This window comes from Sparus aurata, chromosome 12 (genome assembly GCF_900880675.1).
Source record: "Sparus aurata chromosome 12, fSpaAur1.1, whole genome shotgun sequence".
In the NCBI taxonomy this organism is placed as follows: domain Eukaryota; kingdom Metazoa; phylum Chordata; class Actinopteri; order Spariformes; family Sparidae; genus Sparus; species Sparus aurata.
This window is the reverse complement of record NC_044198.1, coordinates 28943728-29014916: the sequence shown is the minus strand read 5'-3', so window position 1 is coordinate 29014916 and position 71189 is coordinate 28943728. Positions and strand designations below refer to the sequence as shown.

General features: G+C 44.0%; 6 protein-coding genes across 6 annotated transcripts in view; all 6 read right to left on the bottom strand.

Moving 5' to 3' along the window:
- The window catches only part of LOC115592705 (zinc finger protein 879-like), a 2296-nt gene extending 68 nt beyond the window's left edge, over window positions 1-2228 (bottom strand). Inside the window, exon 1 of the mRNA XM_030435760.1 lies at window positions 1-2228. This exon is cut by the window's left edge and continues 68 nt beyond it. Within this exon, the coding sequence (XP_030291620.1) occupies window positions 1150-1923 (774 nt within the window). The 5' untranslated portion in view covers window positions 1924-2228 and the 3' untranslated portion in view covers window positions 1-1149.
- Window positions 1-15399, bottom strand: part of LOC115592693 (zinc finger protein 502-like) — a 15467-nt gene extending 68 nt beyond the window's left edge. The window contains exons 1-2 of the mRNA XM_030435742.1: window positions 14042-15399; window positions 1-68 (exon numbers count right to left, since the gene is read on the bottom strand). The exon at window positions 1-68 is cut by the window's left edge and continues 68 nt beyond it. Coding sequence (XP_030291602.1) covers window positions 14139-15260 — 1122 coding nt within the window. The 5' untranslated portion in view covers window positions 15261-15399 and the 3' untranslated portion in view covers window positions 1-68; window positions 14042-14138. The remainder of the gene's footprint in view (window positions 69-14041) is intronic.
- Window positions 11113-13734, bottom strand: LOC115593021 (zinc finger protein 2 homolog). The gene is made up of 2 exons (XM_030436335.1): window positions 13729-13734; window positions 11113-12169 (listed from the first exon to the last, which is right to left on the bottom strand). The coding sequence occupies exons 1-2, from the start codon at window positions 13732-13734 to the stop codon at window positions 11324-11326; spliced, it is 852 nt and encodes a 283-aa protein (XP_030292195.1). The 3' UTR covers window positions 11113-11323.
- Window positions 15400-23167: 7768 nt separating the features above from the next.
- On the bottom strand, window positions 23168-25787 carry LOC115592700 (zinc finger protein 658B-like). Its single transcript, XM_030435753.1, has one exon. The coding sequence runs from the start codon at window positions 25426-25428 to the stop codon at window positions 24307-24309; it is 1122 nt and encodes a 373-aa protein (XP_030291613.1). The 5' UTR covers window positions 25429-25787; the 3' UTR covers window positions 23168-24306.
- An 8255-nt stretch (window positions 25788-34042) lies between these two features.
- Window positions 34043-44986, bottom strand: LOC115592719 (zinc finger protein 26-like). The gene is made up of 2 exons (XM_030435776.1): window positions 43882-44986; window positions 34043-34989 (listed from the first exon to the last, which is right to left on the bottom strand). Exons 1-2 carry the CDS (start codon window positions 44832-44834, stop codon window positions 34203-34205), a joined length of 1740 nt encoding a protein of 579 aa, XP_030291636.1. The 5' UTR covers window positions 44835-44986; the 3' UTR covers window positions 34043-34202.
- An 11-nt stretch (window positions 44987-44997) lies between these two features.
- Window positions 44998-47359, bottom strand: LOC115592934 (uncharacterized). Its single transcript, XM_030436199.1, has 4 exons — window positions 47188-47359; window positions 46289-46669; window positions 45361-45409; window positions 44998-45010 (listed from the first exon to the last, which is right to left on the bottom strand). Exons 1-4 carry the CDS (start codon window positions 47357-47359, stop codon window positions 44998-45000), a joined length of 615 nt encoding a protein of 204 aa, XP_030292059.1.
- Window positions 47360-71189: the final 23830 nt, after the last annotated feature.

Sequence of the window (71189 nt, the reverse complement as noted above, 5' to 3'; positions counted from 1 at the left end):
ATTCACAAACAACACTCATTTAAAGTTAAAGTTCTGCAATTATGCATGAACCACTAGAACTGAACCACCTACAAAATATCACTCACTGGTGACGGTGGCAGAAAGGAGGACACTGGACAAACTGCTGGACATTGTTGACAATGCCAGCCACCCCCTGCACACCGTCATCAGCAACCAGAAGAGCCTGTTCAGTGGAAGGCTGCTCCTTCCCAAGTGTAGGACCAACAGACTCAAGAACTCCTTTGTCCCGACATGACCACAAACATTATCACAGAGAAGTAATTCAATGAATCGCTCTGGATAACCAGCTCATCTCCGTGGTAGAGGATCAGGGTTTTTGAATCCCCGGTATGCCCTTATCACCTCGGCATTACATCCCATTGACTCAACTTTCGCGGTACAACATGCCGTATGCGTACTAGTTTCATGGGTCTCATACAGCAGAGCATGTAAAACAGCAGATACAGGAGATACTGAACGCTGTGAAATAGACAAGCAACACGTCCACGTCATTTAACATGACAACGTAAAGAATATGAAAAAAGCAGTGATGATATGGACGCACCAAGCGTGTGCTGCCTCTCACACACTTCATCTGCTGTACACGAGGGTCTGCTGTCACAGTGCAGCGTCACACACTCACCTGCTAACACAAGGAAGGTGGAGGACAATACTGTAATAGCATATGCAGAATAAGACAGAGCCGTATGAAAGTATGTACTTTGTTTCAACAAAATAAAAACAATATAAAGGAACAGCTTGGATGCAGGTACTTTTTTTCTTGATGCAGCTGTATTATCCAGGAAAATATTAGTTCAGGGAGTTTATTTGTTTACTGTTTATTGTTTAACTTCCTATATTTAGTTTTGTAACTCCGTTTTTCTACTTGTCGGCTGCTGGAAATCCAATTTCGTTGTGGGAATCATTCCAAAAGGATCAATAAAGAGAAGTCTAAGTCTAAGTCTATACTTTGGAAATACAAGGCTACTCGCCAGTGGGTGTCATCAAATGTCTCGTCAAAGCAGACTGATCAGACAAACTTTCCCCAGGCAAAACTATTGTTTCTCACCTGTGTGAGTTCTCATGTGAGTTGTTAGGTTACTGGTTTGAGTAAAAGTCTTCCCACATGTTTTGCAAGTAAACGGTTTCTCACCTGTGAGTTCTCATGTGAGTTGTTAAGTGACTGGTTTTAGTAAAAGCCTTCCCACATGTTTTGCAAGTAAACGGTTTCTCATCTGTGTGAGTTCTCATGTGTTTTTTCAAAGCAGATGAATCAGAGAATGTTTTCCCACAGGTGTTGCAAGAATACGGCTTCTCACCTGTGTGGATTCTCGTATGTTTTTTTAAGTCCCCACAATACCTGAAAGTCTTCAAACATGTTTTGCAAGAATACGCCTTTTCACCTGTGTGGATTCTCATGTGAATTTTCAAAACAGATGAATTGGCGAATGTTTTCCCACAGGTGTTGCAAGAATGCGGCTTCTCATCTGTGTGGATTCTTGCATGCATTTTTAACCCACTACAAAACGTGAAAGTCTTGCCACAGGTGTTGCAAGAATATGGCTTCTCACCTGTGTGGGTTCTCGCATGTTTTTTTAAGTATCCACAATACCTGAAAGTCTTCGAACATATTTTGCAAGAAAACGCCTTTTCACCTGTGTGGATTCTCATGTGAATTTTCAAACCAGATGAATCGGCGAATGTTTTCCCACAGGTGTTGCAAGAATACGGCTTCTTACCTGTGTGGACTCTCGTATGTTTTTCTAAGTCACTCCAAGACCTGAAAGTCTTCCCACATGTTTGGCAAGAATATGGCTTCTCACCTGTGTGGATTCTTGTATGTATTTTTAACCCACCACTAAACCTGAAAGTCTTCCCACAGGTGTTGCAAGAATACGGCTTCTCACCTGTGTGGACTCTCATGTGGATTGTTGCCTGACTAAGAGTCTTGAAATCTTTGCCACATGTTTTGCAAGAATACGGTTTCTCGCCTGTGTGGATTCTCAGGTGTGCATTCAATTGGGACTTAAACTTAAAAGTCTTTCCAAATTTGTCAAAGCTGAAAGACTTTTCCCCTGGGTGAGTGTTATGTTGAATGTCTGATGAGCTTTTTGCATAATCATTGTGACTTTTGCTTCTGTGATATATATTCTGTTGTTTCGGCTCTCCACCTCCAGCTGATCCTGAGTCTCCATGTTTTCCACCTTTCTGGTCTGGGCTCTCAGCTACATGAGAGTTGTTAGAGAGGAGCTGGTGGTCACTTGTTGGTTCTGCTTCACTGTGGTCACTTTCCTCATAAGCTGGAGTCAACATGACGGTATCCGTCTCCACCTTCAGTACAAGCTGCTCTCCCTCCCGACTGATGCAGAGTTCCTCCTGTTCCTCTTTAATCTCTGGAGGCTCTGGGTCCTCTTGGTCCAGACTGGAGTTCCTCTCCTGGTTACAGAGCTGCTGGTCAGCCAGAACCTCCTCCTCCTTACAGACATGTTGCTGTGGGAGCTCTGGAGGGACACGCAACAAAAGACAGACAATATTTAATCAACCAATCAACCTTTATTTATCCTCCAGAGATCATTGAGAGGCAACCCTCATTTACAAGGGCACCGAGGCCCACAGAACAAAGACCGAATAACAACAAGTAGAAATACTCAGAAAGTTTCAGTAGCCTCTTTCACACTGCCGTTTGCATGCGGGGATCCTGCGCCAATTCTCCGCACCCTCCTCTGTGTGAAAGTTTCAGATGTGGAGAGGGGGGAAATTTCGCTCCGGCGCTGATCCGCCTCTGGAGGTAGTATCAGGGCCGCATTTTTGGTGAGCCGTCCCAGTGTGAACAGATAATCCGGAGCCGCGGAGCGAGGGCGTGTCGGCCTGACAGTCTGATAACTGCACAGGTCCTTCACTCAACTAAATACAGAGAAATGTCCCTCAAAGCAACGTTACAGGACCGAACGAAAGTAACGTAGTAACTGTTCTGTCTTTAGCAACTTATATGAGGAAAAGAAATACAACAGCTGTACGTGGAGAAGCGTCTGTCCTCCTGCCTGTCCTCCTGTCTGTCCTCCACCTGTCCTCCCGACTCTTCCTCACATTTTTGCTCAGAAAACAGCGTTTGTCACCGGCAAAAAACTTTAACTCACCGAGTGTTTGTGATGAAAATAAATCACTGCGACCGTGAGCCCTTCTGCCCTCCATCCCCACGAGTGACAGAGTCAGATAGCGTCCTGTTTACTGATGTAAATTAGCGTAAAAAATGTAACTCTGTCACTTTCCAGAATGTTTGGTGGGTCAGGATCTCAATCACTACACATCATAACAGCATCCATATGATTATAAACTGTCCGCGGATTTTGGATTAACAGGGGGACACCTGGGAAACACCGACGTCATCAACATGACGTGTACCATCACGCCTCTTTAGGAGCCGCAGCGCCGGCTTTCTGTGTGAATTAGACCTGAAGGCGGAGATGCTTCTCTGTGTGATTACATCGACAGAGAATTGCCGAACCACCGCTCCGGAGATAATGCGGAGAGGCTGTTTAAAAACGGCTAGTAGCTTCCAGGTCATGTGACCCACTGACTCCAAACCGATGCTGAACTGTATTAATACACTGAGTGATTAGGACACACCTTGTTATATGGACTTTACTGCTCCTAATATCTGTTATTCATGTTTTTAATGTGAAAATATATTTTTTCCCAATTGCTTCCATCTCATCTGACCCACTGACTCCAAACCAATGCCGAAATGTCTTCCTAACAGGTTGAATGAGACACACCTCTTTCTGTTGAGTTTTAGTGCTCCTCACATGTTTCGGAACGTTTTGTGTGTAAAATCATCATTTTCTGAGCGGAGTTTCGCCGCGGTCTTCTATAGAACGGAGCCCAGCCGTGCAGCGGACACTCAGAACCTCCGGAGTCCCGGAGTGGAATGAACCAAAACGAGGGAAACACTCGTATGTTCGCTCCATGTAGTGAAACGTGGCTGCGATGCATATGTCCCCCTCTGTGGCCACTCCAGGGCTCTGAACATTAGTGTTATTAAAATAAGAAACTTTTACTCACCTATCCTGTGTAACTTTACTTGGGGTTTCCAGCAGATATCCAGCATGACGCGCTGCCGATCGATCTCTTCCTCGTACTGGACGATAGTTGTTTTAAAAACTCTGAATATTTCTTCAGCAGCAGCAGTTAGTCGCTCGTTGACAAACTCTCTCAAACTCTCAACTGAACTCATTGTTCTTTAATAACTCATTCAATAATGAGCTGCGCTGTGACTCAGTACCGTCTTCACTTCATTCATTACACACAGCCAGCTAATGCTGCTAGCTGCTACTGTTTACTTCCGCTGGGTGCCACGCTCTAAAGCTCCGACAGTGGAAGTGCGGAGGCTTTTAGTTCCGCTTCAGACTGAAAACATTTAATTCAGAACTTGTTTAAAATACATCTGACTACAGTTTTAAACCTGAAGAAAATTATTGGGTCAACAAATGTTCTCCCGTTGCTAAGCAGACTCAAAAAGACTTTTAATAATTTCCACATTTCTTTCATGTTATTTAAATTGATTTTATTAACTATATTTAACATCATCTTTATAATCTTTTCACACAGTGTGTTCACACTATGTTTGTGTGCTCCTTATATTAAGGTGTAGATCTACTCTGCTTAATTTTGGTTACATACATGGGCGCTACTGTAAAAACTACAAGTATTTGACATATAACTGTGGCATATGTTTATGTCAGGTGTCATGTAATGTGTATGTGGGTGTTATGAATGCTAGTGTATACTCTCTTCAAATGAAGTGTTGTTTTGTTGGTTTGTGGTTGTTCTCATGAGGTAGTGATTTGTTGGAAATCTGTGGAGTGAAGAGGTATGGTTAGGGAAGAGTTACCTGGGGTGTTCAGTGCTGCTCAGAAGCTTATATCTGAGCTGGAATTCTGGTCTCCCAAGGAGGTAAGTCCATCATCCACTCAGTAGGACCATGTGCATATGGCTGTATGGTACTGAAGTCTGGGTACTGAGGTCTACAATTATTCTGCAGTTCCTTGTCCAAGTGTCCTATATCTGCTCTTCCCTTTTCAGGATTTTAGCTCGTCTTGCAATGTCACCATTTTAGTTTTAGCACCTTATTTTTGTATTTTTTACTACATTTCGAATGATGATGTTGGGCCTGTTGGGCCTGTTGTCTCATCTTTGGGGTATAGTCGGGCAAGCAGCTATCTTTTTACACCCACAGGAATGTCTTTGTTGTTGAAGAAGTTGATGGCTTGCTGCTCAAGTGTGTGTAGTTACCTCTTGGTGCATCCTCACCCTCCTTGTCCCCTGCTGTGATGCGACGTCGGGTTGTCTCAAGTCCAGATATCACAAGATCTTCCATCCTTGTGTATTGCACCAAATCATCCACTCATCTTTCAAGCTCTTCAATTTTCTTTTTCTTCTTCTTTGATCACAGCCTTCAGTTGTTTCCCTTTTTCAGATAATTCCAGTTGTCCCATCTGTTGCTTTACCACCTTATTTAGCTCCTCTGACATGAAGTTCAAAGATTTTTTAACCTCCTCCATGTCTTCTCCTAGTTTCTTTGTAGCCATGTCTTTAGTTGATTAAGACAGTCAAATACTTCAAACACTAGGAACAAAAGGCAAGGACGCTATGCACAGAGACACAAGACAAACGTGCAATAGACAGGGGAAACACAGGGACTATACATACACACACAGACTATACATACACACACAGAGGGAACAGGTGAAAGTAAAAAAGAGAGGAAAAATACATACAACAAAATAATACGGGAAGAAAACTATAACATGGAGCGAATCCCCCTCTAGGGACGGCACCTGACATCTAAGGCTGGCAGCGGCGGAAATCCTGGATGAGAGTGGGGTCCATATTGTAGCTGGACGAGACCCAGCAACTCTCTTCAAGGTTCGTATCCTTCCCAATCCACCAGGTACTGTGACCACAACCACGCCGACGAACCGCGTCATGGTCACCGCCCCCACCAGGGGGCAGTGGTGGTTTGGGGGCTGGTACCAGAGAGCTTTCCATCGCCGGCTTGATCCGGGCCACGTGAAACGTTGGATGCATTCTCACGGACCTCAGAAGCTTGAGCCACTCGGCTGCCGGATTAACCACTTTGGAGATGGGGAAGGGACCTACGAAGCAAGGACCCAACTTGTGGTATTCCATTTGCAAGGGGAGATCCTTAGCAGAAAGCCACACCATCTGCCCAGGCTTGTAGGAAGGAGCTGGGATTCGCCAGCGGTCAGCTGCCCTTTTGGTCCTGGCTGAGCTCCAAAGAAGCTCCTGACAAGCTCCCGTCCAGATTCTGTGGCAACAACGAATGAGGACCTGTGCTGAAGAAACGCTGACTTCTTCCTCCAGGACTGGAAACAATGGCAGCTGATAACCGTAGGTGCACTGGAAGGGGGAAAGACCAGAGGCAGAACAGGGCAGGGTGTTGTGGGAAGACTTAACCCAGATGAGGTGTCTGCTCCATTTAGACGGATTCTGGGAAACCAGACAATGTAGTCCGGTCTCCAGCTCCTGGTTAAGATGTTCATTCTGGCTGTTTGACTGGGGATGTTATCCAGAGGTAAGGCTGACTGTTGTGCCTAGGAGAGAGCAAAAGGCCTTTCAGACCCGGGAGGCGAACTGCGATCCTTGATCTGACACGTCCTTAGAGAACCCACGTGAGTGGAAAACAAGCCGCAGTATTACCTCTGCCGTTTCCTTGGCGGGGGGCAACTAAGGAAAAGGAACAAAGTGAACCATTTTAGAAAATCTGTCCACTACAGTTAGAATGGTTGTGTTACCTTCAGAGGGGGGCAACCCAGTGACAAAGTTCTGGGAGATGTCAGACCAGGGGCGATGGGGCACCGGAAGAGGACAGAGAAGCCCTGCTGGAGGGGGACGAGAGACCTTGTTCCTTGCACAGACCTGACAGGCGGTCACATACTTGCCCACCCCCTTTTCCATGGCAAGCCACCAGAATTGATGTGTGATGACCAAGCATGTTCTCTTGACACCTGGATGGCAGGACAGGAGGGAGGTGTGAGCCTAGTGGATTACCTGAGATAAGAGAGAGACATTAACAAACAACCAGTTATGGATCGGGTATATTAGAGTTAGAGGTGGCCTGTCTGACCTTCTCCTTGATTCCCCATGTGACTGCCCCAACCGTGCAGGAAGGAGGCAGGATATAGCTTGGGGATTTTGGACTAGAATCAAACAGGCGGGACAGAGCATCAGGCTTAACATTCTTTGAGCCAGGGTGATAAGCAGGGAAAGTCAAAGCGATTAAATAAAAGTGCCCATCTGGCTTGCCTTGAGTTGAGTCGCTTAACGGACCGAATCTACTCCAGGTTTTTGTGACCGATCCATACCAGGAATGGGTATAGCGGAGGTTAGATGCCTCGCCTATGTGCTGAGACCCTATTTGGACTGTTGCTGAAGTTTGGTGTTGTTCTGAGCATTATTTGTAGCTTTTTGGTGGCAGTTTATATTTGGATCCATTTACTGAAGTGTATTGTTGTTGTGCGGTCGTTTCTGAGGTTGATAAAACTCTGTAAATTTGCGGTCTACTAACTTGATCTCTCGAGAGGGAGTCTAACACAGTTTCACAGTGATTTAGACCATGGATTAAATTTACACCGGAATATCCCTTTAAGGCATGCAGAGGGGAAGCAATGGCACTTGAAATTGTGAATAAATCATCTGTAAAAGTTTCCAAACCTCAGGAAGCGTTGGACTAGCTTGCAGCTAGTGGGAATGGGTCAATCCACCACCGCACTGACCTTAGCAGTGTCCATCTGGAAGCTGTTGCCCGAAACAACTAAATCCAAAAATGACACAGTTGGGACATGAAATTCACACTTTTCAGCTTTCACAAAGAGCTGGTGATGGAGGAGACGCTTCAACACCTGTCACAAGCTGGATGTCCGTCTGCTCATCAGAAAAGAAAATAAAAATGTCATCCAAATACACAAAACCAAACTGGTCCAGTCACTAGGAGAACTAAAAGCAGTCTTTCACTCATCCCCTTCTCTTATTCTGACCAGATGATAAGCATTATGGATATCTAGTTGGGTGAAAAATGTAACATCTTATAAAATTTCAAAAGCAGATGAAAAAAGAGGAAGGGCATACCTGTTCCGAATGGTGATGTTGTTCAGGCCTCGGTAGTCAATGCGGGGACGGGGAGTCTTATCCTTTTTATCGACCAAGAAAGGTGTACAGGTAGAAGAGCGGGGGAGAAGGAACGCAGCCCTAGGGGAATCTGGTGCTGATGGTCTGGGATTCAGAGAAACGTTTCCCCAACTTCATGCGCTGACAGGAAGTCTGTGATCCACCTGCAGGTGGAGTCAGGCACATGGAGCTGGGAGAGTTTGTACTGTCCTGAAGTCCACAAACAGGATCCTCCATATGTTCCTGGGGAGTCCAGATGCTGGGTGTAGTGCAGGGCCGTCTTTACTGCATCGTCTACAGACCTGTTGGCTCTGTAGGCGAACTGCAATGACTCCAGGAGTGGGTTGGTTAAGGATGTATTGTCCACAGAGGTCAGGGCAACAGGTCTGTAGTCATTCAGTCCTGTAGTCCTTGGCTTTTTGGGGATGGGGATGATGGTGGAGACTTTGAAGCAGGCTGGCACATGACACGTCTCAAGTGAGGTGTTGAAGATGCCTGTGAACACTGGAGACAGCTGGTCAGCGCAGTGCTTCAGGGTGGATGAGAGATAGAAGCCCAATTCACACTGCCGTTTGCATGCGGGGATCCTGCAATTCTCCGCACCCTCCTCTGTGTGAAAGTTTCAGATGTGGCGAGGGGTGAAATTTCACTCTGGCGCTGTTCTGCCTCTGAAGGTAGTATCAGGGCCGCTTAATTGGTGAACCCAACCAGTGTGAATGAATAAGCCGACGGTGTTGAGTTGGGGCGTGTCGGTCAGATGGACGGTTAACTACACAGGTCCTTCACTCAATTGAATACAGAGAAATGTCCCACAAAGCAACATTACAGGACCAAACAAAAGTAACGTAGTAACTGTCTTTGGCAACTTATGTGATAAGAACAAATACTACAACTGTACGTGGAGAAGCGTTCATCCTCCTGTCTGTCCTCCCGCCCGTCCTAACAACTCTTCTACACATTTCTGTCTGAAAAACAGCATCTGTCACCAGAAAAAAAGAGTGTTTGTGATGAGAATAAATCACTGCTACCGTCAGCCCTCGAGATTAAGATGTCAGTGAACCCCAGAGAACAGCCTCCGTCCCCGTGAGTGACAGAGTCAGACAGCTTCCTGTTTGCTGATGGTGATTATGTATAATTATGTAATTTAGTGCAAAAAATTTAGCTCTGTCACTTTTCAGGATGTTTGGTGGGTCAGGATCTCTATCACTACACATTATAACATCATCCATCTGATTATAAACTGTCCACGATATTAGATTGACAGGAGGACACCTTGGAGACACCTTAAAAACACACCGATGTCATCATCATGACCGTCACACCTCTTCAGGAGCCGCAGTGCTGGCTTTCTGTGCAAGTCACACAGCTGCTGCTTTACGGGGTTCTGTCTCCTGAGCTCCCTCCTGCAGACTGAGAGATGTCAATCAGTATGTTAAGCATGCACATCTTAGTCAGATTACAGCCATGCTACTCAATCAGACAACTGCAGTTGTCGAGTATACATGCTGGTGAGAAAATCGAATTATTGGCCGAAGCATGTCATAACCAAGTACGATGGGTGGCGCTGTGCCCATTTCAACTAGTGGTAACAGAGCCACCTCCGGCTGACCTCTTTACATCACCAGCAACAACAAACTGCTTCGGCATTCGAGAAAGATGGCGTACAAAGAGGGAGACGAAACTACATCTCTGTACACTTCGAATATTGTGTACATGATAATTAAAGACAGTAGATGCACAATGGCGCTCTTTCTTACGGTGATTTTGGAAGAAAGACGATGCGGTCGCCATCCTACTTCGAATTTAGTCAGACTAAGGTGTATACATGCATCTTAAAGATCCGATCATAGTCAGACTAACGCAGTAATTCGGTTTTCTTGAGTGTCATGTAAACGCACTGTTTGTCTCTCAAAGCAACAGTCGACCTCATTCAGTTCATTGCAAGTCACAGGTCGTTGACGGAGTGGGGGGGTTTGGGTTTGGGATTTGTAATCTGTCTGAACCCCTTCCAAACAGAACCAGAGTCGTTACCTGAGAACTGGTGTTGGAGTTTCTCAGAGTACTGTTGTGAGGCTTCTCTCACCACCTTGCAGAAGCTGTATTTTGACTTCTTAAACCTGTCCCTGTCCCCACTTCTGAATGCATCCTTCTTTCGCAACCTTAGCTGTCAGAGTTTGGCTGTGAACCAGGATTTGTCAAGATGCAGACTGTAGAGCTGTCCTTTAATGTCAATCCTGTTTGTGACGCCAATTATGTTGTGGAGAAATCTCTCAGAATAATCACCCAGAGACAAGGCTTGCAGATAGTGGGTTCCTGTTTATTTATTGGACTGACCTAAAATTTCATACCTCAAATTCCCTCCATCTGGTTTAACAGCGTGTGTGTCTGTGTGTGCTTATTCAACATTATCTCATTCGTATTTCCTGATGTTCTGTTCAGGATATTTACGGTACATTCGTATTAAAAGGTCAGTACATGTCACATAGCCAGGCCACATTCCCAATAATTACTCATTCAATAATGAGCTGCACTGTGACTCAGTACCGTCTTCACTTCATTCATTACACACAGCCAGCTAATGCTGCTAGCTGCTACTGTTTACTTTCGCTGGGTGTCACGCTCTAAAGCTCTGACAGGGGAAGTGCGGAGGCTTTTAGTTCCGCTTCAGACTGAAGACATTTAATTCAGAACGTGTTTAAAAAATACCTGACTACAGTTTTAAACTTAAAGAAAGTTATTAGGCTAACAAATGTTCTCCAGTTGCTAAGCAGACTCAAAAAGACTTTTAAGTAGGACAAGAGGAGCGATAATAAGTGGGACACATGAGAGCGATTTACTCAACTTTTTAATCATCATGTTAACAAATATGGACAAATCAGCATGAAGATGAACACAAACATATTTTGACATCTTCTCAAGGGGAAATTGTTCACATTCAGCATCAGCTCATCAGTTCTCCTGTGTATATTGATCCTCTGAGGATTCTTCAAGTAGCTCATTTAAAGTTAAAGCTCTGCAAATGTGCATGAAACACTAGAACTGAACCACCTCCAACATGTTTTGGAAATACAAGGCTACTCGCCTGTACGTGTTATCAAATGTCTTGTCAAAGCAGACAAACTTTCCCCAGCCAAAATTATGGTTTCTCACCAGTGTGAGTTCTCATGTGAGCTGTTAAAGCACTGGTTTGCTTGAAAGTCTTCCCACATAATTTGCAAGAATACGGTTTCTCACCTGTGTGGATTCTCATGTGATTTGTTAAGTTACAGGTTTGAGTAAAAGTCTTCCCACATAATTTGCAAGAATACGGTTTCTCACCTGTGTGGGTTCTCATGTGGACTGTCATGGTTTCATGTCGGCTGAAAGCTTTCCCACATGTTTTGCAAGTAAACGGTTTCTCACCTGTGTGAATTCTCATGTGGACTGTCATGGTTTCGTGTCGGCTGAAAGCTTTCCCACATGTTTTGCAAGTAAAGGGTTTCTCACCTGTGTGAGTTTTCATGTGAGTTCTTAAGTTAACACTTTGGCTGAAAGCTTTCCCACATTTTTGGCAAGAATACGGCTTCTCACCTGTGTGGCTTCTTGTATGTTTTTTTAAGTCACCACGCCACCTGAAAGTCTTCCCACATGTGTTGCAAGCAAATTGCTTCTCACCTGTGTGGGTTCTCATGTGATAAATGAATGCAGCATGACTCCCGACAGCCTGCCCACAAATTCTACAGGTAAAAGGTTTCTCACCTGTGTGGCTTCTTGTATGATTTTTTAACCCACCACTAGAACTGAAAGTCTTTCCGCATGTTTTGCAAGAATACAACTTTTCACCTTTGTGGATTCTCATGTGGACTGTCAAGTTTTCTTGTCGGCTGAATACTTTCCCACATGTTTGGCAAGAATACGGCCTCTCACCTGTGTGAATTTTTAGGTGTGAATTCAAGTGGCAGTTAAACTTAAACTTCTTTCCACATGTGTCACAGTTGAAAGACTTTCACCTGGGTGAGTGTTATGTTGAATGTCTGATGAGGTAGATTTTTTATTTTTTTCCGTGAGGTCTTTTCTTTTCCTTCTGCTCTCCATCTCCAGCTGATCCTGAGTCTCCATGTTCTCCTCCTTTCTGGTCTGGGCTCTCAGCTACATGAGAGTTGTTAAAGAGGAGCTGGTGGTCACTTGTTGGTTCTGCTTCACTGTGGTCACTTTCCTCATAAGCTGGAGTCAACATGACGGTATCCGTCTCCACCTTCAGTACAAGCTGCTCTCCCTCCCGACTGGTGCAGAGTTCCTCCTGTTCCTCTTTAATCTCTGGAGGCTCTGGGTCCTCTTGGTCCAGACTGGAGTTCCTCTCCTGGTTACAGAGCTGCTGGTCAGCCAGAACCTCCTCCTCCTTACAGACATGTTGCTGTGGGAGCTCTGGAGGGACACACAACAAAAGACAGACAATATTTAATCAACCAATCAACCTTTATTTATCCTCCAGAGATCATTGAGAGGCAACCCTCATTTACAAGGGCATCGAGGCCCACAGAACAAAGGCCGAATAACAACAAGTAGAAATACTCAGAAAGTTTCAATAGCTTCCATCTCATCTGACCCACTGACTCCAAATCAGTGCCGAAATGTCTTCCTAACAGGTTGAATGAGACACACCTCTTTCTGTTGAGTTTTAGTGCTCCTCACATGTTTCGGAGCGTTTTGTGTGTAAAATCATCATTTTCTGAGCGGAGTTTCGCCGCGGTCTTCTATAGAACGGAGCCCAGCCGTGCAGCGGACACTCAGAACCTCCGGAGTCCCGGAGTGGAATGAACCAAAACGAGGGAAACACTCGTATGTTCGCTCCATGTAGTGAAACGTGGCTGCGATGCATATGTCCCCCTCTGTGGCCACTCCAGGGCTCTGAACATTAGTGTTATTAAAATAAGAAACTTTTACTCACCTATCCTGTGTAACTTTACTTGGGGTTTCCAGCAGATATCCAGCATGACGCGCTGCCGATCGATCTCTTCCTCGTACTGGACGATAGTTGTTTTAAAAACTCTGAATATTTCTTCAGCAGCAGCAGTTAGTCGCTCGTTGACAAACTCTCTCAAACTCTCAACTGAACTCATTGTTCTTTAATTACTCATTCAATAATGAGCTGCGCTGTGACTCAGTACCGTCTTCACTTCATTCATTACACACAGCCAGCTAATGCTGCTAGCTGCTACTGTTTACTTCCGCTGGGTGTCACGCTCTAAAGCTCCGACAGGGGACGTGCGGAGGCTTTTAGTTCCGCTTCAGACTGGAGACATTTAATCCAGAACTTGTTTAAAACATATCTGACTACAGTTTTAAACTTGAAGAAAATTATTGGGTCGACAAATGTTCTCAAAAAGACATTTAATTATACTTATTAGTTAATAATTATTTATAAACATTCAACCTTTTTTATACTTTTTGTTTGTCTGCTCCTTGTATTAAGGTGTGGATCTACTCTGCTTAATTCCACAAATAAATGTGGGACTCTTTTCTAAACTGCTTCTTTGAACTAACAGCTAACTGTTTGGTTACATACATGGAAGCTACTGTAAAAACTACAAGTATTTAACATAAATGTTTACATAAAAGCAGGACACGAGGAGTGATAAGTGAGACACACGTGACTGATTAACTGGACTTTTTAATCATCATGTTAACAAATATGGCAAATCAGCATGAAGATAGACACATAAACATATTTTGACATCTTCTTAAGGGGAAATTGTTCACATTCAGCATCAGCTCATCATTTCTCCTGTGTATATTGATCCTCTGAGGATTCTACAAGTAGCTCATTTAAAGTTAAAGTTCTGCCAATATGCATGAAACACTAGAACTGAACCACCTCCAACATATTTTGCAAATACAAGGCTACTCGCCTGTACGTGTCATCAAATGTCTCGTCAGAGCAGACTGATCAGACAAACTTTACCCAGGCAAAATTACGGTTTCTCACCTGTGTGAGTTCTCATGTGACGTTTTACGTTACAATGATGCCTGAATGCTCTCCCACATGTTTGGCAAGTAAATGGTTTCTCACCTGTGTGGATTCTCATGTGTATCTTCAATTCAACATGAGACTTGAAATCTTTCCCACATGTTTCACAAGAATATGGCTTCTCTTCTATGTGAGTTCTCATGTGACGTGTTAAGTTACAATGATGCCTGAAAGCTCTCCCACATGTTTGGCAAGTAAATGGTTTCTCACCTGTGTGGATTCTCATGTGTTGATTCAATTCAGCATGAGACTTGAAATCTTTCCCACATGTTTGGCAAGAATATGGCTTCTCACCTGTGTGAGTTCTCATGTGAACTATTAAGTTACTGGTTTTATTAAAAGTCTTCCCACATGTTTGGCAAGAATACGGTTTCTCCCCTGTGTGGATTCTCATGTGAGCTGTTAAGGTACTGTCATGCGTGAAAGCTTTCCCACATGTATTGCAAGTAAACGGCTTCTCACCTGTGTGAGTTCTCATGTGCCTTTTCAAACCACCTGAATCACGGAATGTTTTCCCACATGTTTGGCAAGAATATGGTTTCTCACCCGTGTGGACTTTCATGTGAACTGTTAAGTTACCTTTTACCATGAAAGTCTTCCCACATGTTTGGCAAGAATATGGTTTCTCACCAGTGTGAGTTCTCATGTGACAAGTCAATCGAGTACGAAGCCTGAAAGCCTCCCCACAAATTCCACAGTTAAAAGGTTTCTCACCTGTGTGGATTCTCATATGTTTTCTTAACTCACCACAAGACTTGAAAGACTTCCCACATGGTTGGCAAGGATACGGTTTCTCACCTGTGTGGATTTTCATGTGTTCTGCTATGTGTGCATGTTGTCTGAAAGCTTTTCCACATGTTTTGCAAGTAAACGGTTTCTCACCTGTGTGAGTTTTCATGTGGAATGTTAAGGATCTGTTTAGCCTGTAAGTCTTTCCACATGTCTTGCAAGAATACGGCTTCTCACCTGTGTGAATTCTCAGGTGGCCTACCAAGCGTGTACGTCTACTGAAAGCTTTCCCACACGTGTTGCAAGAAAAGGGCCTCTCACCCGTGTGGACTCTCATGTGAATTGTTAATTCATTAGGTTTCCTGAAATCTTTACCACATGTTTTGCAAGAATGCGGTTTCTCGCCCGTGTGGATTCTCAGGTGTGAATTCAAGTGGGACGTAAACTTAAAAGTCTTTCCACATGTGTCACAGTTGAAGGACTTTTCACCTGGGTGAGTGTTATGTTGAATGTCTGATGAGTTTTTTGCATAATCACTGTGACTGTTGCTTCCGTGATGTCTATTCTGTTGCTTCTGCTCTCCATCTCCAGCTGATCCTGAGTCTCCATGTTTTCCTCCTTTCTGGTCTGGGCTCTCAGCTACATGAGAGTTGTTAGAGAGGAGCTGGTGGTCACTTGTTGGTTCTGCTTCACTGTGGTCACTTTCCTCATAAGCTGGAGTCAACATGACGGTATCCGTCTCCACCTTCAGTACAAGCTGCTCTCCCTCCCGACTGGTGCAGAGTTCCTCCTGTTCCTCTTTAATCTCTGGAGGCTCTGGGTCCTCTTGGTCCAGACTGGAGTTCCTCTCCTGGTTACAGAGCTGCTGGTCAGCCAGAACCTCCTCCTCCTTACAGACATGTTGCTGTGGGAGCTCTGGAGGGACACACAACAAAAGACAGACAATATTTAATCAACCAATCAACCTTTATTTATCCTCCAGAGATCATTGAGAGGCAACCCTCATTTACAAGGGCACCGAAGCCCACAGAGAAAAGGCCGAATAACAACAAGTAGAAACACTCAAATGTTTCAATAGCTTCCAGGTCATGTGACCCACTGACTCCAAACCAATGCTGAATTGTATTAATACACTGGGTGATTAGGACACACCTTGTTATTTATATGGACTTTACTGCTCCTCATATCTGTCATTAATGTTTTTGATGTGAAATGTAATGTTTCCAATAGCTTCCATCTCATCTGACCCACTGACTCCAAATCAGTGCCGAAATGTCTTCCTAACAGGTTTAATGAGACACACCTCTTTCTGTTGAGTTTTAGTGCTCCTCACATGTTTCGGAACGTTTTGTGTGTAAAATCATCATTTTCTGAGCGGAGTTTCGCCGCGGTCTTTAATAGAACGGAGCCCAGTCGTGCAGCGGACACTCAGAACCTCCGGAGTCCCGGAGTGGAATGAACCAAAACGAGGGAAACACTCGTATGTTCGCTCCATGTAGTGAAACGTGGCTGCGATGCATATGTCCCCCTCTGTGGCCACTCCAGGGCGCTGAACATTAGTGTTATTAAAATAACAAACTTTTACTCACCTATCCTGTGTAACTTTACTTGGGGTTTCCAGCAGATATCCAGCATGACGCGCTGCCGATCGATCTCTTCCTCGTACTGGACGATAGTTGTTTTAAAAACTCTGAATATTTCTTCAGCAGCAGCAGTTAGTCGCTCGTTGACAAACTCTCTCAAACTCTCAACTGAACTCATTGTTCTTTAATTACTCATTCAATAATGAGCTGCGCTGTGACTCAGTACCGTCTTCACTTCATTCATTACACACAGCCAGCTAATGCTGCTAGCTGCTACTGTTTACTTCTGTTACCTCGTGAGTGATCTGAAGATCAGACAGAGCCGCTACAAACCACGCCCCCTACAAACCAAGCCCATACGACACTACGGTGGCTGTGGAGGTCCAGAGCACTTAGAAAGCAAACAGAAAGGAAACATGTTTAACAACTTTAACGGTTGATTCACAACAATAAATGTCTTTCAATGCAAACAATGCGCCTGAAACCATAAATTAATACAAAAATACAAAGTAGTGTAATTAAAAAGATTATATGGGACTGACAAAAAATATATGTGCACAAGGTTATTCTAAACTTAATAAAAATAATATTTACAATAATAATAATTTAGTAGTAGTTATTTCGATTAAAATAGGTTGTTTCCACTGGCCGTTTTGTCAAGAGCCACACTGTCACAGAGGTTGGTCTCCTACATCAGATGCCATAAATATCACTCTAAGGTGGTGATTTCTTCTGGGTCAACAGAAAAAATTGCTCGCCCTTTGACACAAACAAAATGTATTTATTTATTTATGAACATGACCATACACAGGTCTTTAAAATATGTACCTTAAAACACAAAAGTTGAGACAAATGAAACAGCCAGCAGCAACTTTTATCGGCAATAAAATGAAACATTCTTATCTTACATGTTTATATATATTTATACTAGACTTGAGACTTTTTTTTAATTCATCCGACATAGATAATACAGCCTCTTCAAAAACTCCTCAGAGTCCAGAGCTTTTCTGAGTTTTTCAGCATGGTTTCTAGTTGCTGTTTTGCCTCCTAGCTCATGTTTATTGTCATGTAATGAGTCAATGTCTGTGTGTTTCTTAAACAGCCCTGAGCTTTAAGTGAGTGTGTGAACGTAAAGGTTCCATGTCCAGTAGAGCTTAGATCCTCTGCCCGAGCCAATATTTCCTGTTACTATCCTCGGGCCGGGTCGGGCCCTTGATCAAGCATTTGTGTGTGTGTGTGTGTTTTTTAATAACTCAAAATAATGACTGTATTTCCAACTAAAAAAACACGCATCTCTCTCCTCCCTCCATGTTGTTTGTGTGGCTGTGTGGTGTTACACGTGAGTGTCCTCATGAAGAAAACGTGACTTCTCGAGCACGTGATGTTACTCCCCAAGACGCAAGAAGAAAGCAAAAATATATATTTCTTAAAATACATATTTTTGCTTTTGAGGTATCTTGATGGCAACACATTCTGATTTTTGAATTTACTAAGGGTAGATTAAATGATGACTAATTGTTTCTCCTCATGTGAGTTAACGAATGCAGACAGAGTAAGCTCACAGCCCCAGGGGTCCTAAAGTAGTTTTTCAACTGGTGAAGGCTAAAGGTTAGTAGACGGCAGGCCATCATAAAGTACTAAAAACCTGAGGTTGGCCCCGCCAAATGGTGGGAGATGCCCAAACGTTTATGTTCCCATAGAGGGATGGGGAACCCATTTGGGTCATTTTTGGGACAAGCCCTACAGTTGACCGCAGCCAGGTCAGATGAGTTAGGGGAGAAGAGTAGAGAAACAGGTCAACTCCTCTTTTAGGCTATTGGATAATATGCCAAAATAACCAATTAGAAGAAGTGGGTGTTTACTGGGAAAGGGGCTCTAAAGGCCGGTGCATGGAAAGAAACGGGGGGGGTGGCACTTGGAAAACCTCCTAAGAGAAGAAGCTGAGGTTTTGAGGGAGCAGAGGGCAGAGCATTTTTGCATTGTTTTGTCCACAGATTTGATCATATCAGAATGCGGCCGCTTCTGATCAGGATTCAAGGCGCTAGATTTTGTCTCAATAAAGATTGCTTCTTCATTCCACCCGCCTTGACTCCGCAGACTCTTTTTATGATCAAACTACATGCCGACACCTTAAAGAAGGGAAGCCCAGAAACCACACTTTCTTCTTGCCTCTTTGTCATTTTCCTTCGTAAAAATATCATTTTTAGTAAAACTATTATTTTTACTAAGTATTTTTACTAAGTAATTATTTTTACGAAGCGGTGCGTCAGAACTGAAGGTAGCCGCAGTTAAGAGCCCATCCATCCATCCATCCATTTTCGTCCTCTTATCCGGGTCCGGGTCGCAGGGGCAGCTGCCTGAGCAGGGACACCCAGACTTCCCTCTCCCCGGACACTGCCTCCAGCTCTTCCGGGAGGATCCCAAGGCGTTACCAGGCCAGCTGGGTGACATAGTCACACCAGCGTGCCCTGGGTCTTCCTCGGGGTCTCCTCCCGGCGGGACATGCCAGGAACACCTCCCGAGGGACGCGTCCCGGGGGCATCCGAAACAGATGCCCAAGCCACCTCAGCTGGCTCCTCTCGATGTGGAGGAGCAGCAGCTCTACTCCGAGCTCCTCCCTGGTGACAGAGCTCCTCACCCTATCTCTAAGGGAACGCCCTGCCACCCTGCGGAGGAAACTCATTTCGGCCGCTTGTATCCGGGATCTTATTCTTTCGGTCATGACCCAAAGTTCATGGCCGTATGTGAGGGTAGGAACGTAGATTGACTGGTAAATCGAGAGCTTTCAGCTCAGCTTTCTCTTCACCACGACAGACCGATACAACGACCGCATTACTGCGGCTGCTGCACCGATCCGCCTGGCAATCTCACGCTCCATCTTTCCCTCACTCGTGAACAAGACCCCAAGATACGTAAACTCCTCCACTTGAGGCAGGAACTCTCCCCCAACCTGGAGGGAGCAAACCACCTTTTTCCGGTCAAGAACCATGGCCTCGGATTTGGAGGTGCTGATTCTCATCCCAGCCGCTTCACACTCGGCTGCAAACTGCCCCAGGACATGCTGAAGGTCCTGGCTCGATGGAGCCGATAAGACCACATCATCCGCGAAAAGCAGAGATGAGATCCAGTGGCTCCCAAACCAGATCCCCTCCGGCCCATGGCTTCGCCTAGAAATTCTGTCCATAAAAATAATGAACAGAACTGGTGACAAAGGGCAGCCCTGCCGGAGTCCAACATGCACTGGGAACAGGTCTGACTTACTGCCGGCAATGCGAACCAAGCTCCTGCTCTGGTCGTACAAGGACCGTACAGCCCTTAGCAGAGGGCCTCCGACCCCGTACTCCCGGAGCACCTCCCACAGTATGCCACGAGGGACACAGTCGAATGCTTTCTCCAAGTCCACAAAACACATGTGGACTGGTTGGGCAAACTCCCATGAACCCTCGCGCACCCTGCGGAGAGTATAGTGCTGGTCCAGTGTTCCACGGCCAGGACGAAAACCGCATTGTTCCTCCTGGATCCGAAGTTCGACTATCGGCCGAATTCTCCTCTCCAGTACCCTGGAATAGACTTTCCCAGGGAGGCTGAGGAGTGTGATCCCCCGATAGTTGGAACACACCCTCCGGTCCCCCTTTTTAAATAGGAGGACCACCACCCCGGTCTGCCAGTCCAGAGGCACTGTCCCCGACAGCCACGCGATGCTGCAGAGACGTGTCAGCCAAGACAGCCCCACAACATCCAGAGACTTGAGGTACTCAGGGCTGATCTCAGCCGCGACAGGCACCGGAGACCTTACGGCCACAGCTCCGGACAGCCGCGTCAACAATGGAAGTGGAGAACATGGTCCATTCGGACTCAATGTCCCTAGCCTCCCTTGGGATCTGGACAAAGTTCTCCCGGAGGTGGGAGTTAAAGATCTCCCTGGCAGAGGGTTCCGCCAGACGTTCCCAGCAGACCCTCACAATACGTTTGGGTCTGCCAGGCCTGTCCAGCTTCCTCCCCCGCCAGCAGATCCAACTCACCACCAGGTGGTGATCAGTTGACAGCTCAACAGTTAAGAGCTTCAGAGTTAACTCAATGTATACATTCCCATATAAGTATAGAGAGACCTGCTGGTCCACTGGACATCATCACAGTCACGCAACACACACACACTTGAGTGATATTTCACCAGTGGTTTTAGGCAGACCCGTCCTGTTCTTTCCTCACTGAATGGAGGGGCCCTCAGTCCCCACAAGTAAACAACTAGAGGAAGTAGGCGGGTATGAACGAATGGACTTAAAAAAGGACCCACGCACCAGGGAACAGGGTGATACTTCTCAGCTAACAAGGCTGCCTCATTGTGGAGAGGTGTGAGCTGGCTGACGACCTGAATGTCTTCTACTGCAGGTTTGAGAAGCTAACATTCACACCCAACACCCACTCCAGCATCAAACAACCCTCATCATCCCCTGCACCACCCTCATCCCTCCCTACTGACCCCCCACCATCACTCAGTATCTGTGAAGAGGATGTGTGCCAGCTCTTCAGGAAACAGAAGACCAGGAAACCTCCAGGTCCAGACAGCGTCTCACCCTCCTATCTGAACGTCTGTGCTGACCAGCTGGCCCCCCTCTTCACCCAGACCTTCAACAGATCACTGGAGCTGTGTGAAGTCCCCTCCTGCTTCACCCAAGAAACCACCAATCTCAGAACTCAATGACTACAGGCCCGTGGCCCTGACATCTGTGGGCATCAAGTTATTTGAGAGACAGGTGTTGAGCTACCCAAAGGACATCACAGGCCCCCTGTTGGACCCCATGCAGTTTGCATATTGGCGTCAGAACAGGTCAGTGGATGAGGCAATCAACATGGGACTGCACTACATCCTGCAACACCACGATTCCCCAGGGACACATGCTAGGATCCTGTTTGTGGACTTCAACTCAGCGTTCAACACCATCATCCCAGACATCTTCCACTCCAAACTCACCCAGCTAACCGTCCCAGCCTCCACCTGTCAGTGGATCACAAACTTCCTGACAGACAGGAGGCAGCAGATGAGGCTGACACAACAGTTGTCAGCCTCATCTGCTTACAGACGGGAGGTGGAACAGCTGGCCCTCTGGTGTGGTCAGAACAATTCGGAGCTGAACACGCTCAAAAATGTGGAGATGACAGTGGACTTCAGGAGTAGCCACCCTACACTGCCCCCCATCACCATTTTCAATAACTCCCTGTCCGTTGTGGAAACCTTCAGGTTCCTGGGAACTTCCCAGGACCTAAAGTGGGCCCCCAATGTAGACTTCATAATCAAATAGGATGAACTTTCTGCCCCAGGAGCAGCTGATCCAGTTCCCAGCAGGACAGGAACAGACTGAAACAGACAATCAGGACTGCAGAAAAAAAACATTGGTGCTAAACTGCCCACCATCCAGGACCTTTACACATCCAGAGTCATGAAGAAGAAGATGATGGATGAGAAGACTCGGATGCCGTTCCGGAGCTGTTTGCCGTAGCAGGAGGAGATGCTACAGACCCGTCCTCCCGTCTTTCATCGTGGGGAATGTGAGATCTCTACCCAATAAGATGGATGAGCTAACGGCACTGACCTGGCATCAGAGGGACTACCGAGACTGCAGCATCATGGTGCTCACTTAGACGTGGCTAACGGCGCTGACCCCGGACACGGATGCTAACCTGGACAGTTTTCAACTGTGGCGGGCAGACAGGACGGCAGACAACTGCCCCATTCTCACCTCTACCTCCCTCTCCACTGCTTTCATGTCGCAGACTCCCCCCACTGCCCCCCTGACATTCACCCTCCCCCCTCATCCGACACTCAGCCCCCCTGCTCCACTCTGTCCCTCTCGTCTCACCAGGTGACAAATGAGTTGAGGAAGATGAAGGTAAAGAAGGCTACGGGTCCAGATGGAATCAGCTCCAGGCTTCTCAGGTCCTGTGCAGACCAGCTGTGCAGGATTGTGAAATATATATTCAGCCTGAGCCTGAAGCTGGGGTTAGGGTTAGAACCAAGATGTCAACATCTTGACTAACATCAACTTTTTCCATTTGCTTATCATTAATCTGCTTACAGAATTTTTCTCCATGTACTTGGCAAGTATGCAACGTAAAGTGGTTCTAGACACTGTGAAACGCTTGGAAATAGCAGTATAGCCTTCCCCCTTAATATGAGCCTCCACCATCTTCTTTCTGAGCTCAAGACTGATTTCCTTTGTCTTTGGCATGGTGAGTAAAAGTAGTCCCTCTCAATAATGTGAACAAGTGCCTTGTTCCTAGGAGACCTTTTGTGCTGATTGAAGGCTCAGGTGTTGTTAGGAAGCCAGCTGACTGCACAGGTGTGTTTTGAAAGCAAAAAAAATCACGAGGTCTAACATTTTTGACTATATTTGATATAAAGCATTCCTAAAACTGATACCAAAAAAAATGATACTAATACCAAAAGTGACTAAATAGCACTAGTGAATATTTGATAATATCAAGTTTTATCAATGCTGCAATCAATGGGAAGAATTTTATGAAAATGTTCTATAATTCCTGGTGGCTAATAATTTTGGCCTCAACTGTACATGGAAGCTACTGTAAATTCTACAAGTTTTTAACATAAAACTGTTTATATAAAAGCAGGACACAAGGAGCGATAATAAGTGGGACACATGAGAGCGATTAACTCGACTTTTTAATCATCATGTTAACAAATATGGACAAATCAGCATGTAGATAGACACATAAACATAATTGACATCTTCTCAAGGGGAAATTGTTCACATTCAGCATCAGCTCATCATTTCTCCTGTGTATATTGATCCTCTGAGGATTCTTCAAGTAGCTCATTTAAAGTTCTGCAATTATGCATGAACCACTAGAACTGAACCACCTCCAAAATATCACTCACTGGTGACGGTGGCAGAAAGGAGGACACTGGACAAAGTGCTGGACATTGTTGACAATGCCATCCACCCCCTGCACACCAGCATCAGCAACCAGAGGAGCCTGTTCAGTGGAAGGCTGCTCCTTCCCAAGTGTAGGACCAACAGACTCAAGAACTCCTTTGTCCCGACATAGCCACAAATATCACAGAGAAGTCATTCAATTAATCGCTCTGGATAACCAGCTCATCTCCGTGGTAGAGGATCAGGGTTTTTGAATCCCCGGTATGCCCTTATTGACTCCACTTTCGAGTTACAATGTGCGCACTAGTTTCGTGGGTTTCATACAACAGAGCATGTAAAACAGCCGATAGAGATGCTGAACACTGTGAAATAGACAAGCAACACGTCCACGTCATTTAACATGACAACGTAAAGAGGCACCAAGCGTGTGCTGCGTCTCACACACTTCAGCTGCTGTACACGAGGGTCTGCTGTCACAGTGCAGCGTCACACTCACCTGCTAACACAAGGAAGGTGGAGGACAATACTGTAATAGCATATGCAGAATAAGACAGAGCCGTATGAAAGTATATACTTTGTTTCAACAAAATAAAAACAATATAAAGGAACAGCTTGGATGCAGGTACTTTTTTTCTTAATGCAGCTGTATTATCCAGGAAAATATTAGTTCAGGGAGTTTATTGTTTACTGTTTATTGTTTTACTTCCTATATTTAGTTTTGTAACTCTGTTTTTCTACTTGTCGGCTGCTGGAAATCCAATTTCGTTGTGGGAGTCATCCCAAAAGGATCAATAAAGAGAAGTCTAAGTCTAAGTCTATACTTTGGAAATACAAGGCTACTCGCCTGTACGTGTCATCAAATGTCTCGTCAAAGCAGACTGATCAGACAAACTTTCCCCAGGCAAAACTATGGTTTCTCACCTGTGTGAGTCCTCATGTGAGTTGTTAAGTTACTGGTTTGAGTAAAAGTCTTCCCACATGTTTTGCAAGTAAACGGTTTCTCACCTGTGTGAGTTCTCATGTGAACTATTAAGTGACTGTTTTTAGTAAAAGTCTTCCCACATGTTTTGCAAGTGAACAGTTTCTCACCTGTGTGAGTTCTCATGTGAACTATTAAGTGATTGTTTTTAGTAAAAGTCTTCCCACATGTTTTGCAAGTAAACAGTTTCTCACGTGTGTGAGTTCTCATGTGCCTTTTCAAACCACATGAATCAGAGAATGTTTTCCCACAGGTGTTGCAGGAATACGGCTTCTCACCTGTGTGGACTCTCGTGTGGATTGTTAACTGACTAAGAGTCCTGAAAGTCTTCCCACATGTTTTGCAAGAATATGGTTTCTCACCTGTGTGAGTTCTGATGTGACTTTTCAAACCAGATGAATCGGAGAATGTTTTCCCACAGGTGTTGCAAGAATACGGCTTCTCACCTGTGTGGGTTCTCGTATGTTTTTTTAAGTCACCACAATACCTGAAAGTCTTCAAACATATTTTGCAAGAATACGCCTTTTCACCTGTGTGGATTCTCATGTGAATTTTCAAAACAGATGAATTGGCGAATGTTTTCCCACAGGTGTTGCAAGAATACGGCTTCTCATCTGTGTGGATTCTTGCATGCATTTTTAACCCACCACAAAACGTGAAAGTCTTGCCACAGGTGTTGCAAGAATATGGCTTCTCACCTGTGTGGGTTCTCGTATGTTTTTTTAAGTCACCACAATACCTGAAAGTCTTCAAACATATTTTGCAAGAATACGCCTTTTCACCTGTGTGGATTCTCATGTGAATTTTCAAACCAGATGAATCGGAGAATGTTTTCCCACAGGTGTTGCAAGAATACGGTTTCTCACCTGTGTGGACTCTCGTATGTTTTTCTAAGTCACTCCAAGACCTGAAAGTCTTCCCACATGGTTTGCAAGAATATGGTCTCTCACCCGTGTGGATTCTTGTATGTATTTTTAACCCACCACAAAACCTGAATGTCTTCCCACATGTGTTGCAAGAATACGGCTTCTCACCTGTGTGGACTCTCATGTGGATTGTTAACTGACTAAGAGTCCTGAAATCTTTACCACATGTTTTGCAAGAATACGGTTTCTCGCCTGTGTGGATTCTCAGGTGTGCATTCAATTGGGACGTAAACTTAAAAGTCTTTCCAAATTTGTCAAAGCTGAAAGACTTTTCACCTGGGTGAGTGTTATGTTGAATGTCTGATGAGTTTTTTGCATCATCACTGTGACTTTTGCTTCTGTGATGTCCATTCTGTTGCTTCTGCTCTCCATCTCCAGCTGATCCTGAGTCTCCATGTTTTCCTCCTTTCTGGTCTGGGCTCTCAGCTACATGAGAGTTGTTAGAGAGGAGCTGGTGGTCACTTGTTGGTTCTGCTTCACTGTGGTCACTTTCCTCATAGGCTGGAGTCAACATGACGGTATCTGTCTCCACCTTCAGTACAAGCTGCTCTCCCTCCCGACTGGTGCAGAGTTCCTCCTGTTCCTCTTTAATCTCTGGAGGCTCTGGGTCCTCTTGGTCCAGACTGGAGTTCCTCTCCTGGTTACAGAGCTGCTGGTCAGCCAGAACCTCCTCCTCCTTACAGACATGTTGCTGTGGGAGCTCTGGAGGGACACACAACAAAAGACAGACAATATTTAATCAACCAATCAACCTTTATTTATCCTCCAGAGATCATTGAGAGGCAACCCTCATTTACAAGGGCATCGAGGCCCACAGAACAAAGGCCGAATAACAACAAGTAGAAATACTCAGAAAGTATCAATAGCCTCTTTCACACTGCCGTTTGCATGCGGGGATCCTGCGCCAATTCTCCGCCTCCTCCTCTGTGTGAAAGTTTCAGATGCAGCGAGGTTTGAAGTTTCTCTCCGGCGCTGATCCGCCTCTGGAGGTAGTATCAGGGCCGCATTATTGGTGAGCCGTCCCAGTGTGAACAGATAATCCGGAGGTGCAGAGCGAGGGCGTGTCGGCCTGACAGTCTGATAACTACACAGGTCCTTCACTCAACTAAATACAGAGAAATGTCCCACAGAGCAACGTTACAGGACCGAACGAAAGTAACGTAGTAACTGTTCTGTCTTTAGCAACTTATATGAGGAAAAGAAATACAACAGCTGTACGTGGAGAAGCGTCTGTCCTCCCGACTCTTCGTCACATTTCTGCTCAGAAAACAGCGTTTGTCACCGGCAAAAAACTTTAACTCACCGAGTGTTTGTGATGAAAATAAATCACTGCGACCGTCAGCCCTCCTGACCGAGACTTCAGGGAGCAATTCCCCCAGAAAACAGCCTCCGTCCCCGCGAGTGACAGTCAGACAGCGTCCTGTTTACTGATGGTGATTATGTATAATTATGTAATTTACCAAGAACAACTTCACTCCGTCACTTTTCAGAATGTTTGGTGGGTCAGGATCTCAATCACTACACATTATAACAGCATCCATATGATTATAAACTGTCAGCGGATTTTGGATTAACAGGGGGACACCTGGGAAACACCGACGTCATCAACATGACGTGTGCCATAACGCCTCTTTAGGAGCCGCAGCTTTCTGTGTGAATCACCATCGGCAGAGAATTGCCGAACCACCGCTCCGGAGATAATGCGGAGACGCTGTTTAAAAACGGCTAGTAGCTTCCAGGTCATGTGACCCACTGACTCCAAACCGATGCCGAATTGTATTAATACACTGGGTGATTAGGACACACTTTGTTATATGGACTTTACTGCTCCTAAAATGTTTGTTATCAATGTCTTTCATGTAAAATGTATTTTTCCCAATAGCTTCCATCTCATGTGACCCACTGACTCCAAATCAGTGCCGAAATGTCTTCCTAACAGGTTGAATGAGACACACCTCTTTCTGTTGAGTTTTAGTGCTCCTCACATGTTTCGGAACGTTTTGTGTGTAAAATCATCATTTTCTGAGCGGAGTTTCGCCGCGGTCTTCTATAGAACGGAGCCCAGCCGTGCAGCGGACACTCAGAACCTCCGGAGTCCCGGAGTGGAATGAACCAAAACGAGGGAAACACTCGTATGTTCGCTCCATGTAGTGAAACGTGGCTGCGATGCATATGTCCCCCTCTGTGGCCACTCCAGGGCTCTGAACATTAGTGTTATTAAAATAACAAACTTTTACTCACCTATCCTGTGTAACTTTACTTGGGGTTTCCAGCAGATATCCAGCATGACGCGCTGCCGATCGATCTCTTCCTCGTACTGGACGATAGTTGTTTTAAAAACTCTGAATATTTCTTCAGCAGCAGCAGTTAGTCGCTCGTTGACAAACTCTCTCAAACTCTCAACTGAACTCATTGTTCTTTAATTACTCATTCAATAATGAGCTGCGCTGTGACTCAGTACCGTCTTCACTTCATTCATTACACACAGCCAGCTAATGCTGCTAGCTGCTACTGTTTACTTCCGCTGGGTGTCACGCTCTAAAGCTCCGACAGGGGAAGTGAGGAGGCTTTTAGTTCCGCTTCAGATTGAAGACATTTGATTCACAACGGCCCTCATTTATCAATCTTGCGTGAAAACGGGTGCAGATCTGAGCGCAGAATTGGTCGTACGACAGGACACAGCAGTGGCGGACTGGGACAATAATTCAGGCCGAGAATTTGATGCCATTCCAGGCCACCCTTCTCATGCAGACCACTATATCTCTAGTTGTGTATTCTAACCCTATTTGATAGTTAAAAGAATTTTCCCCTGCGCTGGACTCTGAACCTCTCTCTCTCTCTCTTCCTCAACTTCTACTTCTGGTTGCTCTGCAGAATGAGATTGATGTTGCAAGTATAGCCTGATCATAAACTTGTATTATGCAGTCATCAATTGTATACCTCTTGATTACACTCCTACTTATAGTTTCATTAATAAATCACCTATTGATCTAAAAGCATACTCTGTGTGCTCTAAGTGGTACCTGGAGGTCCTGCTCTGTTTCTGACTGTGTATCGACACACTCCAGTTCTGCAGGAGCACCTGTGGTACCAGTGCTCCTGCTGCTTCCTTCTTCACCTTTGCAAGGAAAAACCAAAGAGCAGGCCATGTTTTAAGTTTATTTCACTGCTGTTTACATTTGAGCAATGTGTAAAAAACTACTGTAAAAACTACAAGTATTAATAAAATAAGTGTTTATATAAAAGCAGGACACGAGGAGCGATAATAAGTGGGACACATGAGAGCGAATAACTTGACTTTTTAATCATCATGTTAACAAATATGGACAAATCAACATGAAGATAGACACATAAACATATTTTGACATCTAAAGGGGAAATTGTTCACATTCAGCATCAGCTCATCATATCTCCTGTGTATATTGATCCTCTGAGGATTCTTCAAGAAGCTCATTGTTCTTCTGGAGTTTAATATTATTCTTCTTCCGTACGTTTTTTGTCCATTTTAAACTCCTTCAAATTGAGCTATTGAAACCATTCAACCATCAAAATGTTCAGCTTTTTAAGGACATTACTGCTGTTACTTTTGGAGATATTCAGCGTTTTCTGCAAAATTTCTCCCATTCATCCATATGGGGAATTTTTCAAATTTCATTCTGCTACAACTTCAGCATAACTTCAACTATAGAAACCGTTCAACTATCAAAATGTTCAGCATTTTAAGCTCCTTCAGCCTAGAGATTTTCAGCTTTTCAACTCTTCAACTTTTTCAGCAATTAAGTTTTTTCAAAAAAACAATTAACATTGCAGCAAATGGGAAAATCTTCAAATCCTCCTCAGAACTCATCAACTTTTAACCTCTTCTTCTCCCTCATACCTTGAGCTAGAGACACCATTCCAACCTTGAACTATTGACCCTGTATTCAGTTTTTAAAAATCTTGTACGATTTTGAAATGGTCGCAGTTTTAGTTTTAAGGATTTTAAGCCCGTCTTCTGAGTTTATAATGGGTGTGTATTGCGTGAGCTAGAGTGCGTGACATCAACAACTGCTACACCCCAGAGTGAGGAGCAGGTCCAAAAATGGGAGAAAAATTATCTTCAGCTTGATTTGGATCCCACACATTTTACTTGACATAGACAATATAGGCATAGAAATGTAGGAAATGTTGTTGGGTTTCAGCTGATGGTCTCATTTCAGCTGTAGGACTTACGGTTTTGCATGTAGAAGCCGGAGAGCGACAAGCACTCCTGAATCTTTCCCATAAACCGCAATGTTAATTTTGAGCCTACATTTCTGGAGGATCGCAGACAGTACCTGTTTTTATCTGTCGCTCCTGTGCCCTCATTATGCATTGTACAGAAATATAAACATCATGAGTGCGTTCAGCAATGTCTCCTGTTACTCAACATGTAATATTTTGGCAATAACTATTTTTTTTTTTCTCAAGAATCGCTGGGGTTTGGGAGGCATTTTCCTATTCATTCCTTATGGGGACATCTTCGTCTGTGTTTCTGCTCCTGCTGCAGCATGTCTGCAGCCATTTGAAGCTCTTTCTGCCTTTAACTTCTCACCTTTCCGCCTTTTTTCACCTTTTTAACCTCTTTCTGCCCTCTTACTCTACAACTTTTGGGCCTTTTCGTTCTTTTTTCACCTTTTTAGGCTCTTACCGGCCTCTTACTCTACAGCTTTTTAGCCTTTTCAGACATTCATTTTTCTGTGTTTTCAGCTCCTTCAAACATTCAACTTCATGTTCAGCAATTAAAATTTTCAACTTTTTCAACTCTTTCAGCCCTCCTAAGCTTATCTGCCTTTTCAGCTTTTTAAAATATTCATCTTCCTGCCTTTTCAACTCCTTCAAACATTCCGCTTCATGTTCACCTATGAAAATGTTAAACTTTATGAACTCTTTTAGCCCTCCTAAGCTTATCCCCCTTTTCAGCTTTTTAAAATAATCATCTTTCTTTTGAGCTACAGACACCATTCCAACTTTATAATATATAAATATTTTGGTGATAATGTTACAGTTTTTTCAAAAATCACAGGGGTTTGGCAGGCATTTTCCCATTCACATTGGGGACATTTTAATCTTTGGCTCTGCTCCTGCTCCACCATGTGTGCAGCCATTTTAAACTTTTTCTGCCTTTAAATTTTCTCCATGTCAACCTTTTTTCACCTCTTCAAGCTCTTTCATCTCTCTTTCTCTACTGCTCTTTAGCCTTTTCAGCCTTTATTCACCTTTTTAAGCTCTTTCAGCCCTCTTACTCTACAGCTTTTTAGCCTTTTTAGATATTCATCTTTCTGCCTTTTCAACTCCTTTAAATATTCAACTTCATGTTCAGCTAGAGAAACTGTTCAGCTATCCAAATGTTCCACTTTGTTAGCTTATTAAACCTATTACTTTTAAGCCTTTCTGCCTTACCAGCTAAATTTTGCTTTTCTGCAAATTCCTGACCATTCAACCTATAGTTTTATGCATGTTCGGCAGTACGTCCAGCAGAGTTCGCTTCAGCCTTCAGCATTCACACTGTAATTAATGCATGAAACACTAGAACTGAACCACCTCCAACATATCACTCACTGGTGACGGTGGCAGAAAGGAGGACACTGGACAAACTGCTGGACATTATTGACAATGCCAGCCACCCCCTGCACACCGTCATCAGCAACCAGAGGAGCCTGTTCAGTGGAAGGCTGCTCCTTCCCAAGTGTAGGACCAACAGACTCAAGAACTCCTTTGTCCCGACATGGCCACAAATATTACAGAGAGGTAATTCAATTAATCGCTCTGGATAACCAGCTCATCTCCGTGGTAGAGGATCAGGGTTTTTGAATCCCCGGTATGCCCTTATCACCTCGGCATTACATCACATTGACTCCACTTTACAATGTGCCGTTTTCGCAGCTGGAGAGGAGATGCTGAACGCTTCCTATATTTAATTTTGTACCTACGTTTTTCTACTTGTAGGCTGTTAAAAATCCAATTTCCCTGCAGGAGTCATCCCAAAAGGATCAATAAAGAGAAGTCCAAGGGTGTTTTCACACTGAACCGTAGTACCGTTCGCTAAAATCAGTGGTACGGTTTGCCTAATCTGCGCATTGTGAACACAAAGCACACCGGTTTCTTCTTCGCCTTCTTCACCATATTGTAACCTCCTTCGCTTGCTGTTGATCGGTAACGTGACTGAAGCCAGGAAACTCAAAAGTGTTACTAGAATCAGATGTTGTCTGATCATTTTTTGTTGCGACAAAGTTGTGCTCCGCAATGCAGTCTTCTTTTTAGGCTCCTCAATTGCTATCTCTATCTCTATCTCTCTATATATATACATATACATATACACACACCAGCTCTGGCCACCCGGTTGAAGAGATACACCAAGGAGGGAGAGGCCAGGAGAATAAACAAGCTGTTCTCCACTAAACCAGCCAAGGTGTACTCTCAGTGGCACAACCAAACAACAACAGCTAGTCAGACCCACCAAGAGTTGAGGTGGAAAAATACTGGAAAGACATATGGGAAAGAAAGGCATCACACAACACTGATGCCCAATGGTAAGTTGACCTAAGAGTTGACCACAGCAACCTCCCAGAACAAGAACCAGTAACCATCTCAATGGCAGACATCCAAGAAAGAGTGTCAAAGATGAAGAGCAGGATCTACAGCGATGACATAGGAATGTCATTCGGATTGGACAAGTGTGGCCAGATGGTCTCAAAGAGAGGTATGATGATCAGGGGGATCAATCTACCAGAGGGCAACATAGGTGATATCCAAGACAGCTACAAGTACCTGGGCATCCCACAGGCTAATGGAAACCATGAAGAGGCCACAAGGAAGTCAACCACAGCCAAATACCTCCAGAGAGTAAGGCAGGTCCTGAAAAGTCAGCTGAATGGTAGGAACAAGATCCAAGTCATCAACATGTTCGCACTACCAGTCATTAGATACCCCTCTGGTATCATAAGCTGGCCAAAGGAGGAGATAGAAGCCACAGATATCAAGACTAGAAAGCTCCTCACCATGCACGGAGGGTTCCACCCCAAGTGCAGCACCCTGAGGCTATACACTAAGCGGAAAGAGGGAGGCAGAGGGCTAGTGAGTGTCAAGGCCACGGTCCAGGGTGAAACATCAAAAATTCGAGAATACATCGAAAAAATGGCCCCGAAGGATGAACTGCTAAGTGAATGCCTCAGGCAGCAGAACCCTGATGAGAGGGCAGAGGAGGAGGAGCAGACAACCTGGGGGGACAAGCCCCTACATGTACCACCGTCAGATAGAGGAAGAGGCTGATATCAAGAAATCCTACCAGTGGCTGGAAAATGCTGGACTGACAGACAGCACAGAGGCACTAATCATGGCAGCACAAGAACAGGCCATAAGCATAAGAGCCCTTTTTGCCTTCTGATTCGTGTATTACGTATCGCTCCGCGCTCTAAAATCTTTACTCCGTAAGTAGTCCCGGTCACTTATCACAGCAGCTTCTTCGGTTGCTAAGCGACGTCAGCTGATCTGTGGAATACTTAATGTGGGAAAAAACTACTCCTATGCCACTAGTATGGATGAGTTTCACATTGACTTTAATATTTTTGGTAAATACGGTGATTTCGAGTCTTGGCAAAAGGCTGAGTTGTTGCCACCAGTCAAGAAAAGAAAAAGAGAGCAAAGCAGCGAAGAGGGATAAGCGAAACAGCGTTGGTGAGGCAAACTATATTTCTCTGCTGAAAAAACACTGAACGCCTGAACGGTAACATATAAATTGTAAAAAGACATACTGTGTGACGTTTTTTTTCGTGTTGGCAAGCAGCCGTGTAATTAGCGGGATAATGTATATCGGGAAAATAAGTCCCTTCAGGACGGATCATCCTGTCAGGAGAAAATAGAAATTAGCAAATAACCATATCTCCTTTTCGGTCGAAATTGTCCCACACAGAACTCCTTTTTGCTCGCTTCATTTTTGCTGTTAAGTGGGCTGTGGCGGAAAGCACGTAAAGGCACGCATTGCACCTGTCGACACGCTCCTATGAGTTGATTGACAAGTAGCTAAAAAAAACTTTAACCGATAGTATTAATCGGTCAAAGTTCCTGTTATCTGTTAACGGTTAAACGGTTAACCATGTGCATCCCTAAACTGGACATAGTGGTGGTGGATAAAGAGCAGAAGAGGGTGGTGGTGATAGATGTGGCAATCCCAGCTGACGCCAACATCAGGAAGAAGGAACGCGAGAAACTTGAGAAGTACCAACGGTTGAAAGAGCAACTGGAACGCTTGTGGAAGGTCAAGGCTAAGCGTGGTCCCCGTGGTAGTGGGAGCACTCGGGGCAGTAACCCTCAAACGGGGAGAGTGGCTCCAACAGATTCCAGAAACAACCTCTGAAGCCTCAGTCCAGAAGAGCGCAGTCCTAGTAACAGCCAAGATTCTGCGCAGAACCCTCAAACTCCCAGGCCTCTGGTAGAGGACCCGAGCTTGAGGATGACACAGATACCACCCTACCAGGATGAGAAGGAGATTTTATATATTATATATATATATATATATATATATATATATATATATATATATATATATATATATATATATATATATATATATATTATATATATATATATATATATATATATATATATATAGATATATATATATATATATATATATAATATATATTATATATATATATATTATATATATATATATATATATATATATATATATATATATATATATATATATATATACGCGGTCCTCTTTGTAATAAACTCACAGTGTGAACACAAAAAGAACTGAGTTCTTTTTCTGTTGGTCCATTTTTTGGTCCACTTATAGAGGACTGAGTTTGGTTCGCTTAAAGGGGTCTATGTGAAAACACCGTAAGTCTAAGTCTATACTTTGGAAATACAAGGCTACTCGCCTGTATGTGTCATCAAATGTTTTGTCAAAGATGACTGATCAGAGTGAGTTCTCATGTGACGTGTCAAGACATTGGTTGATTTAAAAGTCTTCCCACATATTTTGCACGTAAACGGTTTCTCACCTGTGTGGATTCTCATGTGAACTGTTAAGTTACTGGTTTTATTAAAAGTCTTCCCACATATTTGGCAAGAATATGGCCTCTCACCTGTGTGGATTCTCATGTGAGCTGTTACGGTACTGTCATGCTTGAAAGCTTTCCCACATATTTTGCAAGAATACGGCTTCTCACCTGTGTGAGTTCTAATGTGCCTTTTCAAACCACCTGATTCAGAGAATGTTTTCCCACATGTGTTGCAAGAATACGGCTTCTCACCTGTGTGGATTCTCGTATGTTTTTTTAACTCACCACCAGACCTGAAAGTCTTCCCACATGTTTTGCAAGAATATGGTTTCTCACCTTTGTGGATTCTCAAGTGGGATTCCAAGCGCTTACGTGTCCTGAAATCGTTCCCACATGTTTGGCAAGTAAACAGCTTTTCACCAGGGTGAGTTCTCATGTGCCTTTTCAAACTGGATGGATCAGAGAATGTTTTCCCACAGGTGATGCAAGAATACGGCTTCTCACCTGTGTGGACTCTCATGTGGATTGTTAACTGACTAAGAGTCCTGAAATCTTTACCACATGTTTTGCAAGAATACGGTTTCTCGCCCGTGTGGATTCTCAGGTGTGAATTCAAGTAGGACTTAAACTTAAAAGTCCTTCCACATGTGTCACAGCTGAAAGACGTTTCACCTGGGTGAGTGTTATGTTGAATGTCTGATGAGGAAGAGTTTTTATTTTGTCCGTGATGTCTTTTCTTTTTCTTCTGCTCTCCATCTCCAGCTGATCCTGAGTCTCCATGTTCTCCTCCTTTCTGGTCTGGGCTCTCAGCTACATGAGAGTTGTTAGAGAGGAGCTGGTGGTCACTTGTTGGTTCTGCTTCACTGTGGTCACTTTCCTCATAAGCTGGAGTCAACATGACGGTATCCGTCTCCACCTTCAGTACAAGCTGCTCTCCCTCCCGACTGGTGCAGAGTTCCTCCTGTTCCTCTTTAATCTCTGGAGGCTCTGGGTCCTCTTGGTCCAGACTGGAGTTCCTCTCCTGGTTACAGAGCTGCTGGTCAGCCAGAACCTCCTCCTTACAGACATGTTGCTGTGGAAGCTCTGGAGGGACACACAACAAAAGACAGACAACATTTAATCAACCTTTATTTATCCTCCAGAGATCATTGAGAGGCAAGGATGACAAGATGGTGCCGCTCCAGGTGGCTGCCTGTAGCTGCAGCTCCCGTCGTAAACTTTGTTTATTTGTTGTTCTATTCCTTTCTTTTTTTTTTTTCGGGCCAATCACAACTTGTTTGTGAAAGTTGTGACAATGGCTGGTCTAAGTTTTGTTACCCTTCTCCGTGTTCTCCTGTTACTTTTTCTAATATTTGTCACAGAGAACCTCGCCGGTAGAAGTGGGGGCATTGTTTACTCATGTGAACAGCTGATTGCACTGTGTAAGCCTGTGCTGCTGCCCGGAGACAGACCTGAGGTCCCGCAGGAGTTACAGAGGAGATGTCGGGGCTGCAGGTCTGGAGCCAAACGGAGGGAGAGAAGGAGGCATAAGCCAGCGGTACCGGCGATTATAATGGGAAACATGAGTTCTCTGGGGAATAAAACGGACGAACTTACAGCGCTCGTGAAGACCCAGAGGGAATACCATGAGTGTAGCATATTTTGCTTCAGAGAAACTTGGCTGCGCTCGCACATTCCGGACAACAGCATGGAGGTTCCTGGCTAAAGTTTCGACGGGGAGACAGAGACTGTTTAAAAAGTCGGAAGAAGAAGGGTGGCGGGCTTGCACTTTATGTGAGTGAGAGGTGGTGCAATCCCGGACATGTTAACATGAAAGAACGTCTCTGTACCCCGGACATTGAACTGCTGGCCACGGTTACCATTGTTATCGCTGTTTACATCCCCCCCGTCAGCTGATGCAGTGGTGGCCTGTGAGGTCATCAGCTCCGCTGCTGCCAAACTACAGACTGAACACCCGGATGCATTCATGGCTATTACAGGTGATTTTAATCGCGCCTCACTGGACAAAACTTTAAATAACTTTCACCAATATGTTGACTGCCCCACAAGAGACAATAAAACGCTGGATCTCCTGTATGCTAATGCTATGGATGGATATGACGCCACAGCCCTTCCCCCCTCGGCAGGTCAGACCACAGCTTGCTCATGATGACTCCGAAGTATGTCCCTCTTGTGAGAAGGCAGCCTGTGCACACCAGGACGGTGAAGAGGTGGACACTGGCGGCTGCTGAGGCACTGCAGGCCTGCTTCGAGCTGACAGACTGGGATGTACTATGTGAGCCTCATGGGGAGGACACTGATCTGATGACTGACTGCATCACTGATTACATCAGACTCTGTGAGGACACCAACATGCCAGCCTGGACCGTGCACTGCTTCTCCAACAACAAGCCCTGGATCAGTGACCTGAAGACACTTCTGAACAAGAAGAAGAGAGCTTTCAGGTCTGGAGACAGAGAGGAGCAGAAGAGAGTGCAGCACGAACTCAGACAGATGCTGAGGACATGTAAGGACAACTACAGGAGGAAGCTGGAGGCCAAACTCCAGCAGAACAGTGTGAGAGATGTGTGGACGGGAATGAAGAACATCACAGGGATGAAGGGAAAATACAGGCAGACATCAGGGAGCCTGGATAGAGCAAACCAGTCCAACCAGTTCTTTAACAGGTTTAGCTCACCTCCTGCCACCCCTCCGACACCCCCAGCCCCCCACACACCCAGACTGTCCCAAATGGCTCGACCCTCCCCCCAGCACTCTCCTGTACAGCATCTCCCCATCTGGCCCCCCTCCTTCTCCCCCTCCCCCTGAAGACATCTGCATCAACCCCCGCCCAACAGTAGCCCTTTTTAGATAGAAAAGGCGGCACATTTGCTCCAAGGTAAGGGCGGCAATGTGCCGGCCTGTCTTTCTAAAACCGAGGCGTAATATTCCTCCTTTTCCAGAAGCCGCCTCTGAGGTAGGTGTAAACATGTGACGTGACGTGAAGCTCGAAGTTGGGCTGTGAACAGTTGACAACGAATTTGACTTCAAAATAAGAGCTTTACATTGCACCCCATTGGAGTTTAGAACTGGGTTCTTAGCGGGGGGCTTTTAATTGAAAGTAGCGACCGTCCTTAGCTTGCTGCTACAACATCAAGCTAACACAACCAAACAGCTACAGAGACCGAGGAGACGCTAGCATCTCCTGGATCTCAGCGGCTGTCCAATTGTTCATCTTAATGTCCGCGGATGACGTGAAGGACTGACTGCTGTGATCAGCTGTTTCCTGGTCTTAAAACTCCCCGGCTGTGGGTCGCACTACAGTGCAGGTCATCCACACCTCCACCCATCTCACGCAGAGGCCGCCACATATCCGCCTCGTTTTTAGATAGCAGGCAGGCGGAAATAAGTGTTCCCTCCGAGGAGGAAAATCGGCAGACCAAAGCAGACCCCCGATTTGCCGCCCTCTATCTAAAAACGCTGACCGAGCCGCCAAAAGGAAGGGCAAAATGGCGCCTCGCTGCTCTGTCTAAAAACGGCTACTGACTACAGGCCAGGTAAAGAGGCAGCTGGAAACACCTCACCAGCGAAAGGCTGCAGGCCTGATGGCATCACACCCACGACCCTGAAGACCAGTGCCAGCCAGCTGTCTCCTGTACTGGGACATCTGTACAACCTGAGTCTGAGTCAGGAGAAGGTCCAGATGCTTTGGAAAAAATCCTGCTGGTTCCAGTCCCCAAGAAGTCGAGGCCATCCGACCGGTCGTTCTCACATCTCATGTGATGAAGGTCCTGGAGAGACAGGTCTTAGCCCAGCTGAGGCCACAGGTGAGGACGTTTCTGGACCCTTTGCAATTTGCCTATCAGCCCCATTTAGGAGTCGATGATGCTGTCATCTACCTGCTGCAATGAGCTCATATGCACCTGGATGGTGGAGGAGGCACTGTGAGGATCACATTCTTTGATTTCTCCAGTGATTTCATCACCATTCAGCCTCTGCTACTGGGTGAGAAGCTGCAGGTGATGGGAGTTAATGACACAATGATCTCCTGGACTCCTGACTACTTGACAGGCAGGCCACAGTTTCTCCGTATGGGCAGTGTTCTGTCTGACTTGGTGGTCAGTGATACAGGAGCTCCACAGGGAACTGTGCTTTCCCCATTCCTCTTCACCTGATACACGACTGACTTTCAGCACAACTCTGAGTCGTGTCACCTGCAGATGTTTTCTGACGACTCAGCTGTTGTCGGGTGTATAAGGGGAGGAGAGGAGGGTGAGTACAGGACACTGGTAGACGGCTTTGTAGAGTGGTCCAAACAGAATCACCTGAGGCTGAATGTCGACAAGACCAGAGAGATGGTGATCGACTTCAGGAGGAAGAAGATGCCTTCACAGCCACTACGGATAAGAGGGGAGGTGGTGGAAGAGGTGGAGGACTACAAATACCTGGGAGTGGTGATCGACAACAGACTGGACTGGAAATCTAATACGGAGGCTGTGTACAAGAAGGGGATGAGCAGACTCTATTTCCTGAGGAAGCTGAGATCCTTCAACGTGTGCAGAAAGATGTTGGAGATCTTTCACCAGTCTGTTGTTGCCAGCGTCATCTTCTTTGCTGCTGTGTGTTAGACCAGCAGCATCAGAGCCAGCGACACCAACAGACTTGATAAAATCATCAAGAAGGCTGGCTCTGTACCTGGTCTCAGGTTGGAGTCTTCTGAGACCGTGGTGGAGTGGTGAACGCTGAACAAACTGTTATCCATCATGGACAATGATCAGCAGCCTCTCCATCACACAGTAGACAGACAGCGGAGCTCCTTCTCTCACAGACTGCTGCAGCTCTGCTGTCGAAGGGACAGATTCAGGAAATCTTTCCTGCCACACACCATCACACTGTACAATAACAGCTAAAACTCTTGTCATAACACATATTGTCTGCGCACGTTGTTTTTTTACACACTCTGTTCACTGCACCTTATATTATATCTTGCACTACAGTCACTCTGCTTATTTATACATTTGTAAATACTTCCCGATATTTTTATGCAAAGTGAGAGCAAATGTTCAGTCAAAGTCAAAGTCAAATGTGACATGTCGGTGGGAATTTCATCATTTTAGGGGCAAGTCCATTTGGCCTTCACTCTGTTTTTTGTCAGGGGCACCAAGGCCACTGAGTAAAATTTATTGATTTACCTTTCAGATTGATACCATATTTTTAAATACCAATATCAAGTTAATGTTACATTACAAAACAGTTTTTTGTTAAGTAGGGTTAGGTGAGTTTTGTGACACTCCACTGAATATTAGTGTTACTGAATATTTCTCCCAAATAGAAATTCCTCAAAATTATGGCAAAGCAAATTTTTTCTATAACTGCCGACATGTCAGTTTAATGTATTCTCATTTATTTATCTATTTTTTGGTTCCTACCTACCTTCAGTTGAGGCGGGCTCATTGATTGTTTCTGTTTCTACACGGTACCACTTTAATGAAACACCGTCTGGCAGAGCACGGCAAGGGAGAAACCTCATGGTTGGCCTCCACACTCAGAAGAGTGAGCAAAGATAAAGAGTTACAACATTAAAAGTAAACTAAGAAGACGAAGAACGAAGAAAAGACAAGATTCAGCCCCTTTTGGTAGTGCTGTTGTTTATTGTTGTATTTGTGTAATAAAATTAAGCTAGGAACCTTGCATTAGCATGTATGTGATTGTTTACTTACCTTTTCCTCAGTTCTCACGGGTCGGTCGGTGACTGTGAATAAACCATGTTTTGAAACGATCTCGGGCCTCACGCTTGACTACCTAGAGGAGCTATATTTTCCAAACAAAAAAATTGTAGAATAACAGCAGGAGAATATTTTTTGTAGTTTCTCTTTTCAGTGTTGCATTTTGTTGTCCAGCCGCTCGTTTAGATGAAAATACGGTTGTAGTTCGTTGTCTATCGTACTACGGTAGGAAAGAGCCGTCAGTTGTGTTTTAACAAGGTTTCACTTATGAGTTATTGAATGGGAAGTTCGAATCTGTGAATATATTTCCAACTTTACCGGACTAAATCCTACCACATAAGTCAGTTGCGTATCATGTCAAACCGGCTGCGCTCGCTCGCTGTGCTGTAAGTTTCGTTGTTCTGTTTTGAGACACTGCTGCTGTGTGAGAGGCTTTCACCTGAGATCATCGTGATGATGAGTCTCCACCTGCGCAAACCGCAGAGTCACTGAAGTTACTGTGAGTGACTTCTGTGCACTCAGGTGGCTGTAATTCAGGGCAAGCTCAAAGTGTTTGTTGAAGAGTACCGGAGTGTCTGTTCCAGCCCCTCCCCTCTCTGTGCATGATGGAGGAGCAGCGCAGAGAGCTCCTGGTCAGCGGCTCGCCTGAAGCAAGGATCACAGCACAAATTTGAACTATATCGATGCGATATGGTCTAATTTCATATCACATTTAAAAAATATATCGATATAAGTTTTATATCGATATATCGCCCAGCCCTAATCGAGGCCCACAGAACAAAGGCTGAATAACAACAAGTAGAAATACTCAGAAAGTTTCAATAGCTTCCAGGTCATCTGACCCACTGACTCCAAACCGATGCTGAACTTTGTTAATACACTGGGTGATTAGGACACAACATGGAGTGAACTGCTCCTCCTATCTGTTTTTAATATCAAATGTATTTTTCCCAATAGTTTCCATCTCATGTGACCCACTGACTCCAAATCAGTGCCGAAATGTCTTCCTAACAGGTTGAATGAGACACACCTCTTTCTGTTGAGTTTTAGTGCTCCTCACATGTTTCGGAACGTTTTGTGTGTAAAATCATCATTTTCTGAGCGGAGTTTCGCCGCGGTCTTCTATAGAACGGAGCCCAGCCGTGCAGCGGACACTCAGAACCTCCGGAGTCCCGGAGTGGAATGAACCAAAACGAGGGAAACACTCGTATGTTCGCTCCATGTAGTGAAACGTGGCTGCGATGCATATGTCCCCCTCTGTGGCCACTCCAGGGCTCTGAACATTAGTGTTATTAAAATAACGAACTTTTACTCACCTATCCTGTGTAACTTTACTTGGGGTTTCCAGCAGATATCCAGCATGACGCGCTGCCGATCGATCTCTTCCTCGTACTGGACGATAGTTGTTTTAAAAACTCTGAATATTTCTTCAGCAGCAGCAGTTAGTCGCTCGTTGACAAACTCTCTCAAACTCTCAACTGAACTCATTGTTCTTTAATTACTCGTTCAGTAATGAGCTGCGCTGTGACTCAGTACCGTCTTCACTTCATTCATTACACACAGTCAGCTAATGCTGCTAGCTGCTACTGTTTACTTCTGTTACCTCGTGAGTGATCTGAAGATCAGACAGAGCCGCTACAAACCACGCCCCCTACAAACCACGTCCATACGACACTACGGTGGCTGTGGAGGTCCAGAGCACTTAGAAAGCAAACAGAATGGAAACATGTTTAACAACTTTAACGGTTGATTCAATGCAAACAATGCGCTTGAAATAATAAATTAATACAAAACAAAACATAAAGTATTGTAATTAAAAAGATTATAAAGGACTGATAAAAATGTCAGGACAGGAAGCGACAGAGGAAGATGAAGGTGAAGAAGGCTACAGGTCCAGATGGGATCAGCTCCAGACTCCTCAGGTTCTGTGCAGACCAGCTGTGCAGGATTGTGGAATATATCTTCAACCTGAGCCTGAAACTGGGGTTAGGATTAGCACCAAGATGTTTAATTCATCAACATCTTGACTAACATCAACTTTTTCCATTTCCTTATCGTTAATCTGCTTACAGAATTTGTCTCCTCGTACTTGGCAATGATGCAATGTAAAGTGGTTCTAGACACTGTGAAACACTTGGAAATAGCAGTATAGCCTTCCCCCTTATTATGAGCCTCCACCATCTTCTTTCTGAGCTCAAGACTGATTTCCTTTGTCTTTGGCATGGTGAGTAAAAGTAGTCCCTCTCAATAATGTGAACAAGTGCCTTGTTCCTAGGAGCCCCTTTGTGCTGATTGAAGGCTCAGGTGTTGTTAGAAAGCCAGCTGACTGCACAGGTGTGTTTTGAAAGCGAAAAAAAAATAATATATCAAATGAGGTCTAACATTTTTGAATATATTTGATATAAAGCATTCCTAAAACTGTATTTCATATTCCAAAACATACCAAAAGCGACTAAATAGCACTAGTGAATATTTGATTATATCAAGTTTTATCAATGCTGCAAACATTGGGAAGAATTTTAGGAAAATGTTCCATAATTCCTGGTGGCTAATAATGTTGACCTCAACTGTACATGACAGCAACTGTTAAATCTACAAGTATTTAACATATAACTGTTTATATAAAAGCAGGACAGGAGGAGCGATAATAAGTGGGACACATGAGAGCGATTAACTCGACTTTTTAATCATCATGTTAACAAATATGGACAAATCAGCATGAAGATAGACACAAACATAATTGACATCTTCTCAAGGGGAAATTGTTCACATTCAGCATCAGCTCATCATTTCTCCTGTGTATATTGATCCTCTGAGGATTCTTCAAGTAGCTCATTTAAAGTTAAAGTTCTGCAATTATGCATGAAACACTAGAACTGAACCACCTCCAACATATCACTCACTGGTGACTGTGGCAGAAAGGAGGACACTGGACAAACTGCTGGACATTATTGACAATGCCAGCCACCCCCTGCACACCATCATCAGCAACCAGAGGAGCCTGTTCAGTGGAAGGCTGCTCCTTCCCAAGTGTAGGACCAACAGACTCAAGAACTCCTTTGTCCCGACATGGCCACAAATATCACAGAGAAGTCATTCAATTAATCGCTCTGGATAACCAGCTCATCTCCGTGGTAGAGGATCAGGGTTTTTGATTCCCCGGTATGCCCTTATCACCTCGGCATTACATCACATTGACTCCACTTTCGAGTTACAATGTGCCGTAGGCGCACTAGTTTCGTGGGTCTCATACAGCAGAGCATGTAAAACAGCAGATACAGGAGATACTGAACACTGTGAAATAGACAAGCAACACGTCCACGTCTTTAACTGACAACGTAAAGAATATGAAAAAAGCAGTGATGATATGGAGGCACCAAGCGTGTGCTGCGTCTCACACACTTCAGCTGCTGTACACGAGGGTCTGCTGTCACAGTGCAGCGTCACACACTCACCTGCTAACACAAGGAAGGTGGAGGACAATACTGTAATAGCATTATGCAGACTAAGACAGAGCCGTATGAAAGTATAGACTTTGTTTCAACAAAATAAAAACAATATAAAGGAACAGCTTGGATGCAGGTGCTTTTTTCTTAATGCAGCTGTATTATCCAGGAAAATATTAGTTCAGGGAGTTTATTATTTACTGCTTATTGTTTAACTTCCTATATTTAGTTTTGTAACTCCGTTTTTCTACTTGTAGGCTGCTGGAAATCCAATTTCCTTGGATCAATAAAGAGAAGTCTAAGTCTATACTTTTGAAATACAAGGCTACTCGCCTGTACGTGTCATCAAACGTCTCGTCAAAGCAGACTGATCAGACAAACTTTCCCCAGGCAAAACTATGGTTTCTCACCTGTGTGAGTTCTCATGTGATATGTTAAGTGACTGCTTTTAGTAAAAGACTTCCAGCATGTTTTGCAAGTAAATGGTTTCTCACCTGTGTGAGTTCTCATGTGAACTATTAAGTTACTTTTTATATTAAAAGTCTTCCCACATGTTTTGCAAGTAAATGGTTTCTCACCTGTGTGAGTTCTCATGTGACGCATTAAGCTACTGGTTTGGCTGAAAGCTTTCCCACATGTTTTGCAAGTAAACGGTTTCTCACCTGTGTGAATTCTCTTGTGACGCATTAAGTTAGTGGTTTTAGTAAAAGCTTTCCCACATGTTGTGCAAGTAAATGGTTTCTCACCTGTGTGAGTTCTCATGTGACGCATTAAGGTACTGGTTTGGTTAAAAGCCTTCCCGCATGTTTTGCAAGTAAACGGTTTCTCACCTGTGTGAGTTCTCACGTGACTTTTCAAACCAGATGAATCAGAGAAGGTTTTCCCACAGGTGTTGCAAGAATACGGCTTCTCACCTGTGTGGATTCTCATGTGAGCTGTTAAGTGACTGTTTAGCAGGAAAGCTTTCCCACATATTTTGCAAGAATACGGCTTCTCACCTGTGTGGATTCTCTTATGCATTTTTAAGTCATCCAGAGATCTGAAAGTCTTCCCACATGTTTCGCAAGAATATGGCTTCTCACCTGTGTGGATTCTTGTATGTTTTTTTAACCCACCACACAACCTGAAAGTCTTCCCACAGGTGTTGCAAGAATACGGCTTCTCACCTGTGTGGACTCTCATGTGGATTGTTAACTGATGAAGAGTCCTGACATTTTTACCACATGTTTTGCAAGAATGCGGCTTCTCACCTGTGTGGACTTTCATGTGGATTGTTAACTGACTATTAGTCCTGAAATCTTTACTACATGTTTTGCAAGAATACGGTTTCTCACCTGTGTGGACTCTCATGTGGATTGTTAACTGATGAAGAGTCCTGAAATTTTTACCACATGTTTTGCAAGAATACGGTTTCTCGCCAGTGTGGATTCTCAGGTGTGCATTCAATTGGGACGTACACTTAAAGGTATTTCCACACGTGTCACATTTAAAGGACTTTTTACCTGGTTGAGTGTTATGTTGAATGTCTGATGAGTTTTTTGCATCATCACTGTGACTTTTGCTTCTATGACTTTTCTTTTTCTTCTGCTCTCCATCTCCAGCTGATCCTGAGTCTCCATGTTTTCCTCCTTTCTGGTCTGGGCTCTCAGCTACATGAGAGTTGTTAGAGAGGAGCTGGTGGTCACTTGTTGGTTCTGCTTCACTGTGGTCACTTTCCTCATAAGCTGGAGTCAACATGACGGTATCCGTCTCCACCTTCAGTACAAGCTGCTCTCCCTCCCGACTGGTGCAGAGTTCCTCCTGTTCCTCTTTAATCTCTGGAGGCTCTGGGTCCTCTTGGTCCAGACTGGAGTTCCTCTCCTGGTTACAGAGCTGCTGGTCAGCCAGAACCTCCTCCTCCTTACAGACATGTTGCTGTGGGAGCTCTGGAGGGACACACAACAAAAGACAGACAATATTTAATCAACCAATCAACCTTTATTTATCCTCCAGAGATCATTGAGAGGCAACCCTCATTTACAAGGGCACCGAGGCCCACAGAACAAAGGCCGAATAACAACAAGTAGAAATACTCAGAAAGTTTCAGTAGCTTCCAGGCAGGGTTTAAAATGTACACCCACCACTCGCCAAATGCGTATAAAAGTATGTTTTGGTGACTAAAATATATAGGTCACACGCCATTGGCAGGCTGGTGAAATGTGCCGACATTGCTATGTAACTTTCAACATGAATGCCAAACAGTAAAAAAGACAGTTTACAGCTACAGCAGAGCTACTGATTGCTGTCCACCGCCATTCAACATTTGAAAATGTATCAGGTTGTCTTGATGGCGAAGACGTAGAGGAAGCAGAAGACGTTAAAACCGAAGAGATTAGGTTAAAGATGTGGCCACACATTGGGGGTGTAAAACCACCCGAAGAGAGACGGCAGGAGGAGAGCTGTGGAGGAATACAGCAAAAAAGAAAATTTAACAAAAAGTGGCGGTTCAATGATATTGGGGTGAGGAGACAGTGGTTGGTGTACAACGGCAGTAAAGCCATAAAGTGCAACGTCCGTCAACGGTACTCGGTCAACCGTTCTTGCTCGTTTGTCGTCAGCACAATGAAACTAGAATCTGATTTAGATCAAATTAGACAGCAGAAGCTGGGCTACAATGTGTAAAAACATTTCTATATGACCCAAACACTACTTAAATATACAACTTCATTTATTACCACAACCCTAACCCAAGAATGTTGGCTTGGGGCTTAAAAGGTTAAACTTAAAAGCCTTTCCACATGTTTCACATTAGAAAGACTTTTTACCTGGATGAGTTTGAGCTGTGTGACGTCTTTTCTTTTTCTTCTGCTCTCCATCTCCAGCTGATCCTGAGTCTCCATGTTCTCCTCCTTTCTGGTCTGGGCTCTCAGCTACATGAGAGTTGTTAGAGAGGAGCTGGTGGTCACTTGTTGGTTCTGCTTCACTGTGGTCACTTTCCTCATAAGCTGGAGTCAACATGACGGTATCCGTCTCCACCTTCAGTACAAGCTGCTCTCCCTCCCGACTGGTGCAGAGTTCCTCCTGTTCCTCTTTAATCTCTGGAGGCTCTGGGTCCTCTTGGTCCAGACTGGAGTTCCTCTCCTGGTTACAGAGCTGCTGGTCAGCCAGAACCTCCTCCTCCTTACAGACATGTTGCTGTGGGAGCTCTGGAGGGACACACAACAAAAGACAGACAATATTTAATCAACCAATCAACCTTTATTTATCCTCCAGAGATCATTGAGAGGCAACCCTCATTTACAAGGGCACCGAGGCCCACAGAACAAAGGCCGAATAACAACAAGTAGAAATACTCAGAAAGTTTCAGTAGCTTCCAGGTCATGTGACCCACTGACTCCAAATCAGTGCCGAAATGTCTTCCTAACCGGTTGAATGAGACACACCTCTTTCTGTTGAGTTTTAGTGCTCCTCACATGTTTCGGAACGTTTTGTGTGTAAAATCATCATTTTCTGAGCGGAGTTTCGCCGCGGTCTTCTATAGAACGGGGCCCAGCCGTGCAGCGGACACTCAGAACCTCCGGAGTCCCGGAGTGGAATGAACCAAAACGAGGGAAACACTCGTATGTTCGCATGCTGCTCGTATGCTGCGATGCATATGTCCCCCTCTGTGGCCACTCCAGGGCTCTGAACATTAGTGTTATTAAAATAAGAAACTTTTACTCACCTATCCTGTGTAACTTTACTTGGGGTTTCCAGCAGATATCCAGCATGACGCGCTGCCGATCGATCTCTTCCTCGTACTGGACGATAGTTGTTTTAAAAACTCTGAATATTTCTTCAGCAGCAGCAGTTAGTCGCTCGTTGACAAACTCTCTCAAACTCTCAACTGAACTCATTGTTCTTTAATTACTCATTCAATAATGAGCTGCGCTGTGACTCAGTACCGTCTTCACTTCATTCATTACACACAGCCAGCTAATGCTGCTAGCTGCTACTGTTTACTTCTGTTACCTCGTGAGTGATCTGAAGATCAGACAGAGCCGCTACAAACCACGCCCCCTACAAAAACACGCCCATACGACACTACGGTGGCTGTGAAGGCCCATAGCACAAGTAAACAGAAAGAGAACAATTTTCACAACTTTAATGGTTGATTCACAACAATAAATGTCTTTCAATGCAAACAATGCGCTTGAAACAATAAATTAATACAAAAATATTCAGTAATGTAATTAAAAATATTATATAGGACTGCTAAAAATGACAGGATGGGAAGGGACAGAACCAGATGCTTCCCTTTAAGTAAGTGTGGGAACGTAAACGTCCCATGTCTAGTAGACTTTAAACAGCCATAAACAGCCCTGTAGTGTGCATCACAACTGACGGTAGCCTCAGTTAAGAGGTTCGGAGTTAACTCAATGTATACATTCCCATCTAAGTGTAGAGGGACCTGCCGGTCCACTTCAGATGACATCATCAAAGTCACGGAACACACACACTTGAGTGATATTTCACCAGTGCTGTTAGGCAGACCCGTCCTGTTCTTCTCTCACTGAATGGAGGGGCCCTCAGTCCCCACAAGTAAACAACTAGAGGAAGTAGGCGGGTATGAACGAATGGACTTAAAAAAGGACATGTCATCAAATGTCTCGTCAAAGCAGACTGATCAGACAAACTTTCCCCAGGCAAAATTATGGTTTCTCACCTGTGTGAGTTCTCATGTGAGCTGTTAAGTTACTGGTTTGGTTAAAATTCTTCCCACATGTTTTGCAAGTAAACGGTTTCTCACCTGTGTGAGTTCTCATGTGACGTATTAAGTTACTGGTGTGGTTAAAAGTCTTCCCACATGTTTTGCAAGTAAACGGTTTCTCACCTGTGTGAGTTCTCATGTGAGCTGTTAAGCTACTGGCTTGGTTAAAAGACTTCCCACATGTTTTGCAAGTAAACGGTTTCTCATCTGTGTGAGTTCTCATGTGACGTATTAAGTTACTGGTTTGATAAAAACTCCTCCCACATATTTGGCAAGTAAACGGCTTCTCATCTGTGTGAGTTCTCATGTGAACTGTTAAGTTACTTTTTATATTAAAAGCCTTCCCACATGTTTGGCAAGAATACGGCTTCTCGCCTGTGTGAGTTCTCATGTGGACTTTCAAACCAAATGAATCAGAGAATGTTTTCCCACAGGTGTTGCAAGAATACGGCTTCTCACCTGTGTGGATTCTCATGTGAGCTGTTAAGTTACTGTCATGCATAAAAGCTTTCCCACATATTTGGCAAGAATACGGCTTCTCACCTGTGTGAGTTCTCATGTGGACTTTCAAACCAAATGAATCAGAGAATGTTTTCCCACAGGTGTTGCAAGAATACGGCTTCTCACCTGTGTGGACTCTCGTATGTTTTTGTAAGTCACCCCAAGACCTGAAAGTCTTCCCACATGTTTTGCAAGAATACGGTTTCTCGCCAGTGTGGATTCTCAGGTGTGAATTCAATTGGGACTTAAACTTAAAAGTCTTTCCACATGTGTCACATTTGAAGGACTTTTCACCTGGGTGAGTGTTATGTTGAATGTCTGATGAGTTTTTTGCATAATCACTGTGACTTTTGCTTCTGTGACTTCTTTTCTTTTTCTTCGGCTCTCCATCTCCAGCTGATCCTGAGTCTCCATGTTTTCCTCCTTTCTGGTCTGGGCTCTCAGCTACATGAGAGTTGTTAGAGAGGAGCTGGTGGTCACTTGTTGGTTCTGCTTCACTGTGGTCACTTTCCTCATAAGCTGGAGTCAACATGACGGTATCCGTCTCCACCTTCAGTACAAGCTGCTCTCCCTCCCGACTGGTGCAGAGTTCCTCCTGTTCCTCTTTAATCTCTGGAGGCTCTGGGTCCTTTTGGTCCAGACTGGAGTTCCTCTCCTGGTTACAGAGCTGCTGGTCAGCCAGAACCTCCTCCTCCTTACAGACATGTTGCTGTGGGAGCTCTGGAGGGACACACAACAAAAGACAGACAATATTTAATCAACCAATCAACCTTTATTTATCCTCCAGAGATCATGAGAGGCAACCCTCATTTACAAGGGCACCGAGGCCCACAGAACAAAGGCCGAATAACAACAAGTAGAAATGCTCAGAAGTTTCAGTAGCTTCCAGGTCATGTGACCCACTGACTCAAAATCAATGCCGAAATGTCTCCCTAACAGGTTGAATGAGACACACCTCTATCTGTTGAGTTTTAGAGCTCCTCGCATGTTTCGGAACGTTTGTTTGTAAAATCATCAGATTCTGATTCTGATTCTGAGCGGAGTTTCCCCGCGGTCTTCTATAGAACGGGGCCCAGCCGTGCAGCGGACACTCAGAACCTCCGGTAGTCCCGGAGTGGAATGAACCAAAACGAGGGAAACACTCGTATGTTCGCATGCTGCTCGTATGCTGCGATGCATATGTCCCCCTCTGTGGCCACTCCAGGGCTCTGAACATTAGTGTTATTAAAATAAGAAACTTTTACTCACCTATCCTGTGTAACTTTACTTGGGGTTTCCAGCAGATATCCAGCATGACGCGCTGCCGATCGATCTCTTCCTCGTACTGGACGATAGTTGTTTTAAAAAACTCTGAATATTTCTTCAGCAGCAGCAGTTAGTCGCTCGTTGACAAACTCTCTCAAACTCTCAACTGAACTCATTGTTCTTTAATTACTCATTCAATAATGAGCTGCGCTGTGACTCAGTACCGTCTTCACTTCATTCATTACACACAGCCAGCTAATGCTGCTAGCTGCTACTGTTTACTTCTGTTACCTCGTGAGTGATCTGAAGATCAGACAGAGCCGCTACAAACCACGCCCCCTACAAAAACACGCCCATACGACACTACGGTGGCTGTGAAGGCCCATAGCACAAGTAAACAGAAAGAGAACAATTTTCACAACTTTAATGGTTGATTCACAACAATAAATGTCTTTCAATGCAAACAATGCGCTTGAAACAATAAATTAATACAAAAATATTCAGTAATGTAATTAAAAATATTATATAGGACTGCTAAAAATGACAGGATGGGAAGGGACAGAACCAGATGCTTCCCTTTAAGTAAGTGTGGGAACGTAAACGTCCCATGTCTAGTAGACTTTAAACAGCCATAAACAGCCCTGTAGTGTGCATCACAACTGACGGTAGCCTCAGTTAAGAGGTTCGGAGTTAACTCAATGTATACATTCCCATCTAAGTGTAGAGGGACCTGCCGGTCCACTTCAGATGACATCGTCAAAGTCACGGAACACACACACTTGAGTGATATTTCACCAGTGCTGTTAGGCAGACCCGTCCTGTTCTTCTCTCACTGAATGGAGGGGCCCTCAGTCCCCACAAGTAAACAACTAGAGGAAGTAGGCGGGTATGAACGAATGGACTTAAAAAAAGGACATGTCATCAAATGTCTCGTCAAAGCAGACTGATCAGACAAACTTTCCCCAGGCAAAATTATGGTTTCTCACCTGTGTGAGTTCTCATGTGAGCTGTTAAGTTACTGGTTTGGTTAAAATTCTTCCCACATGTTTTGCAAGTAAAAGGTTTCTCACCTGTGTGAGTTCTCATGTGACGTATTAAGTTACTGGTGTGGTTAAAAGTCTTCCCACATGTTTTGCAAGTAAACGGTTTCTCACCTGTGTGAGTTCTCATGTGAGCTGTTAAGCTACTGGCTTGGTTAAAAGACTTCCCACATGTTTTGCAAGTAACGGTTTTCTCATCTGTGTGAGTTCTCATGTGACGTATTAAGTTACTGGTTTGATAAAAAACTCCTCCCACATATTTGGCAAGTAAACGGCTTCTCATCTGTGTGAGTTCTCATGTGAACTGTTAAGTTACTTTTTATATTAAAAGCCTTCCCACATGTTTGGCAAGAATACGGCTTCTCGCCTGTGTGAGTTCTCATGTGGACTTTCAAACCAAATGAATCAGAGAATGTTTTCCCACAGGTGTTTGCAAGAATACGGCTTCTCACCTGTGTGGATTCTCATGTGAGCTGTTAAGTTACTGTCATGCATAAAAGCTTTCCCACATATTTGGCAAGAATACGGCTTCTCACCTGTGTGAGTTCTCATGTGGACTTTCAAACCAAATGAATCAGAGAATGTTTTCCCACAGGTGTTGCAAGAATACGGCTTCTCACCTGTGTGGACTCTCGTATGTTTTTGTAAGTCACCCCAAGACCTGAAAGTCTTCCCACATGTTTTGCAAGAATACGGTTTCTCGCCAGTGTGGATTCTCAGGTGTGAATTCAATTGGGACTTAAACTTAAAAGTCTTTCACATGTGTCACATTTGAAGGACTTTTCACCTGGGTGAGTGTTATGTTGAATGTCTGATGAGTTTTTTGCATAATCACTGTGACTTTTGCTTCTGTGACTTCTTTTCTTTTTCTTCGGCTCTCCATCTCCAGCTGATCCTGAGTCTCCATGTTTTCCTCCTTTCTGGTCTGGGCTCTCAGCTACATGAGAGTTGTTAGAGAGGAGCTGGTGGTCACTTGTTGGTTCTGCTTCACTGTGGTCACTTTCCTCATAAGCTGGAGTCAACATGACGGTATCCGTCTCCACCTTCAGTACAAGCTGCTCTCCCTCCCGACTGGTGCAGAGTTCCTCCTGTTCCTCTTTAATCTCTGGAGGCTCTGGGTCCTTTGGTCCAGACTGGAGTTCCTCTCCTGGTTACAGAGCTGCTGGTCAGCCAGAACCTCCTCCTCCTTACAGACATGTTGCTGTGGGAGCTCTGGAGGGACACACAACAAAAGACAGACAATATTTAATCAACCAATCAACCTTTATTTATCCTCCAGAGATCATTGAGAGGCAACCCTCATTTACAAGGGCACCGAGGCCCACAGAACAAAGGCCGAATAACAACAAGTAGAAATGCTCAGAAAGTTTCAGTAGCTTCCAGGTCATGTGACCCACTGACTCCAAACCGATGCTGAATTGTATTAATACACTGGGTGATTAGGACACACCTTGTTATTTATATGGACTTTACTGCTCCTCATATCTGTCATTAATGTTTTTGATGTGAAATGTAATGTTTCCAATAGCTTCCATCTCATGTGACCCACTGACTCAAAATCAGTGCCGAAATGTCTTCCTAACAGGTTGAATGAGACACACCTCTTTCTGTTGAGTTTTAGTGCTCCTCACATGTTTCGGAACGTTTTGTGTGTAAAATCATCATTTTCTGAGCGGAGTTTCGCCGCGGTCTTCTATAGAACGGAGCCCAGCCGTGCAGCGGACACTCAGAACCTCCGGAGTCCCGGAGTGGAATGAACCAAAACGAGGGAAACACTCGTATGTTCGCTCCATGTAGTGAAACGTGGCTGCGATGCATATGTCCCCCTCTGTGGCCACTCCAGGGCTCTGAAACATTAGTGTTATTAAAATAAGAAACTTTTACTCACCTATCCTGTGTAACTTTACTTGGGGTTTCCAGCAGATATCCAGCATGACGCGCTGCCGATCGATCTCTTCCTCGTACTGGACGATAGTTGTTTTAAAAACTCTGAATATTTCTTCAGCAGCAGCAGTTAGTCGCTCGTTGACAAACTCTCTCAAACTCTCAACTGAACTCATTGTTCTTTAATTACTCGTTCAATAATGAGCTGCGCTGTGACTCAGTACCGTCTTCACTTCATTCATTACACACAGCCAGCTAATGCTGCTAGCTGCTACTGTTTACTTCTGTTACCTCGTGAGTGATCTGAAGATCAGACAGAGCCGCTACAAACCACGCCCCCTACAAAACACGCCCATACGACACTACGGTGGCTGTGGAGGTCCAGAGCACTTAGAAGGCAAACAGAAAGGAAACATATTTAACAACTTTAACGGTTGATTCACAACAATAAATGTCTTTCAATGCAAACAATGCGCTTGAAATAATAAATTAATACAAAACAAAACAGAAAGTAATGTAATTAAAAAGATTATATAGGACTGATAAAAATGTAAGGACAGGAAGCGACAGAGGAAGATGAAGGTGAAGAAGGCTACAGGTCCAGGTGGGATCAGCTCCAGGCTCCTCAGGTTCTGTGCAGACCAGCTGTGCAGGATTGTGGAATATATCTTCAACCTGAGCCTGAAGCTGGGGTTAGGATTAGCACCAAGATGTTTAATTCATCAACATCTTGACTAACATCAACTTTTTCCATTTCCTTATCATTAATCTGCTTACAGAATTTGTCTCCTCGTACTTGGCAATGATGCAATGTAAAGTGGTTCTAGACACTGTGAAACACTTGGAAATAGCAGTATAGCCTTCCCCCTTATTATGAGCCTCCACCATCTTCTTTCTGAGCTCAAGACTGATTTCCTTTGTCTTTGGCATGGTGTGTAAAAGTAGTCCCTCTCAATAATGTGAACAAGTGCCTTGTTCCTAGGAGCCCTTTGTGCTGATTGAAGGCTCAGGTGTTGTTAGGAAGCCAGCTGACTGCACAGGTGTGTTTTGAAAGCAAAAAAAAAGAAATCACATGACGTCTAACATTTTTGACTATATTTGATATGAAGCATTCCTAAAACTGTATTTCATATTCCAAAATATACCAAAAGCGACTAAATACCACTAGTGAATGTTTGATAATATCAAGTTTTATCAATGCTGCAAACATTGGGAAGAATTTTAGGAAAATGTTCCATAACTCCTGGTGGCTAATAATTTTGGCCTCAACTGTACATGGAAGCGACTGTAAAAACTACAAGTATTTAACATGTAACTGTTTATATAAAAGCAGGACAGGAGGAGCGATAATAAGTGGGACACATGAGAGCGATTAACTCCACTTTTTAATCATCACGTTAACAAATATGGACAAATCAGCATGAAGATAGACACATAAACATATTTGACATCTTCTCAAGGGGAAATTGTTCACATTCACACTCGCTCTGGATAACCAGCTCATCTCCGTGGTAGAGGATCAGGGTTTTTGAATCCCCAGTATGCCCTTATCACCTCGGCATTACATCACATTGACTCCACTTTCGAGTTACAACGTGCCGTATGCGCACCAGTTTCGCGGGTCTCATACAGCAGAGCATGTAAAACAGCCGATAGAGGAGATGCTGAACACTGTGAAATAGACAAGCAACACGTCCACGTCTTTAACATGACAACGTAAAGAATATGAAAAAAGCAGTGATGACATGGAGGCACCAAGCGTGTGCTGCGTCTCACACACTTCAGCTGCTGTACACGAGGGTCTGCTGTCACAGTGCAGCATCACACACTCACCTGCTAACACAAGGAAGGTGGAGGACAATACTGTAATAGCATATGCAGAATAAGACAGAGCCGTATGAAAGTATATACTTTTGTAGGATAGTATGCGGTCCTGACATGGGCAGCACCATAAATATATGATGTAGGAGACACTGCTCACACACTACTTTGATATATATATGATTATTAATCACTGGCAATTAATATTACACTCGTTAAAGGGGGCACCACCTCCGTGTTTAGTTATTGGAATAATCCGGAGGACATTATTCCAAACACTTAACTGTAGAAGTTGGCTTGGACAGTTAGAGTCCATTCAAAATCAATTTATTCAGTCTCAATATTCTGAAGTAGTGAATTCTTTGGACGTATCCATCGGTTCTCCACATTAAAATTCATAAGATTCATAAGATAGAAGTTAGAACTTAGACAGAAGTCAGAACTTTAGACAGAAGTCAGAACTTTAGACACCACTCATTCTCACGTGTGTGGATCCAGCTGTATGAAGACATTCAGCCTGTTTTGTCTGGGAGTCAGGAGGTCCTGAAGCTTGGTCTCTTTGAGAGTTCTGGGTTGGACTACGGCACGGCGCGTCAGTCGAATAGCCAGAGGGAAGGCCAGTACTCTGTTGAGGGACTCTTGGGCTTTCCGCCTTGGGAGCGCAGGGGGCGGAGTCGGTCTCGGCTGGGAGCACACAAAGTCTCTTTTGTGGAAGACTCCTTGCAACGGCTTCTGAGGCAGACGATGGACTGCAGCGTTCTTCATCAGATGATCACAGTCTTGAAAAAGGTGTCTTGGTGTTTTCAAATAGTGGTACTCAAGTTCTGATTCTGAAAGTAATTCGACTTCTTCTGAATCAGGCGGTGATACTTTAACAGTATAAAATCGATTTAAACATGCAGCTTCATTGCTCAAGCTACCCTTGACTTGCCAGTACCGAAGATGCAAACAAATTTGGTCCAGCCATTACAGAGCTCCGTGAACGCAGATTTAGCATTGAACGCTAACAGCATGGGGTCAGAACTTTACACTGTGTTTTAAGCGTCTTAACATGCTCCACATCTCACACCAAAAGGTATGCAACATCAGACACCTTAGCAAACAGCGCTGTAGCGTGGATGACTCAAACTGAATAAAAAAGTAGTTAAAACAGTGTGTTTGTGCAAGCAGCTACTTACCTGTTTGTTGACATCCGTGTGTTCCGGTAGCTAGACCAAACTAGCATATCCATCGAGTGTGCACTTAACAGGCTTAACAGGCTATTGTAAGGCTCATGGCTCATGACAGGCTGTAACATGGACATGTACATTATGAACAGAAACACGAAAATGCTGGATCACGTTTCCGTCTCCGCCAGTAAGGGAGTAAGCGCACGCTCGACGGATTGACTAGTTTGGTCTAGCTACCGGAACACACGGATGTCAACAAACAGGTAAGTAGCTGCTTGTACAAACACACTGTTTTAACTACTTTTTTATTCAGTTTGAGTCATCCACGCTACAGTGCTCTGTGCCCAGGTGTCTGATGTTGCATAACTTTTGGTGTGAGATGTGGAGCATGTTAAGACACTTAAAACACAGTGTAAAGTTCTGACCCCATGCTGTTAGCTGTCTATGCTAAGTCTCCGTTCACGGAGCTCTGTAATGTGCTGGACCAAGTGTTTTCGCGTCTTCGGTACTGGCATGTCAAGGGTAGCTTGAGCAATGAAGCTGCATGTTTAAATCGACCAAAGTTCTCCTTTAAAGTAGGGATTCAGTTCGCTTGTCTTAGAGCTTGTTGCAAAAATAAAAGTAAAGATTACTTTAAAAATAAAAATAAAAATGAAAATGAAAAACAAAGAAGAGAAGAGAGAAGAAGGAGAAGAAGCAGGGGGAGAAGAGAGAGAGCAGGGGAGAGTGTCTGTTTTAATGACCTGCAGCAGGGGCCGGCTGACAGTGTCACACCTCCTGTGATCTGAGTTTAGGCTCCCAAAAAGTTAATCTAACTATACTATTGGATTTAATGTTTTGAAATCATGTGTTAACCTTCCCAAAACTTCAACATCTTAAAAGTCGAATTTTTGCCTTCGTGAAAAGATGCAACATGATAATGATCATTTGTCATTCACAAGAATTATAACCTGATTAAGACATGAAGCACCAAGGTATTCAACATATAACAATAAGGTATACAATACACAGTAGAACCAAGGACTTATACATATTCCTTGTAGTTCTATCTTTAACAAAACATATCAGACATTTAACTGGTAAATAATACAAGTATTACACAAGGAATGATGATCTTCAAATCTCTCCTCCGTCGACAAAGGGGAGGGGGTTTCTGTTGACCTCAAACTAATTGAGTAATAAACTTCATTTGGGCTTCACAATAACATAAGAAAGATCTGTTGAATGACCTTCTTACGCTAATTTTGGAATCTGCTAAAATTAAGAAGTTTTTGTAGTTGTAGTTTATCAGTTATTTAGGACGTATTTGAATTTGGGTGAGAATAGAAGACAGGAATTGGAATGTCAGACCCAGGAACAACAACGGTCGTAAATAACAGTTGGACATGTGAGGAGAAGAACACACAGAATAGGTTTCCCATTAAGCCTTCCCCCACTGGAGAATGTTCCAGAGGAAGAGACACGTAGACTAGTAAAACATCTTAAATCACCACATCTATGTTAGAAACCAGTCCTTCTTCCTTTTGGTGTGACCAAAGAAAACTCTATCGGGCTTGACCTTGATTGACCTGAGGAACAGGGGAAGGGGAACAGACCAGATGTGCTCAGTCGTTGTAAATTACAAAGAAGATCTCTGGTGATCTGTTTATAGCAAGATAAACAACATTCTCTCACTTTGTGGAGAGGAGAGGATTTGCTAGGCCAGGATATGGGGGCTTTCAGTCCCATATGCTAGAAAAAGGAGTCGATTTGGGTAATCATGGCCAAAATGAGACCACTTTAATATGCAGAGACAAAGGCTTGTGTTCCTACACTTTGTTTCAACAAAATAAAAACAATATAAAGGAACAGCTTGGATGCAGGTACTTTTTTTCTTAATGTAGCTGTATCATCAAGGAAAATATTAATTCAGGGAGTCTATTGTTTACAGTTTATTGTTTTACTTCCTATATTTAGTTTTGTACCGATATTCATGCCAGTTATCTCGATATTGATATGATATGATATGACTACGGGTTCGGTGAAAACCAAGCATTTTTCAGAAAAATAAAGAGATTATTTTAAGCCATATACAAATGGTTGATAGAGAAATCTTTACCAAATAATCACAAACTCACTACAGAGACAAATATATTTGAAGTAACAACAGTAAAGGGAGGGAGAAGATCAAACGAACTATGTGCATTTTTACAAGATGAACGATGACATCCCAATCTGTAGAGAAAGAGTGAGAGTGAAGATCGAGACTCAGCAGCTTCAGGTTATCGCTGGTAAAGTACCAGTGGAATTTAGAAAGACTAAGAAGTCAGAGAATTAACGGATCAAAACAGAGTAGACGGCAGCGATACGGTCTCAAATCCACAGAGTGAGCGGCCGCAGCGTCCGCTCCTGCTGCCCCAGCCAGCCCCCCCACATACACACCTGCCGCCTGCAGCCAGGTGAGAGGACAGAGAGCCGGCGCTGCTGCAGAGGAGCCGCAGACTGCGATGACTCTGAGCAGCAGGAGAATTACAATATAATATATAACTCGCTTTTCCCCTGATGATCTGAATAACTCGCTAAATTTGTTGCTAGTCGCTTTTTAGAAATAAAGTCTCCAAGAGGGTCTGAAAAGTCGCTAAACTAGCTAGAAAGTCTCCAAGTTGTGTGTGCGTCTCCGTCTCCATCTCCCTCACTCCCGCCCTCGTATGTTTGTCATTGGTTGGCTTCAGCTGTCGATCCACAGCGAGCATGAAATAAGGTTTGTGGTTGGCTGGCCTTAGTGGTGCATTCAAGGGCAATCGTAAAAAAAAAAAAAATTTCTTGTGACTGCCAAAGCTGTACGTGCAGGGCGAGCGGGGTAATCTGTATCGTTTATATTGTTGCTTTTTCGATATGAATATCTTGAATGTTCATATCTAGATATAGATACGATAATGATATATCGTTCAGCCCTAGTCTATACTTAGGCTATACAAGGCTACTCGCCTGTACGTGTCATCAAATGTCTCGTCAAAGCAGACTGATCACACAAACTTTCCCCAGGCAAAATTATGGTTTCTCACCTGTGTGGACTCTCATGTGAACTGTTAAGTTACTGGTTTGGTTAAAAGCCTTCCCACATGTTTTGCAAGTAAACGGTTTCTCATCTGTGTGAGTTCTCATGTGACGTGTCAAGCCACTGGTTTGATTAAAACTCCTCCCACATATTTGGCAAGTAAACGGCTTCTCATCTGTGTGAGTTCTCATGTGAACTGTTAAGTTACTTTTTATATTAAAAGCCTTCCCACATGTTTGGCAAGAATACGGCTTCTCACCTGTGTGAGTTCTCATGTGGACTTTCAAACCAAATGAATCAGAGAATGTTTTCCCACAGGTGTTGCAAGAATACGGCTTCTCACCTGTGTGGATTCTCATGTGAGCTGTTAAGTGACTGTCATGTGTGAAAGCTTTCCCACATATTTTGCAAGAATACGGCCTCTCACCTGTGTGGACTCTCGTATGTTTTTCTAAGTCACCCCAAGACCTGAAAGTCTTCCCACATGTTTTGCAAAAATATGGTTTCTCACCTGTGTGAGTTCTCATGTGACTTCTCAAACCAGATGAATCGGAGAATGTTTTCCCACATGTGTTGCAAGAATACGGCTTCTCACCCGTGTGGACTCTCATGTGAATTGTTAATTCACTAGGTTTCCTGAAATCTTTCCCACATGTGTTGCAAGAATATGGCTTCTCACCCGTGTGGACTCTCATGTGTGCATTCAATTGGGACGTACACTTAAAAGACTTTCCAAATTTGTCAAAGCTGAAAGACTTTTCACCTGGGTGAGTGTTATGTTGAATGTCTGATGAGTTTTTTGCATAATCACTGTGACTTTTGCTTCCGTGATGTCTTTTCTTTTCCTTCTGCTCTCCATCTCCAGCTGATCCTGAGTCTCCATGTTCTCCTCCTTTCTGGTCTGGGCTCTCAGCTACATGAGAGTTGTTAGAGAGGAGCTGGTGGTCACTTGTTGGTTCTGCTTCACTGTGGTCACTTTCCTCATAAGCTGGAGTCAACATGACGGTATCCGTCTCCACCTTCAGTACAAGCTGCTCTCCCTCCCGACTGGTGCAGAGTTCCTCCTGTTCCTCTTTAATCTCTGGAGGCTCTGGGTCCTCTTGGTCCAGACTGGAGTTCCTCTCCTGGTTACAGAGCTGCTGGTCAGCCAGAACCTCCTCCTCCTTACAGACATGTTGCTGTGGGAGCTCTGGAGGGACACACAACAAAAGACAGACAATATTTAATCAACCAATCAACCTTTATTTATCCTCCAGAGATCATTGAGAGGCAACCCTCATTTACAAGGGCATCGAGGCCCACAGAACAAAGGCCGAATAACAACAAGTAGAAATACTCATAAAGTTTCAATAGCTTCCAGGTCATGTGACCCACTGACTCCAAACCGATGCTGAATTGTATTAATACACTGGATGATTAGGACACACCTTGTTATATGGACTTTAGTCAAGTCAAATGTATTTAAATAGCACATTTCATACAGCAAGCGTAAACTCAATGTGCTTCAAGAAATTAAAAGAAAGGCACATTGTAGAACATAAAATAGCATATAGGATAAAAAAAATAAAATTAAAATATTACTTGCATAAAAAAAAAAACATTTAGGACATCATACAATCACACAAGAATGTATTATTATCATCATTTAAAAAGGGAGATGATAATAATAATGATAATAAAAATTCTTAAAGCAAACAAGACAGAAATAAAACACACTCTTTAAACTTAACTAAAATCTTGCGAAAAAAGATATGTTTTTAGTTTACTCTTAAAAGAAGACACTGTTGTAGCAGACCGTAATTCATGTGGAAGAGAATTCCAGAGAGTAGGACCATAGTGGCTGAAAGCGCCATGAGCTGATATGGAGTTGATTCTGGGTATAGTGAGGAGCTCTTTATCTGATGATCTAAGGCAGGGGTCGGGAACCTATGGCTCGCGAGCCAGATGTGGCTCTTTTGATGGCTGCATCTGGCTCGCAGACAAATCTTTAATAAAAAAAATAATAACGTTAAAAATATAAAACATTCTCATGTATTTTAATCCATTCATTTCCTACCGCTCATGTTCATGGTTGCGGGTGGCTGGAGCCAATCACAGCTGTCCACCGGGACAACACCACATTTTTATTGGATAATGCATAACGTACACGGGTCGTTCTGAGGTCAGGAAGTAAACTTCCCTCCTTTTAATCAAGTAGTCAGCTAGCTAATTGCAGAAACCCTTTTATCGAAGAAGATGGCTAAAATAAAAAAAGACGAGGAATATCGTACTTTTCAGCAGGAATGGACAGAGAAATTCGCCTTTGTGGAGAGAGCAGGTTCTGCAGTGTGTCTAATATGCAATGATAAAATTGCATCGATGAAACGGTCAAATATAAAGCGGCACTTCGACACACGCCAAACTACATTTGTATCGAAATATCCTGCAGGGGGACAGCAGGAAGAAAGCATGTCAAGAGCTACTGTGCAGGGTGCAAGCTGGTCAGCAGCAACTCCGCGTTTGGACCCAACAAGGTGACTGGAATTCGGCTAGCTTTGCTGGTGCTTTAGCAATTGTGAGAAACGGAAAGCCATTCACAGATGGGGAGTATGCTAACACATTCATGGTTGATGTTGCCATTGAACTTTTTGACGACATTTCGGATAAAGACAAGATAATCAAACGAATAAAAGACATGCCTCTGTCGGCAAGAACTGTTCACGATTGTACCATCATGATGGCAAGTCAAATTGAGGCACCCTGTGGGGCAGCCACTGCCATCAGTAAGGGTCCTGCAATGAGCTGGCGACTCATTCAGGGTGTACCCTGGCCTTCCCCCATGAGTAGAACTGGATTTGGCCCCAGTAAGCCCCGCAAGCCCTCAGGGGGATAAGAAGCGGGAAACTTCCCGCAGGAAAAAGCGGAAAAGAATACGTATGAACAAGGACATAAATGCAGCACCATTCTTTTCTCTCGCTTTGGATGATTCAACAGACGTAAGCCATTTATCCCAGTTCAGCGTGATTGCAAGGTATGATGTCAGTGACACACTATGTGAGGAAAGTCTATAAAGGGACAACAAGAGGGGAGGATTTATTCAAGTCTTTCACTGAGCTCGCTAAAGAAAACAATCTACTAATTGATAAACCTATTTCGGTGTGTACTGATGGTGCTCAGTGCATGGTGGGGAAAAACAGAGGATTCGTAGCGCTTCTTCGTGAACATGAAAAGAGACCCATCCTAAGTTTTCACTGCATCCTACATCAGGAGGCGCTTTGTGCTCAGATGTGTGGCGAGCAGCTTGGTGAGGTGATGTCGCTGGTCATTCGGGTGGTCAACTTTATTGTTGTCCGAGCTTTAAATGATCGCCAGTTTAAAACACTGCTGGATGAAGTTAGGAATAATTATCCTGGTCTGCTTCTGCACAGCAATGTGCGTTGGTTGTCAAGAGGGAAGGTGCTCAGCCGTTTCGCGGCTTGTCTGAGCAAAATCCGGACTTTTCTTGAAATGAAAAACGTCGAGCATCCTGAGTTGGCTAACACTGAGTGGCTCCTGAAGTTCTATTATCTTGTGGACATGACTGAACATCTGAACCAGCTCAATGTGAAAATGCAAGGCGTTGGAAATACAGTCTTATCCCTTCAACAAGCAGTGTTTGCATTTGAAAACAAGCTAGAACTCTTCATCGCCGACACTGAAACAGGTCGTTTACTACACTTTGAAAAACTGGGAGAGTTTAAAGATGCATGCACAGCAAGTGACCCTGCTCAACATCTTGATCTTCAGCAGCTAGCGGGCTTCACATCTAATCTCCTGCATTCATTCAAAGTGCGCTTTGGAGAATTTCGTGAGCGCACTCGTCTTTTTAAGTTCATCACCCATCCACACGAGTGTGCAGTGGACAGCTCCGACCTGAGTTACATCCCCGGTGTCTCCGTCAGAGATTTTGAGCTACAAGCTGCTGACCTGAAGGCCTCAGACATGTGGGTGAATAAGTTCAAGTCACTGAATGAAGATTTGGAAAGACTTGCACGACGGCAAGCAGAGTTGGCGGGCAAACACAAGTGGGGAGAAATGAAAAAACTTCAACCTGCGGACCAGCTGATTGTCAAAACTTGGAACACCCTTCCCGTCACATACCACACACTGCAGCGTGTGAGTATTGCTGTACTGACAATCAGTGCGTTTACATGACACTCAAGAAAACCGAATTACTGTGTTAGTCTGACTATGATCGGATTTTTAAGATGCATGTATACACCTTAGTCTGACTAAAATCGGACCGGATCGGATTTCTCATAGTCGAATTACACCACGTAGATTATTCGATTGAAAGTCGCATTACTCCTGCATGTATACGTTTCCAGCGGATCGGATCGGATTTTGCGTTCTGCGCAGGCGCGAGATTTTTCCCCGGGGCCGTGAGCCGGAAGTAGACGGACGGCGGCGGCGTCTTTCCTCCGAAATCACCGCAAGAAAGAGCGCCATTGTGCATCTAGTTTGTGTAATTATCATGTGCACCATATACGAAGTGTACAAAGATGTAGCTTCGTCTCGTTCTTTGTACGCCATCTTTCTTGAATGCCGAGGCAGCTGGTGACGTAAAGATGTCAGCAGGAGGTGGCCCCGTTAACACTAGTTGAAATGGGTACAGCGCCACCTAGCGTACCGGGGTATGACATGCTTTCGGCCAGTAATTCGATTTTCTCACCGGCATGTATACTCGGATAATTGCAGTTGTCCGATTGAGTAGCATAGTCGAACTATGGCTGTAATCTGACTAAGCTGTGCATGTAAACGCACTCAATGTCTGGCTCTACGTATGCATGTGAGCAGTCTTTCTCACATCTAAAGAACATTAAGACCAACCTACGATCACGTTTAACGGATGGAAGTCTCAACGCCTGCATGAAGCTTAACCTCACCACGTATCAACCAGACTACAAAGCCATCAGCAAAACCATGCAGCACCAGAAGAATTAAAGACTTGGATAAAAGTAGAGCTCTTAAAGTAGTTATTCAATTCGCTTTCTTAGAGCTTGTTGCAAAAATAAAAGTAAAGATTACTTTAAAAATAAAAATAAGAATAAAAAGTAAAGAAGTGAAGAGAAGAGAAGAGAAGAAAAAGTCAGGAGGAGAAACGGGGGCAAGAGAGCCCGGAGAAGAAGACTCCAAGTCATGACCGAAGTCAAGGCCCAAAAAGGGGAGAGAGAGAGTGAGCAGAGAGAGAAGAGAGAGAAGAAGAGGATCTTCTCTGTTTTTATGACCTGCCGAAGACACACCGAGAACAGGGGTGGGGCTGGCTGACTATACTCCTTCTGTGTTGGGAGTTTTGACCCATGACACTTTAATCTAACTAAACCATATTGCCTTAATGTTTCGAAATCGTGTTTTAACTTCCCAAAAACTTTACCATCTTAAAAGTCGAATTTTTGTCTTCGTTAAAAGATGTAACATGGCTATGATCCAAGATTGAAAGAATTAAAAACATGATTAAGGCATAAAACAATAAAATATACAATATAAACAATAAAATACACAATACACAGTAGGACCAAGGACTTATACATATTCCTTGTAGTTCTATCTTAACAAAACATATCAGACAGTTAACTGGTAAATAACACAAGCATTACACACAAAGAGGATCATGATATGCAAGTCTGTGCCCATCACAAAGGTGGGGGCTGGTTTCTTTCAAACCCCAAATTCATTAAGTAATAAACTTCATTTGGGGTTGATAATAACATGGGAAAGCTCTATAGTATAGCCTTCTTGCTATTTGGAAATCTGATAAAATTAGGAAGATGAAATTGTAGTTAATAGTTATTCAGAACATATTGAAATGTGGATTAGTATGGGATTGGAATGAAGCAAAGATTGAAATGTCACGGACAGGGTCATAAAAACGCTTTGGCCTGTGAGGGGGGGCTGGGTCATCTTTACCCCAACCACCATCTACCCCCACTTCCTGTCATCTGATGTGATGAGAGAAAGGACTCTATTGTGTTTAGTTGTTAAATTATTGAGAGAAAGTCTCCAATGATCTGTTTATAGCAAGAGCAACACATCGTCCTACTGTATAGGGAGAAGAGGCCATAGTTTGGCCTGAGGAAAAGGAGTTCATCCTCTTTGTGAGGGGAAGAAAGAAGTAAATATCTTTCTGTAAATGCACGGAATCTCTGTCTGTGTGTGTGTGTGTGTGTGTGTGTGTGTGTGTGTGTCTGTGTCTGTTGGTCAAATATCTCTGCGGATCAGGATCACACTGACCTGAGACTTTCAACATGGCTGCTGCGTGGTTCAGTGGTGTGCATCTAAGCATTTGTCTGGACTGCAATGATACCGTGAATAAAGTATTTCATAAATGCTTTACACATTCCGCCGAGCATTGTCCACCAGAGCCACCACAGTCACGTGGGCACCAGAGCCAATCACTGCACACCGTGGCCACGTGCGCACAAGAGCCAATCACTGCAGAGCTCAAGCCCACAACATACCTTAAGAAACAAGCGGATTTATACCTACAGCGGCGCGAGCTGGACCGGGATTTTGCCGGCGGTTCGGTCCCGTTCTGTTCTGTTCTGTGCATCTAAACTGACTGTTGTGGATTAATGAGATTAAACGAGTCCGGACCGAGTCTGTTCGGTTCTGAGGAGATCCAGAGATGCGCGGACAACAAAGTGGAATCGGAATCCGTGGATAGCCGCTAGCCGCTAGCTACACGCCCCACATCCCGAGGCGACGGACCGGACGCATCGGCACGTCCAAAACCGGACTTAGGGTAAATAATGTCCGCCACGCTTTTTCACGAACATTGCCATCACGCTAGCTTTGTGTCTGGTGCAGGAAGAAACAGTAAAAACGGGCTTTTGTCACGAAAGTGTCCAAGCAGCAAGTTTGGTTGTTTAGGAACAGGAAGTTGTGGGAGGGACCGAGGCGGATGACTGACATGCAACGATGGTCAGTGTACAGACAGCGATATTGAGAGTTGAGAGATTTGTGACATTTGGCGTGTTTGGAGTGTATAGTTAGTGTGTTATGTAGTGTTTGGTGTAGTGTGTTTAGTGTGTAGTGGAGTCGTTTTTTTGTTTAATGAGTCAGAATAATGAGGAGAAGCTGAATGTGGAGCAGGCAGTGCAGCTCTTCATTCAGCTGGAAGGAGCTCAGGCAGACCTGAGCACTGCCTGCATTTAAATGTAAATAGTTACATATAACTTCGTCAATGTTTAAAATGTATGCACAAATTTAGCTAACCACAATTTATATTTGCATTACAAGTAAAAATGATTTGTTAAACATATTTGTGGTTTTCACAGTAAAAAAAAATCTAACTTTTTCTACTCTGATTTTTGTTTTGTTTTGTGATTTTAGGTCCACTGTGTTAATACAGTATGTCAAAATAAAAAAAATAACTGTACAGTCACACGTGAGGTGTAGTAAAATAGTTTTTAAGATGAAATATAATGGCAAAATCTAAAATAGTCAAAAATGGCAAATTATACCCTGGAATATCGGATTTCACAACAAACCTAAACATCCCTGACGTCCCACCTTCAAACACAGCCTCATTTGGCCATCCATGAAAAAGCCTCTGAACCTCCCACTTTTATATAGGAATACACTTTTCTTACGGGCACTGCACTAGTTCAGTCAAACAGGCTTTGTTCGTTAAGTTAATCTTGTCTTGTGGTTGAGAGGTAAGAGGTCAGAGAACGGGGAAAGGGAGCAGAGCCTCGTGATGGAGACATAAGGGCTGGTGTTCCTACATCTATATACATTGTAAAACTAGGAGAATATAGCTGTTGTTTATTTTTGCAAACAAAAGTTTGTAAAGTGTATGCGGGTTGGTGGGGCCTGGCTTGTCTTGGACACAGGCAAGGGGGGCTTCAAGGAAAAAAGGTTGGGAACCACTGGCCTCAGTGACAGTAATGCATTGTACTGTAATGTACTGATGTTTTGCCCCCATGTAAATTGACACCTAAATGTGTCATGTAAATGCACATTTTCACATTACTTTATCAGGATCAGTCCCTTCTCTTCATGTGGAGAGAACATGGCCCAGTTAGGCTTTTAACACGGTACATTTTTACTACATTGTAAAAATGTACAGTGTTAAAAGCCTAAAAAAAAAACTGTGTTTGTTGAGGTAAATACCTCGGTTACTATTTCCTGGGATTTTTTAATACGAATATACTTTTTACAAAAAATAAATATGAAAATCTAATTCATTGAAAGATCACAAATTATATTAACCGTTACAGCCGACAATCAGGAGTTGTGTTTCGAAAAAAAAATTAATAAAAAGCGCGTCACGTGTACCGGCACTGACTGGACATGTTCTGGTTCTGGGGTGAAGAAGAAGAGATTCTCCGGTGTGATGAGACCTAAATGAGAGGTGAGGAACGAACATACTCGCCAGTTCGCGCATCTGTCATGATAATAGTTTTGTTGAAACAAGAAGAAAACACCATGTTGCAGCAGCTGCGTGTACTCGCCCGAGACACATTTCAAGTCGGGGGACAATAAAGTTTATCTCATCGTCATCTCATCTCACCAGCTGACGTCAGCTAGTGTAATGTAACGAGAAGGAGGGGGACAGCTCTCCGTTCGGACCCCCCCCCCACTCCGACACCCCGCTGTTCCGACCCCGCAGCTGTCTGTGGTGCTGAACCGGGTGACGTTGTTTCCACTCTGCATTGTGGCTTGTCTGTGGAACGCGTGCTGCTCAGGGACTGGGCAGATCTGTCCCACTTGCTCTCTCCTCCACTCCGTTGGGGGAGATCTCCACTTCACAGAGTAAACTAAACACCCGGCTTTAGCCCGGCGAGCCTGCTGCAGCCGCCGCTCCTGCTGACAGCAGACCGGGGGAGAAACACAATGAATTTCTTTGCTCGGTGCTTTGGTTGGGTTTAGGCAATGAAGAAAGGAGATCAATGTGCAGCCTCCGTTTCCTTTCTGATTGCGTACGTCTGTCCGCTCGGGGGGCTCACCAACACAGATTTAGACAGATTTGTGAACAAAAAGTTGAGAGAAAAAGGTCTTTTGTATATATAAAACATATTTTAGATCTTTGAGTTCAGATCATAAAAAAGAGGAGCAAAAACAACAGTGTTAATATTTTTCTATATATTATTTTCTATATTTTATGTACTTTCAGTGAGTTGAACCCTCTGGAGACAGGATCCAGCCAGCCCTCCAAAAGGTCAGTAATATATACAGTGTCTGAGAGGGCCCAAAGTTCATACACATCCAGTCAACAACATTATGTGATTGTGTATTTGTGTAATTGCACAGTTTAAAACACTATTTATTTTACTTTTTATTCATAAATAAGTGCTCAAATTTGTTTTGCTTTGCTCACATGGTTTGTACCTCACTGGTTTCACAACCCTGGTTACGGCCCTGATCACAGCCCTACGTTGTAAACGCCTCCCTGTAATTCACTCACTCATTAGGCTACTCTGCTCAGGCCGTGACAGAGACAACCATGTTGCTGCTAATCAGTGGGCTTGCAGCAGCAGGGCATTATAATACATTGTTGTTGTTGTTGTTGTTGTTGTTGTGAATGTAGGGCAGGCTGTAGCCAACGATATATAGCGCAATTCATTACTTATGGGAAACGTTTCAAGAGCGACAAGCTTGCCTCCAAGCAGCACAGCACAAGGGAATGCGGAAGACGTAGCTGGTGCTGGAGCCAGGTCAAGTCAACCAATAGAAACTCTTCTCTCATCCACCAGCGTAAGCCCCGCCCATCAAGTGCAGTTGAATTCGCAAGCAAAAGTTTAGAATTTGCAAGCAAAGAGGACTGATTTATAAGCAAAATAGTCGTATGTTTTTACAAAACTTTAGTTTTGATTAAAGTTGAAGAAATATGTTCTCTCATATTTTTTTTTTCAATTGCAACTTGTTCTGTTTCGATCTAAAAAAAAAATGATTTGATTGCCACTTACTCTTTTTGGCTCTGAAATCTCTTTTTTGGTTTCAAATCATGTCTATTTGATTGAATAATAAAGGAACACAATTCTCTCCATATCAATGCCTTTAGAGATAACCAGATCAAGAGTATGACCTTGATTATGTGTCGGCTCTGTAATGTGCTGCATAAGTCCAAAAGCTGATAATGTGTCGGTGAACTGGTTGGTAAAACAATCAGTAGCATTATCAATATGAATATTAAAATCCCCAGAAAAAAGGATTGAGTCAACAGTAATTTTAGATAAAAGCTCACCAAATTCAGATAAAAAGCCTTTTTTGAGTCTTGCAGGGCGGTAAACTGTGAGAAATAGACATGGATATACAGATTTGATTATTAGAGCTAAATATTTAAATGTAGAATAGAAACCAAATGAGATGTTTTTACATGATAACATATCTGAAAAAATAGCAGCAACACCACCACCTTTCTTGTTAGATCTGGAACAGTGAGAACATGAAAAATAAGACGGTGAAGCTTCAATCAGCTCCTTACTACCAGTCTCATCAAACTGCTCCTCATATTTGTTTATTCATGTTTTTAAATGTGAAAATATGATTTTTCCCCAATAACTTCCATCTCATGTGACCCACTGACTCCAAATCAGTGCCGAAATGTCTTCCTAACAGGTTGAATGAGACACACCTCTTTCTGTTGAGTTTTAGTGCTCCTCACATGTTTCGGAACGTTTTGTGTGTAAAATCATCATTTTCTGAGCGGAGTTTCGCCGCGGTATTCTATAGAACGGAGCCCAGCCGTGCAGCGGACACTCAGAACCTCCGGAGTCCCGGAGTGGAATGAACCAAAACGAGGGAAACACTCGTATGTTCGCTCCATGTAGTGAAACGTGGCTGCGATGCATATGTCCCCCTCTGTGGCCACTCCAGGGCTCTGAACATTAGTGTTATTAAAATAACAAACTTTTACTCACCTATCCTGTGTAACTTTACTTGGGGTTTCCAGCAGATATCCAGCATGACGCGCTGCCGATCGATCTCTTCCTCGTACTGGACGATAGTTGTTTTAAAAACTCTGAATATTTCTTCAGCAGCAGCAGTTAGTCGCTCGTTGACAAACTCTCTCAAACTCTCAACTGAACTCATTGTTCTTTAATTACTCATTCAATAATGAGCTGCGCTGTGACTCAGTACCGTCTTCACTTCATTCATTACACACAGTCAGCTAATGCTGCTAGCTGCTACTGTTTACTTCTGTTACCTCGTGAGTGATCTGAAGATCAGACAGAGCCGCTACAAACCACGCCCCCTACAAAACACGCCCATACGACACTACGGTGGCTGTGGAGGTCCAGAGCACTGAGAAAGCAAACAGAAAGGAAACAATTGTAACAACTTTAACGGTTGATTCAATGCAAACAATGCGCTTGAAACAATACATTAATACAAAAATACCAAGTAATGTAATTAAAAAGATTATATAGGACTGATAAAAATGTCAGGACAGGAAGCGACAGAGGAAAGTGAAGGTGAAGAAGGCTACAGGTCCAGATCAGAATCAAAATCAGAATTCCTTTAATGTCCCGTAGACCAGGAAATTTGTATGTTGCAACTGCAGAATATTACAAGACAGAGAAATAGAAAAATAGACAAAAAATATTTAAAAGTAAAGAGAAAATAGAATTGACAAATATATTTACATGGATAGTGCAACAATGCAAAAATAAGCAAGACGTTTTTATAAAAAGATTTTAAATAAAGGTAATAAATATGGGTGATGAAATGAGTTTGAACAGACTTATTGCACAGTGCAGATTACAGACGTTCCTCTGCTGCAGCTGGTTCTCCATCTTCCTCCTGTAATTGTTCTTCCCCTCTCTGATCTTCCTCCTCAGCTCCTTCTGCACAGCCTTCAGCTTCTCCTTGTTTCCTGACAGCAGTCCCTCAGGCTCCTCAGTCCTGCTTTAACTGTGCGGGTTTCCACTGGTTGCCTGTTTACGAGGGGCTTGTACACAGGCAGGAGATGCACCAGGTTGTGGTCAGATCTTTCCGGGGGGGGGGGGGGGGGGGGGGGGGGGGGGATGAGTTGTATGCCTCCTTGCTGTTGGCATACAATAAGTCCAGTGTTTTATTGTCTCTGGTGTGGCAGGTGACATATTGTGTGAATGTGGGCAGGGTGGAGGACAGAGAGGCATGATTGAAGTCTCCAGAGATGAGGAAGAGGGCCTGTGGCAGCTGTGTCTGCAGTGAGCTTGTGACTGAGAAAAGAGTGTCACAAGCTGCATCAGCGTTAGCAGAGGGGGGGATGTACACAGCGCAAACAATCACCTGTGTGAACTCCCTCGGGAGGTAGTACGGCCTCATGCTAAC

What these genes read in the sequence shown, in the direction of transcription:
- LOC115592700 (XM_030435753.1), bottom strand. Translation starts at nt 25,428, where the DNA reads ATGAGAGTCCACACAGGTGAGAAGCCGTATTCTTGCAACACATGTGGG.
- LOC115592934 (XM_030436199.1), bottom strand. Translation starts at nt 47,359, where the DNA reads ATGAGTTCAGTTGAGAGTTTGAGAGAGTTTGTCAACGAGCGACTAACT. An exon ending in AGTAAAGTTACACAGGATAG is followed by an intron (nt 46,670 to 47,187) that starts GTGAGTAAAAGT and finishes GTGTCCCTCCAG; the next exon opens with AGCTCCCACAGCAACATGTC. An exon ending in CACAGCTCAAACTCATCCAG is followed by an intron (nt 45,410 to 46,288) that starts GTAAAAAGTCTT and finishes GTGTCCCTCCAG; the next exon opens with AGCTCCCACAGCAACATGTC.
- LOC115592719 (XM_030435776.1), bottom strand. Translation starts at nt 44,834, where the DNA reads ATGAGAGTCCACACAGGTGAGAAACCGTATTCTTGCAAAACATGTAGT. An exon ending in CACACAGGTGAGAAACCATA is followed by an intron (nt 34,990 to 43,881) that starts GTTTTGCCTGGG and finishes AACGTCTTTCAG; the next exon opens with CTGTGACACATGTGGAAGGA.